Raw genomic sequence first — 72089 nt, forward strand, 5'->3', positions numbered from 1 at the left:
GCGCAACATTTGACTATCTTTGGAAAAATAATTTTGGTCCAAAATTTGACAAAAACGACATACTATTCATATACCATGGAAAGTTTCTGCGAATTTTTCAGTGATTTATTGGCAACAATAGCCCGGCTAGCTCAGTCGGTAGAGCATGAGACTCTTAATCTCAGGGTCGTGGGTTCGAGCCCCACGTTGGGCGTGTACAGGTTTTGAAGTGATGGTTGAGTGAGTTGTCTTTCAACTTAAAGGTTGAAGGTTTGATACCCTGATTGTGAATGAGTTTGAGAAGCAGATACATGTGGAAGTATCAGACCTTCCCTAATGGCCCGTTCACACCTTGCCTCAGGTGAAACTGGGATGGCTGAACCGTGTACATTGGTCAGGAGTTAATGACCAACTCCTGATCAAAATTCTTATTAATTCCCATAGAAAGTAACACATTTTTGAGGGTCGTGGGCATGCTATACTATTTAGCGCAACATTTGACTATCTTTGGAAAAATAATTTTGGTCCAAAATTTGACAAAAACGACATACTATTCATATACCATGGAAAGTTTCTGCGAATTTTTCAGTGATTTATTGGCAACAATAGCCCGGCTAGCTCAGTCGGTAGAGCATGAGACTCTTAATCTCAGGGTCGTGGGTTCGAGCCCCACGTTGGGCGTGTACAGGTTTTGAAGTGATGGTTGAGTGCTTAAAGGTGAGAACTTAAAGGTTGTAGGTTTGATACCCTCATTGTGAATGAGTTTGAGAAGCAGATACATGTGGAAGTATCAGACCTTCCCTAATGGCCCGTTCACACCTTGCCTCAGGTGCGACCAGCAACCTGAAACTGGGATGACTGAACCGTGTACATTGATCGGGAGTTAATGACCAACTCCTGATCAAAATTCTTATAAATTCCCATAATTCCTATAGAAAGTAACACATTTTTGGAAAAAAAAAATTTGGTCCAAAATTTGACAAAAACGTCCTACGTCGTCCAAGATTTGACAAACACGGCATACTGTAGTATTTTGCGCAACATCTGACAATTTTTTTGGGAAAAAAATGTTGGGAGTGTACAGGTTTTGAAGTGATGGTTGAGTGAGTTGTCTCTCAACTTAAAGGTTGTAGGTTTGATACCCTGATTGTGAATGAGTTTGAGAAGCAGATACATGTGGAAGTATCAGACCTTCCCTAATGGCCCGTTCACACCTTGCCTCAGGTGAAACCAGCCACCTGAAACTGGGATGGCTGAACCGTGTACATTGATCAGGAGTTAATGACCAACTCCTGATCAAAATTCTTATAAATTCCCATAATTCCCATAGAAAGTAACACATTTTTGAGGGTCGTGGGCATGCTATACTATTTAGCGCAACATTTGACTATCTTTGGAAAAATAATTTTGGTCCAAAATTTGACAAAAACGACATACTATTCATATACCATGGAAAGTTTCTGCGAATTTTTCAGTGATTTATTGGCAACAATAGCCCGGCTAGCTCAGTCGGTAGAGCATGAGACTCTTAATCTCAGGGTCGTGGGTTTTTGAGCCCCACGTTGGGCGTGTACAGGTTTTGAAGTGATGGTTGAGTGCTTAAAGGTGAGAACTTAAAGGTTGTAGGTTTGATACCCTCATTGTGAATGAGTTTGAGAAGCAGATACATGTGGAAGTATCAGACCTTCCCTAATGGCCCGTTCACACCTTGCCTCAGGTGCGACCAGCAAACTGAAACTGGGATGACTGAACCGTGTACATTGATCGGGAGTTAATGACCAACTCCTGATCAAAATTCTTATAAATTCCCATAATTCCTATAGAAAGTAACACATTTTTGGAAAAAAAAGATTTGGTCCAAAATTTGACAAAAACGTCCTACGTCGTCCAAGATTTGACAAACACGGCATACTGTAGTATTTTGCGCAACATCTGACAATTTTTTTGGGAAAAAAATGTTGGGAGTGTACAGGTTTTGAAGTGATGGTTGAGTGAGTTGTCTCTCAACTTAAAGGTTGTAGGTTTGATACCCTGATTGTGAATGAGTTTGAGAAGCAGATACATGTGGAAGTATCAGACCTTCCCTAATGGCCCGTTCACACCTTGCCTCAGGTGAAACTGGGATGGCTGAACCGTGTACATTGGTCAGGAGTTAATGACCAACTCCTGATCAAAATTCTTATAAATTCCCATAATTCCCATAGAAAGTAACACATTTTTGAGGGTCGTGGGCATGCTATACTATTTAGCGCAACATTTGACTATCTTTGGAAAAATAATTTTGGTCCAAAATTTGACAAAAACGACATACTATTCATATACCATGGAAAGTTTCTTCGAATTTTTCAGTGATTTATTGGCAACAATAGCCCGGCTAGCTCAGTCGGTAGAGCATGAGACTCTTAATCTCAGGGTCGTGGGTTCGAGCCCCACGTTGGGCGTGTACAGGTTTTGAAGTGATGGTTGAGTGAGTTGTCTTTCAACTTAAAGGTTGTAGGTTTGATACCCTGATTGTGAATGAGTTTGAGAAGCAGATACATGTGGAAGTATCAGACCTTCCCTAATGGCCCGTTCACACCTTGCCTCAGGTGAAACTGGGATGGCTGAACCGTGTACATTGGTCAGGAGTTAATGACCAACTCCTGATCAAAATTCTTATTAATTCCCATAGAAAGTAACACATTTTTGAGGGTCGTGGGCATGCTATACTATTTAGCGCAACATTTGACTATCTTTGGAAAAATAATTTTGGTCCAAAATTTGACAAAAACGACATACTATTCATATACCATGGAAAGTTTCTGCGAATTTTTCAGTGATTTATTGGCAACAATAGCCCGGCTAGCTCAGTCGGTAGAGCATGAGACTCTTAATCTCAGGGTCGTGGGTTCGAGCCCCACGTTGGGCGTGTACAGGTTTTGAAGTGATGGTTGAGTGCTTAAAGGTGAGAACTTAAAGGTTGTAGGTTTGATACCCTCATTGTGAATGAGTTTGAGAAGCAGATACATGTGGAAGTATCAGACCTTCCCTAATGGCCCGTTCACACCTTGCCTCAGGTGCGACCAGCAACCTGAAACTGGGATGACTGAACCGTGTACATTGATCGGGAGTTAATGACCAACTCCTGATCAAAATTCTTATAAATTCCCATAATTCCTATAGAAAGTAACACATTTTTGGAAAAAAAAAATTTGGTCCAAAATTTGACAAAAACGTCCTACGTCGTCCAAGATTTGACAAACACGGCATACTGTAGTATTTTGCGCAACATCTGACAATTTTTTTGGGAAAAAAATGTTGGGAGTGTACAGGTTTTGAAGTGATGGTTGAGTGAGTTGTCTCTCAACTTAAAGGTTGTAGGTTTGATACCCTGATTGTGAATGAGTTTGAGAAGCAGATACATGTGGAAGTATCAGACCTTCCCTAATGGCCCGTTCACACCTTGCCTCAGGTGAAACCAGCCACCTGAAACTGGGATGGCTGAACCGTGTACATTGATCAGGAGTTAATGACCAACTCCTGATCAAAATTCTTATAAATTCCCATAATTCCCATAGAAAGTAACACATTTTTGAGGGTCGTGGGCATGCTATACTATTTAGCGCAACATTTGACTATCTTTGGAAAAATAATTTTGGTCCAAAATTTGACAAAAACGACATACTATTCATATACCATGGAAAGTTTCTGCGAATTTTTCAGTGATTTATTGGCAACAATAGCCCGGCTAGCTCAGTCGGTAGAGCATGAGACTCTTAATCTCAGGGTCGTGGGTTCGAGCCCCACGTTGGGCGTGTACAGGTTTTGAAGTGATGGTTGAGTGAATTGTCTCTCAACTTAAAGGTTGTAGGTTTGATACCCTGATTGTGAATGAGTTTGAGAAGCAGATACATGTGGAAATATCAGACCTTCCCTAATGGCCCGTTCACACCTTTGCCTCAGGTGAAACCAGCCACCTGAAACTGGGATGGCTGAACCGTGTACATTGATCAGGAGTTAATGACCAACTCCTGATCAAAATTCTTATAAATTCCCATAATTCCCATAGAAAGTAACACTTTTTTGAGGGCTATTTGGCGCAACATTTGACTATCTTTGGAAAAATAATTTTGGTCCAAAATTTGACAAAAACGACATACTATTCATATACCATGGAAAGTTTCTGCGAATTTTTCAGTGATTTATTGGCAACAATAGCCCGGCTAGCTCAGTCGGTAGAGCATGAGACTCTTAATCTCAGGGTCGTGGGTTCGAGCCCCACGTTGGGCGTGAACAGGTTTTGAAGTGATGGTTGAGTGAGTTGTCTCTCAACTTAAAGGTTGTAGGTTTGATACCCTGATTGTGAATGAGTTTGAGAAGCAGATACATGTGGAAGTATCAGACCTTCCCGAATGGCCCGTTCACACCTTGCCTCAGGTGCGACCAGCAACCTGAAACTGGGATGACTGAACCGTGTACATTGATCGCGAGTTAATGACCAACTCCTGATCAAAATTCTTATAAATTCCCATAATTCCTATAGAAAGTAACACATTTTTGGAAAAAAAAGATTTGGTCCAAAATTTGACAAAAACGTCATACGTCGTCCAAGATTTGACAAACACGGCATACTGTAGTATTTTGCGCAACATCTGACAATTTTTTTGAGAAAAAAATGTTGGGAGTGTACAGGTTTTGAAGTGATGGTTGAGTGAGTTGTCTCTCAACTTAAAGGTTGTAGGTTTGATACCCTGATTGTGAATGAGTTTGAGAAGCAGATACATGTGGAAGTATCAGACCTTCCCTAATGGCCCGTTCACACCTTGCCTCAGGTGAAACTGGGATGGCTGAACCGTGTACATTGGTCAGGAGTTAATGACCAACTCCTGATCAAAATTCTTATAAATTCCCATAATTCCCATAGAAAGTAACACATTTTTGAGGGTCGTGGGCATGCTATACTATTTAGCGCAACATTTGACTATCTTTGGAAAAATAATTTTGGTCCAAAATTTGACAAAAACAACATACTATCCATATACCATGGAAAGTTTCTTTGAATTTTTCAGTGATTTATTGGCAACAATAGCCCGGCTAGCTCAGTCGGTAGAGCATGAGACTCTTAATCTCAGGGTCGTGGGTTCGAGCCCCACGTTGGGCGTGTACAGGTTTTGAAGTGATGGTTGAGTGAGTTGTCTTTCAACTTAAAGGTTGTAGGTTTGATACCCTGATTGTGAATGAGTTTAAGAAGCAGATACATGTGGAAGTATCAGACCTTCCCTAATGGCCCGTTCACACCTTGCCTCAGGTGAAACTGGGATGGCTGAACCGTGTACATTGGTCAGGAGTTAATGACCAACTCCTGATCAAAATTCTTATTAATTCCCATAGAAAGTAACACATTTTTGAGGGTCGTGGGCATGCTATACTATTTAGCGCAACATTTGACTATCTTTGGAAAAATAATTTTGGTCCAAAATTTGACAAAAACGACATACTATTCATATACCATGGAAAGTTTCTGCGAATTTTTCAGTGATTTATTGGCAACAATAGCCCGGCTAGCTCAGTCGGTAGAGCATGAGACTCTTAATCTCAGGGTCGTGGGTTCGAGCCCCACGTTGGGCGTGTACAGGTTTTGAAGTGATGGTTGAGTGCTTAAAGGTGAGAACTTAAAGGTTGTAGGTTTGATACCCTCATTGTGAATGAGTTTGAGAAGCAGATACATGTGGAAGTATCAGACCTTCCCTAATGGCCCGTTCACACCTTGCCTCAGGTGCGACCAGCAACCTGAAACTGGGATGACTGAACCGTGTACATTGATCGGGAGTTAATGACCAACTCCTGATCAAAATTCTTATAAATTCCCATAATTCCTATAGAAAGTAACACAAATTTGGAAAAAAAAGATTTGGTCCAAAATTTGACAAAAACGTCCTACGTCGTCCAAGATTTGACAAACACGGCATACTGTAGTATTTTGCGCAACATCTGACAATTTTTTTGGGAAAAAAATGTTGGGAGTGTACAGGTTTTGAAGTGATGGTTGAGTGAGTTGTCTCTCAACTTAAAGGTTGTAGGTTTGATACCCTGATTGTGAATGAGTTTGAGAAGCAGATACATGTGGAAGTATCAGACCTTCCCTAATGGCCCGTTCACACCTTGCCTCAGGTGAAACCAGCCACCTGAAACTGGGATGGCTGAACCGTGTACATTGATCAGGAGTTAATGACCAACTCCTGATCAAAATTCTTATAAATTCCCATAATTCCCATAGAAAGTAACACATTTTTGAGGGTCGTGGGCATGCTATACTATTTAGCGCAACATTTGACTATCTTTGGAAAAATAATTTTGGTCCAAAATTTGACAAAAACGACATACTATTCATATACCATGGAAAGTTTCTGCGAATTTTTCAGTGATTTATTGGCAACAATAGCCCGGCTAGCTCAGTCGGTAGAGCATGAGACTCTTAATCTCAGGGTCGTGGGTTCGAGCCCCACGTTGGGCGTGTACAGGTTTTGAAGTGATGGTTGAGTGAGTTGTCTCTCAACTTAAAGGTTGTAGGTTTGATACCCTGATTGTGAATGAGTTTGAGAAGCAGATACATGTGGAAATATCAGACCTTCCCTAATGGCCCGTTCACACCTTTGCCTCAGGTGAAACCAGCCACCTGAAACTGGGATGGCTGAACCGTGTACATTGATCAGGAGTTAATGACCAACTCCTGATCAAAATTCTTATTAATTCCTATAGAAAGTAACACATTTTTGAGGATCGTGGGCATGCTATAGTATTTTGTCAAATATTGGACCATTTTTTTTAAAAACCTTTTTTTGGTCCAAAACTTGACAAAAACGTCATACTATACTATGTAGTACGTCATACTATACTATGTCGTCCAAAATGTGACCATTTTTTGAAAAAACACTTTTTTGGTCCAAAACTTGACGAAAACGTCCTATGTTGTTCCAATTAAAAAAAATTTTGCAAAAGTTTTTTGGTCCAAATTTTGACCAAAACGTCATACGTCGTCCACAATTTGACTAACACAGCAAACTGTAGTATTTTGAGCAACATTTGACTATTTTTTGGGAAAAAAAATTTTTGTCCAAAATTTGACAAAAACGACATACGTCGTCCACAATTTGACAAACATGGCATACTGTAGTATTTTGCGCAACATTTGACTATTGTTTGGGAAAAAAACATGTTGGTCCAAAATTTGACTATTTTTTGGGAAAAATACTTTTGGTCCAAAATTAGACAAAAACGACATACTATACTATTCATATACCATGGAAAGTTTCTGGGAATTTTCCAGTGATTTACAGGCAATAATAGCCCATCTAGCTCAGTCGGTAGAGCATGAGACTCTTAATCTCAGGGTCGTGCGGTTAGAGCCCCACGTTGGGCGTGTACAGTTTTTGAGGTGATGGTTGAGTGAGTTGTCACTCAACTTAAAGGTTGTAGGTTTGATACCCTGATTGTGAATGAGTTGAGAAGCAGATACATGTGGAAGTATCAGACCTTCTTGCCTCAGGTGTTACCAGCATCCTGAAACTGGTAGGGCTGAACTATCTACATTTTTCAACTTAATGACCAACTCCCAATCAAAATTCTTATTTATTCCTATGGAAAGTAACACATGTTTGAGGGTTGTGGGCATCCTATAGTATTTTGCGCAACATTTGACTATCTTCGGAAAGCAAATTTTGGTCAAAAATTTGACAAAAACGACATGTACTATGTCATCCCAAAATTGAAATTTTTTTCAAACAGCTTTTTGGACCAAAAGTTGACAAAAACGTCATACGTCGTCCAAAATTTGACAAAAACTGCATGCTATAGTAATTGCGCAACATTTGACTATTTTTTGGAAAAATACTTTTGGTCCAAAATTAGACAAAAACGACATACTATACCATTCATATACCATGGAAAGTTTCTGGGAATTTTCCAGTGATTTACAGGCAATAATAGTCTGGCTAGCTCAGTCGGTAGACTACTACTACGGTAGGTACTATGTCGTCCCAAAATTGACCATTTTTTTAAACAGTTTTTTGGTCCAAAATTTGACCAACACGGTTTGCTATTCTATGTCGTCCCAAAATTGACATTTAAAAAAAAAAAAGGTTTTTGGTCCAACATTTGTCAAAAATGACATACTATACTATGTTGTTCAAAAATGTGACAATTTTTCTGAAAATAACATTTTGGTACAAAATTTGACAAAAACGTCATACTATGTCTTCCAAAATGTGAAAAAAATGTTTGTCCAAAATTTGAAAAAAAATGTTTGTCCAAAATTTGAAAAAAATGTTTGTCCAAAATTTGAAAAAAATGTTTGTCCAAAATCTGAAAAAAATGTTTGTCCAAAATTTGAAAAAAATGTTTGTCCAAAATTTGAAAAAAATGTTTGTCCAAATTTTGAAAAAAAATGATTGTCTAAAATTAGAAAAAAACGTCATACTATAATATTTTGTCCACAATTTGACAATTTAAAAGAAAAAGATCCAAAATTTGACAAAAACGTCATACTATACTGTTGTTCAAAATTTGACAATTAAAAAAATACAAAAATTTGGTCCTAAAATTTGACAAAAACTTCATACTATACTGTTGTTCAAAATTTGACCATTTTTGGGAAAAAAAATGTTGGCCCAAAATTTGACAAAAAAGTCATACTATACTATGTCGTTCAAAATGTGACAATTTTTCTGAAAAATAACATTTTGGTACAAAATTTGACAAAAACATCATACTATAACAATTTGTCCAAAATTTGACAATTGAAAAAAAAAAAAAAAAGTCCAAAATATGACAAAAACTTCATACTATACAATGTCGTACAAAGTTTAAAAAAAAATAAATAAAAAAAATGTTTTGGTCCAAAATTTGACAAAAACGTCATACTATACTATGTCATCCAAAATTTGACACAAAAGCCACACTGTACTGTCGTCCAAAATTTGACAAAAAAGCCATACTGTATTATGGCTTTCAAAATTTGACAAAAGCGTTATACTATACTATGTCGTTCAAAATTTTACCATTTTTATAAAAGAAATTTTTTTTTTTCCAAAATTCGACAAAAACGTCATATTATACTATGTCGTTCTAAATATGACAAAAACGTCATACTATACTGCCGTTAAATATTTGACCAAAACGTCATACTATACTATGTTGTCCAAAATCATATTTTGAATGTATTGATATATATTCATAATTGAAGACTATAAAAGATAAGTTGTGAACAGAGAGGACAACACACAAATATTATGTTTGCAAGAGTTGCAAAAAAAATGGTTCCAGTCCAGGAACTGCACAACTGCAAAGCACAGGTTTGACCTGCAGATGGTGTGATCTATCTATAGCAGATATGATGAAGAGTATTTATTTTTTTTAAATTATTATTAAAGTTATTATTACATTACCCAACTGCGGGGAAAATAAAGGACTCTCTTATTTATTTTCATTTATGCTTCAATCAAATGCAGTTCTAAGGGTTAAGCGTAATAAATAATCTGAATATTGGGAATAATTCGGTTACAATGAGAGTTTATGAACAGTAAGGACATTGTAAACAATAATGATAACTCTGCAGAGGGTTGAACATAATCACAGTAATGTAAAGTTGTGTTTGCTGTTACAACATGTTATAACACAAGGCCATAAAACAGCACTTTGTTCCCGTCAATCAATGCCCAGTAATTATTTCCTTTGAAAAGTCACTACCTTACGCCTCACAGTATCTATATTGTTATTACAGCAATCCATTTTTTTTAACTGTTTCCCTTGACTACTTTTCAAATGTCAATGAGTCTCGATCAGAACCTTGTGTCTTCTCTGGGAAAGCTTGAATTCGTCCACTCCAATCAGAGTCTCAAGCGTTAAGCGTTCCTGTTGCTATGCGAGTCACAGGCTCACTCAATTTCCATGACAACAGGAGGTGGATGACATTCGCCATCCATCAGCATATCTGCTGCACACAGGAACTCAGAGGTATTGTTTTCTCAAACGCATCAGAGCTTCACAGAGTGTGAAAGCCTTGTGTGGGAGTCACTGTACTCGACACTGCTGTTCGTCAGATATAAAGGATTTGTTGCCTGAAAATAAATTCACCTCACTTTCAAAGTGCCTCCTGGTGAATGGATAATTTCCTAAATTTAAAAAAATTATTAAAATGAGTCCTTAAGAGGTGTGTTAATATTTTCAATGGATCCTTGTTCCATGTGATGGTGACAATTATAAAAGCAAATATCAAGTCATTTCACTGTATTTTTTTTTTTATAAATTCACCTCAGAATCCCTACCACTTTCAAAGTGCCTCCTGTATCGTTTCCTCAATTTCAAAAATTCATTAAAATTATTCCTTAGGAGGTGTGTCAATATTTTCAATGGATCCTTGTTTCGGGTGATGCTGACAACTATTAAAGCAAATATCAAGTAATTTCACTGTATGGTTTTTGAATAAATTCACCTCAAAATCCCTCCCACTTTCACTTTCAAACTTTATGCATGATGTGTTCGTTAGGAAATGAGGTTGTTCTGTCGAGTGCATGCTGATAGAGAAGCGTGTGCAGAAATCTTACCTGGGAACGCACAATGACTTCTATCTTCTGCAAATGCCGCACCTTTGACTTCGCATTCAATTTCTCTCAATATGGACTCCGCTGCATTCACCTTCGCCCGTTCCATTTGTTGTCCTTTTTGTCCCCCCCCCCCCCCCCCAGAATGCATTGCGTCGTTACGTCACATTAGCGAGCGCAGGCAAAAGCTTTGCGAGAGAATAAAAACAAAATTTGCTGTGACCCTTTTGGGGCTCCTTCGTAAAAGGCACTGGAAGTGTGTGAAATGTAATTAAAGGCAATGTTTTTTAGGTCTGTATTAAAACCATACTGACATGTACAGATTATTGGTCACAGTAATGTTTCCTCTTGTCAATAAAGGCCACTTCTTCAGGCTATTTCAATGTATAAGTGACGGGGGAAAGAAATCCATACAAGTTGAGCACCGACAGGCAACAGATGAGGCTAATAATCCTTTCAGTGTAAATAAAGGCTTGTTAGTAGAGACATTAAATGCAGATATATCCATTAAATAAAAGTGTTAGCATCACAGTCCATAGCTCAGTGTTTAAGGATGTTCCTTTGGGATTTGTCCTGGAATATTTATCTTCTGGCCTAAGGTGTTCCTGGGGCTGGAGTTGGTGCAGCTGGAGTGGGTTTCAGGCGTGCTGCTAGTTCTGTGAATGAACTGGAGGAAGTTCTCCTGAAGGGAGCCCTCGTGGCTGGACGCCCCGAACTCCACGGGCTGGGTCAAGCAGCAGCGGCGAAACTTCACCAGCTCCTCCCTGATCTGTCTGTTCAACATACCGTAGAAGAACGGATTCACCGCAAAGGAGGAGTAAGCCAGCCAGGTGACCGCCTCCTCCAAGTCCCCGGGGCTGTGCATGGAGCCGCTCATGGACATTTGCAGGTGGAAGATAAAGAAGGGTAACCAACAAACCAAAAACTGGCCCACGATGAACACCAACGTGAGCGCGGCCTTGCCTCCGCTGAAGGCCCTCTCTGGGGAGAGTCTTTGGGGCAGACAGCGGGCGGTAGAGATCATGGTGGTCTGGCTGTGGATGGAGTCTGAGCGATCCTTAGCAGGGGTCGCATTCGCCCACGCCGGCACCGCAGGGACTTGCTGCAGGGCTGCAGTGCGTGCTACTTTGTAGACGGCGCAATAGACGGCGAAGATAACTGCGACAGGAACCAGGAAACAAAACATAATGAAGAGCACGGCAAACACGCTTCTCAGGCGACTGTGGCTCGCGTGCAGAGAGCAATGAGCGGCCGCGATGGAGCTCTGGTGTCCATACGCCGGCCACCCGAACAGCGTGACCAAAGCCACGAGAAGAGACTTGAACCAAATGAGGAGCATCACACCGACGGCGAGGTTGATGGTCATCTTGACCTCGTAGCGCATCGGGTGCACGATGTAGAAGTAGCGCTCCACGCTGATGGCTGTGATGGTGAGGATGGACATGCAGATGAGGAAGACGTTGAGGAAGATGTAAACCTGACACTCGAGAACGGTGAACACCACGGTGCCAAAGAGCGGCGAGCTGGATATGATCCCCAGGGGCATGAGGAGGATGGCGCACACCAGGTCCACCGCACACAGGTGACACACAAACGCAAACCTCTTCACGTGAGGCGCTCGAGCGATGGCCACCATCACGCCCGTGTTGGCCAACAGGGCGATGAGGTTCAGGGTCACCATGCAGAGCAACCCGAACAGGTCCTTGATCTGCGACTGGGAGCTGGTGACCACGTTCACATTGGCAGGCACGGTGGGATCGAGCTCCCATAGGCCGGTGGTGAGATTCGGAATGGATTGGTTTGGCGGTGAGGCGAGCATGGGAACGGTCTTGTCTGCCATTATTCATTCACATTGTTCCTCCGTTTGTTGCGCAGATCTCTTCATGTTTGCATGCATCATAGAGTCTGTAAGAAAAACAAGGAAATAAGGCATATACTTTTAACATGCAATGAATAGAGTTGGTCAGCTCTAGCCATCCATCAAAGGTCATGACAATAACTCAACATCCAAGGATATGTACAGGTTTTTTACTAGTGCTGTCAAACGTTAGCGCGTCAACGGCATTGAACGGCGTCAACAGCGTTTAACGGCGTCAACAGCGTTTAACGGCGTCAACGTTAGCGCATGACACGTTTCCATGACGACTGACCGGAAAAAGATGCGAGTGACGTCATGTTTTTTACGTGACTCCCGATTGTTAAAATGAGTCTCTAAAGTCAAGGCTAAACTTTTGAAAACAGAGGCGCACATACACAGTTACACAGGTACGCTGGTTATTTGTTAGCGGTGCTCTTTTCGTTTAATAAACAGACCGCTCCAGTTCCACTGTAGGCGTGCTAAAGCAGCTAATGCAGCTAACGGAGCTACCAGGTAAATGGTGCCTGGACTCCCATGCGGCACATCATTCGCATCTTTTTCCGGTCAGTTGTCATGGAAACGTGTCATGCGTTAACACGCGTTAACCTTTTGCACAGCACTATGTTTTATTACTACAAGGAAGCTAAGCTTCAATATGCAGGACCATGTTCTGCTATTTTGGAGTATTGTAGATACCCTAAGTGACTTTTTCTCCAGACTCCAAAATACTGAAATACTGAAAATAACCATTAGTTGCAGCCCTTTATATGTTACATTACATATATAGTATACAAGTATTGCTCTATATATCCTATACAGGAGATGGTGTACTGTGTGAACTTTGCACTTGCACCTTACATAATGCAACTGATAGTAAATATGAACAAAAAATACAATTCAAGAGCCTTCGTAAATAAAATAACTAATAATAATAAACTTGATTTCTGCGTGTTGCGTACTTACCCATATACGTCCTCTGTGTGTCTCTGCAGCTCAGACTAAACAGGTAAAGATGTCTGATTTGACCCACAAAAATAAATTGCATATTAAAAACATCATGTTCATCAAATCCAGTTGTATGAAGTGTGAAAATCTCCAGGTGTCCAGTTCCTGTTGCACATCACATGCATTAGTTTAATTAAAAACCACTGATCTCTGGTTCCATGGTGGATTTTCAGATGTCACCACCCCTCCTCTACAGAAACTCTCTCATTCACGTCTTGTTCTGTGTTTGGCAGTGACAGTCACACATTGTATTGTGTGTGTGTGTGTGATTGTCTGTTGTTGTTTTTTTATCCTCTTCATACAGACACACAGTCCACTGTCCACAAGCAGAGCTCAGTCTCCCCTGGGTCCCAAATGACACCATATTAAAAGGAAACACAGTCTGTGCTGAAGTCTATGGAAGAGGATTAGGGCCACAGACAACACACAACTCAGGATTTTGACTTTAAACCTCTGAATTCTGACTTTGCTCAGAATTCTCAGTTTATTCACAGAATTCAGACTTCTAACTCAGGATGCTGACTTTTCTCAGAATTCTGAGTTTATTCAAAGAATTCTGACTTTAAACTCAGAATTCTGAGTTTATTCACAGAATTCTGAGTTTATTCACAGAATTCTGACTTTATTCACAGAACTCTGACTTTATTCCGGGAATTCTGGCTTTGAACTCAGAGTTCTGACCTTAAACTCAGATTCTGACTTTTCTCAGAATTCTGAGTTTATTCACAGAATTCTGACTTTTAACTCAGAATTCTGACTTAATTATCAGAATTCTGACTTAATTATCAGAATTCTGACTTTAAACTCAGAATTCTGTCTTGAAACTCAGAATTCTGACTTTATTCTCAGATGTCAGAATTCCGAGTTTCAAGTCAGAATCCTGAGTCAAGTCATATTAATTACTAGAGAAACTACTTGTAAAAATATATTTTTAGTAGTAAATGTTGGCCTTATAATATGCATTTACATGCACAACATTAGATGAAAATAATTAATACTTCTACTACAATTAGCATCAATTGCAGGGAACACAAACAAGTCTCTTAAAGCTCAAAATGGAATAAAGGGAAGGCAAATCTGGAGTTCCTTTAGTTTCTTTATTGATCATTGGTTCAAGCAATGTCTGAAGCAAGTTACATTCAATGGTAGTTGCTCGCTACTGACACCATATGGCGAGATATGGTACCGCTGCAATGTAGCTGGAAGACCCATGGGGGAAAGAAAGCTCCTAATGACATTCATTATAGCACTTTGTCTTTGCTCTACAGAAGCACGTTGAGTGTTTATCTTAACAGTTCAAAAGAAAAAAGACACATCTGCAAACATTCACCCACCTGTACACATCCCTGTGTACGGGACACCACTTATTATTCTGTTATATAACCACAACAGTGTGTGGCAAATTCCTTCACAACATCCTAGACTTCTTTATTTATTTATTTTTTCTGAGGGACAGATTTATGTTTTCATTTCCCTTCGGATTACATACTGCAATATGCAAAAGGTAAGCTACTCATACCAGAACTGAAAATAAAAAATAAAACAGGTGCAATGTGACATTTCGAAAACAACAAAGTAGTGCAAATGTTTACGATCCATTTTTTGATTATTACAAACCAAAAAAAAGTGACATATGATAAGTTCTCTGTCGTGATAACGACGTAAGTGCGTAGATGACAGTGCGAGTTCTCTATAGACTGACGTTTTACAGGGTGCAAAAGATAAGGCACAGATAAGGTATCGATAACCGTCTCTACTATGACTCATTAGAAACAATCACCGTAATATTAGATTAGGAAAAGCACAGCCAAGCTCTTTTTATATATATATATATAGATATAATTCTATGAAGCTCCGTAAACAGAAGGATTGAAGAAATACCTCTCTTTCAAATGACCTGCCTGTTTTCCAGTTTGAGCTGGATTTTAGTACTTCATCTTCAGCTCCAGCAGGTACCGGATGCGGCACTGGTTCTCCTTGTAGACGAGATACTCGCTGTTGCTGAAGTGGGAATTGGCGTACTGGGGCTGCTTTATGGGCTTACCCTGAGGCACAGAGATGTCTTTTCCCTCCAGTTTGATGACGACGTCCTTAGAAGGATCTTAAAAGACACACAGGAGAATACAATTTTATTTTTTTAGCACTAAGGGCGCTTTCACACCACTAGTTCGATTATTTGATCCGCACCAGGCAATACAATTGTTATTATACAACATATGACTCCAGTGTGGTCCGCTTTCACACCAGAAAACGAACCAAAATTGGCCCGATTGACGTTTCATCAATGTGTTTATATCTTCCGGTAGAAAAGCGTCAATTTTGACTCACTATGGAGCAACACGTTCGCACATTGCTACTTGCTCTGATCTTCGTTTATTACATTCTCTGTATTGGCCATTTTTGGCAAAATATCCAATTTGAGAATGAGTCGCGGCTGCGTCTGGAGAACAATCAGCTGATGCACTGGAGTCGGCGAAGACGTATAGCGCGTCATTTCAGGCAGAGGAGACGCGCTATTTTCATGAATGTGGTCGTGCTAACTATGAGACGAAGATTGCTCCAAAGACCTACAAGGTAGGCTATGTCCATTTACTGCAGAATATGGTTTGGACCCGTTCTCACCAGAGGGACCGCACCAGAGTCTGACATTTGGTGCGGAGTCAAGCGGACCAAGACCACCTCTTTTTATCGGTCTCGGTCCGCTTGATTTGGTGCGGACCCGAGTGCGATTGATGCTTTCACACCAACGAAAACGAAACGAACTCGAGAAAACGAGTTTTTGGTTCGAATGGATCGTTTGGTGCGCACCAACTGCTGTTGGTGTGAAAGCGCCCTGAGGATATTAATTTCATCGGTCCAGAACTTTGACGCGAACCAGCAACCTCCAAGTCTTTGTAATGCTTGTTTATGTTTGATTTGGTGATTTACAAAAGCATATTCATCGACCTCTGCTGGACAAATGTTGTATAGGTCAAAAAAAGCCGACTGATACAGTATTAGTGTAATAATTTACACTATCTTACAATAATCGGCTTTTTTTTACTACAGAAAATGACGTCATTCTTTTCTCGCAGCCTTGGGAGAGAGAACTCATTTCACTGTACTTCTCTGCAGAGCCATGTGCAGGCCTTTAGGCGCACATTTGCAAGTCAAACACAGGTCTCAGGTGTTCACCTTCAAGTCTAAAGCAAGTCTGAATTCATCCTTGCAAGAATCAAGCAAGTCAAGTTGAGTCCCTGCTTCAAATCAAGCCAGATATTTCAAAACATTATCCCATTTTGAACTGCTGACAGTAACAGAAACACCCGTACAATATACGGATTGCTTTATGGTCCCAACACCTGAATTGTAAAAAAAAAAAAAGATATATAATCAACATCAATAAAATGAAAATAAATGAAACTACAGAGCCTAAAATATAAAGAATGCTGACATTAGGCTAAAAAATGGCAATAGATTCACTCACTAATCATAACCAACGTTTGACACACCCGGACGTTGACTAGCGTTAGCTTAAATCAGCAACCAGCTAATGTCCCGTCTTATCTTCCTTTGTGAGATTTCTAAGCGTCAAATCGAAATCTCACGTGGTTTTGTTGGCGTCGCTCGGTTGCCAGGTTTCTACGCGAGGCCACAAAAAAAGCGAGACACCCAATGTTTCCCTTGCTTCAAAGACAAATCCTAGCGCTAGCTCCTCTATATTTGAGAGAATATACACTATCGTTCAAAAGTTTGGGATCACTTAGAAATGTCCTTATTTTTTAAGGAAAATCACTTTTGTTCAATGAATATAAGATTAAATGAATAAGTTTCAGTTTTTAATTGGAATATGTACATAGGTGTATAGAGGCCCATTTCCAGTGTTCTAATGGTACATTGTGTTTGCTAATGGCGTTAGAAGACTATTGGATGATTAGAAAACCCTCGTGCGATGATGTTAGCACAGCTGAAAACAGTTTTGCTGGTTCTTTGACGAAAGGGAAAAATTATTATTTTGAATAAAAATCATGATTTCTAATCTTGTCAATGTCTTGACTATATTTTCTATTCATTTTGCAACTCTTTTGGTGAATAAAAGTGTGACTTTTAATGGAAAACACAACAGAAATTGTACCCTGGCAGGGATTTTTGAAGCAAGATAAGCTTTTACAGTACTAGTATGCACTTTATCTGTAAGTGAAAATATGAAGGTGTTTTACCTGGTTCCACTAGACCTCGAGCCACCACACTGTCAAAGCCTGCAGGAGCCTTTTTTAGGGAGCCGTTATCTCGCATGATGGTATGTTCTTTGCCAAGGGCGACCTCATTCAGGAACATCACTCCAGTGTTTTTAGAGGTTCGTACTAAAAACAGGATCGGAGAAAATGTGATGATTCATTAAATGCCCTCATATCATCACTGTTATCCCTCTTTATTAGTCCACACAGCCTTACCGTAACAAGCAGATTTGCTGTTTTCAGACGCAAAATAGATTCCACTGCCGACGCGTCCTCCGGAGTGAGGCATTATCCTCAGGCCGCTCTTGAGGATGGCGGCCACCACCGCTATGTTTGTACCGTGCCACAGCAGACGGCGGTTCTCCAGATCGTCGTTTTCTTTAAAGCGCTCGCCCTGCACGTAAACGGTATATTTATTAGTTGTTGTTTTTTTTTTACCAGTCTTTTGCATTGTATTAAACACATTTTGCAGCTCTTACCTCTGATTCCCGATCGATTTCCCAAACATTGACAATTGTGGGTTTACGATTGGGGCACGCCGTTGCTTTTAGGTATTTATCTATGACCTTTAAACAGGGAAAAAATAAAGCATCACTCACTGCAACAGAGAGCACTCTGTGTCCATTAAGTGCTGTGATCGTTTACCTTAAACGTTTCTGTGTCCTTTTCCAGGAGTGAGAGGTTACATTTGAGAGAATTGTAGTCCTGGTCCAGAGGGTGAGGAACCGTCTCGATCATCTCTTCCTGAGCCTTCTCCGTCTCTGACTTCAGAGTCTGGGCAAGCTCGATGTCAGCCAGCACCTTTACGACAGAATGAACATTATGGGTGGGGGGAAAAAAATCGATTCACATATGAATCGCGATTCTGAATCGATTCATAAACTTAAAAAATTGTATTGTAATTCTATTTTGAAAAAAACATCAGTTTGTGTTATTTGTGTACAGTTTATTTTTGTAACTTCTGGGAGAAAAAGGCAGCTAGTCTAAGTGTTTATTTATGCAAGTAATTTTTTTGTACATTAAGGTAGTTTTAATTTGTTTTAAATGAATAAATGTTAACTTTAGTCTTAAGTTTGCCTTTGTGTGATCACATCATCTTATACAAATTGTATTGTTTTGATGCCATAATTTGCCTTTACACACTATGCATTGTATCCATTTTTGAATCGAGAATCGCATGAATCGAGAATCGATTTTGAATCGAATCGTGACCCTAAGAATCGGAATCGGAATCGAATCGTGAGCCACCCAAAGATTCACATCCCTACAGAACATCCCTCAAAGACATCACATCCCAACATATGCACTACCGTTCAAAAGTTTGGGGTCACCTTTACAATTTTTGCTGTGTTTTCCATTAAAAGTCACACTTTTATTCATCAAAAGAGTTGCAAAATGATTAGAAAATATAGACATTGACAAGATTAAAAAATATTGATTTTTAGTCACTTTGCTTTGGTCAAGGAACCAGCAAAACTGTTTTCAGCTGTGTCAACATCATTGCACAAGGGTTTTCAAGGGTTTTCTAACCATCCAATAGCTTTCTAACGCCATTAGCAAACACAATGTACCATTAGAACACTGGAAATGGGCCTAGTTTGCAGCTAGAATAGTCGTTTACCACATTAACAATGTATAGAGTGTATTTATGATTCATTTAATGTTATATTCATTCAAAAAAACATGCTTTTCCTTCAAAAATAAGGACATTTCTAAGTGAGCCCAAACTTCTGAACGGTAGGGTACAGTAATCCGGAAGAAGAAAAACAACAAACTCACCATGAGCATCTCTTTCTTCTTCTCCACAATCTCTTTGTCGTCGATGGTCGGCGGTCTGTTCCGACCAAAGTTGTGAGGGATTGTGGTGAAGAACTTGGAGGAAAGCTCCTCCAGACGTGCTCTTCCACTCTTTTTGCTCATGGCCGCCTCAATTTCCTCCAACACTTCGAAGCCCTTTGCGATCTGTATCTTACTGAGCTTCCCCAGAGGCATCTTCTTGATATCTGTAGAAAAGACACACACACACACACAAAAACACAAAGTTGTAATTTATTAGTGTGCTTGCTGAAAGGCAACACACTATTGTCCTTCTTAGGTTTTCTTATTCCTGTCAGCCAGATGTTTGGTCAGCTCCTGCTCTTAGACCTTTTGAAATATCTCCACCGGTCCAACTCTGGAACGTCCAGCCTGAACCGGTGTGGTGTGGAAATTGAAGATAGTGTTACTGACCCATGTCGTTCTTCCGCCATATTGGATTGAATAGAAAGTGAAACTAAACTTACACACTTGTCACAAATTTTGTCAAAACTTCACGAAAACTTGACGTGCATGATCCTTGGACCAAGCCTCACAAAAGTTACCAGAAGGAGTTTTGCACCTGAATTGCACCTGAGCAAGCACACTGTGCAGTTCCCGCGGAAATGCATTCTAGTTTATTTTACACTTAATCAATGATCAACTATTCCGATTATTGGTTTGAGGGTTTTTTCAGGATTAAAATACGATTTCTGATTGTTTTAGCTTCTTAAATGTGAACATTTCTTTGGTTTCTTTGCTCCATAGAACAAAGAAATCATTAAAACTGAATAATATTTAGTTTGTGGACATTTGAGAACATCATCATTTCCAGGTTTGACAAAAACTGATCAATATTTTTCAACATTTTCTGACATTTTATGGACCAAACGATTGATCGAGAAAATACTCGACAATCCTGATTAACCAATCATTTGACAGCCCATACACATATATATAGATCTAATGTGTTTCTCTGGCTGATCACAGATGTTAGAATAACTGAAAAGTGTCAACAATGCAAAGCTAAAGAGATGTCTTATGTTGGGTAAAAGCCAACGTCGTCGTCTCTGCAGCAACAAATCAATCATTTAATCATTTACACGCTGCACTTCTGAAAGCCTTTTTAAAGCAACTCAAACGGTATGTTACTCAACAGGTCAGTGTACGCAGCACGTGGAACCTCTGCAGACAACAGGAGTGTCTTCAGGGCCTGTTTGACTGTGACACACCCACCTAAGTTCATGCATTCCATGGCCTCCTTGAACATGTCGTTGCTGAAAATAAGCTCAATGAGGTTTTTTGTGGCGCCGTCCAGGGTGCAAGGCTGGACATTTTTAGCTTCCGTCTTTCCGTCCACGACGTCCACCTGCAATTTTAAAAAAAACATACACACATTTTTTTCACACATTAAGTTTAAAAACATTGGACATCATTGAATCCATGGGCCTTACATTCAAACTTAGTGTTCAAACACATTTCCGTTACCTTGACCTCGGCGTCCTGATCTCCGTCCACCTCGATCAGAGTGTACTTCCCAGAGTGAGACACAAAATTTGCGCGATCGCTCCAGTTGTTCTTTGTCTTGTCCTTGAATTTTTTCTCAAAGTCCTTGACAGCTTGCTCGACATTAGGGTAACGGTTCAGTTTGGATTGTCCCACTTCACCCTGAATTTAGAAAAAATGAAATTAGAGGGCGGTCACTCTCAGGCATGATCATTAAACTGAAGATAACGAGAGTCAATAAGGATTGAGACATAGGATTTAGACAGAAACATAGACATACACTACTGTTCAAAAGTTTGGAGTCAACGACTATTCTAGCTGCAAACGTCTGGTTTTTAATGGAATATGTATGTATAGGTGTATAGAGGCCCATTTCCTGTGTTCTAATGGTACATTGTGTTTGCTGGAGGGCAAAATTATTGTTTTGAATAAAAATCATTATTTCTAATCTTGTCAATGTCATGACTATATTTTCTATTCATTTTGCAACTCTTTAGATGAATAAAAGTGTGACTTTTAATGGAAAACACAACAAAATTGTAGAGGTGACCCCAAACTTTTGAACTACCGCTACTATGGCTCTATTACATTACAAACTCCCATACATACATATTACAAACTTCCCTTGTTAGCTCAGTAAATGAGACGATCCAAGGGAGCGTCCTCAAAGGAAATAGCATTATATTATGCAAAAACAGTTCTATAGTCATGATTTATATTAATAAATACACTGCAATTAGTTATAGTAGTCACCTTGAAGCAAAAAGACCAGGTGTAACAGGCCAAATTAACCCCTGCCCAGAATAAACCCAGTTCCAGGCCAGAGTATACCTGTTTTTTGACTGTATTCACACAGTATATCCCCTGAATTTATATCAGAAACCTAACAAATTTATGATATAAAAGTTTCATACATTTATCCAAAACAAGTCTCTAATTACTAACAAACTTTTGACATTTCACATTTTCTTAGGTTTAATATTGATGTGGTGGATTCTGGATTCTGGGTTAAAGCGGACTAGGCCATAATACACTTGTGTTATAATCTAGCATAGGCTGCTTTAACCCCAGGTTTATTCTGGACTGGGGGTTCCCGACCTGGTCCCAAACAAGGGCCTTTTCTTCGTGGAGTTTGCATAATGTCCCTGTGAGTTAGAAACTTACCACTCGTCCCCATCTGTTCCAGGTATAGAACATGTTGGTTTCTTGAACGACTTGAATGACGTAAAACTTGTTATTATTGTGGCCAACGTTGGTCTGATTCAGCATACAGTCGTAGTCCTCGTGAACCTGGAAGCAGGAAACAACAGTGACGTTTCTCAACATTTGATGATGTTGTTGTTGTTGTTGTCTTAAATGTGACATGCACACACTCTTTCTGACCTTCCCAGCGTGTCTCAGCGAGCACTGATCGTCCACCTTCCTCTTGCCTTTAACCTCTGGACCTGCAGCCAGCAGGGCCTCTTTGGCTGAAGTGAAAGCATCCTTGGGCTTGGGCGCCTCGGGCTCCTCCTTCACCTTCACCTTCTTGCCACCAGCCTTGGCAGCAGACGCAGCTCGTCTCTTTGGTGCCATGCTGCTGGAAACACTGTGAAGCAAATAGAGACGCTGCTCATGTTGGACATGATGGGCCACGATGCCTGGACAAGCTCAGACATGTCCGTCAGCTGACATCATCTCTATCTACAGCCCGAGTTCAACTATATGACTGAATACGACATACACAAACACTGTAGATACAGAGTATTTGTTTTGTATTTAGCAAAACACACATTAAATCAATACATAGTTAGTTTTCTGTGTTTTTGGAAGCCACGCAGCCTTTTCCTACTTCCGCATACGACATATTTTAAAAAGACGAACTCACCTATTTGACAACAAATGGCGTGAAAGACAAACACAGGCGCTTTATTAGCAGCTGGAGAAAGAACAAACACACCCGACCGCTGCTGATTATGATTCCAGGAAGTTTACAGTCACTCCAGTGACAGGAAGAGGCGGAGCTACGCTGTCATTTTCGTTTTCTTCTTCTCTTGTTGCTCCTGCTGTTGTTGTTGTTGTTGTTGTTGTTGTTGTTGGATAAGAACTGGATAGAGCGCCACCCCCTTTGCCTTAAAGACAATGTTGTCATGGTGGCCACTCTGGGTACTGAAACAAAAAATACTCACGGGGCCCTAAAAAGCAATTTTCCCATTGAGGACAATAGTAAAAAAAAAGACGCCTGTAAAAGGACACAGGACAGGACACGGGCTTTTATAGATATTTATATTCTATATTTTTAATTAATCGAGTTTCATATTTTAAAAAAATTCCTAAAGGTCATAAAAAGCCCAGAAAAATTGTATTTCCCAGAGTGACGTCACAGCTGAGTACGAGCACAGCAAAGCGCGGTCATGTGGCGTCTCGGGTACGGCGCTACTGTCAGATATGAAAACTTTATGAGAAATGTGAATAAACTAAGACAATTAGGGGGTTTTCGTTAACAATTTAAAACAATATAATGCGACAAAGCAGGTTTTAGTTGTTTATTCATTTATTTTCAAACTTATTATCGACGTGACCAACGTCAAGAAGGAGAGAAGGGTAACACCGCCATCTTCTGGCCATGTGTGCTCCTCACATACAGTCGTCGTAGAACAACATGCAATTGATTTAAAGTTCCAGTGATTCAAATGTAAATTTTGATGCTTTTACCACGGCCCAAATGAGACAAACTAAACTTAATAGTGTTTTTCGAGTTTTGATGCTGACTGAAGGCTTTAAAGGTTTTCCAACACACTTGGAAAGCAAGAGTACGGTGGCCGACAGGGGGCAAAACTCACTGCAACCACCCAAACTAGCAAACGACAGCCCAATTAAAACCAGAAAATCTTAAAATTAATGAATGAATGAATCGTTTATTTTGGGCATGACAAGTAATCAACATCTGCATACATCAGCATTTACATTCATACACATGACCGAAAGGGACAGCGGGAGAAGCAAAGCTTATCTAGTCCCGCCCCCATTACCCATACAATTTTATTACTTCTTTTTTTTTTTTTTTTTTTTTATGTTAACTTTCGACATTTTGGACGTCGCAGCAGCAATAGCATAAGGCTGCAGTTCATCTCAAGTTCACATGTTACATAAGGCATCCATCATAACATCTCAGTATAGTGTCAACAGACATTTGACCATGACTTCATCCACAGTCTGGTTGGGACGCCCTGTACCCAGCCACAATCATGTTTACATACTTTTTTTTAAACATTCTCAGTGTAGCTGAGGTTTTGACCTCATCATCAAGATTGTTCCACAGCTTAACCCCAGTGACCAACATTGTGAAGGACCTTAGCGTTGTCCGCACTTTTTTCTGTCTGAAAACTAAGTTCCCCCTTAGGTGGAGTCCCCTCTCCCTGGTTTGGAGAAGCATTTGAAGGTTGTGAGGGAGGCCGTGGTTAGCCGCCCTGTACATAAACTGAGCATCACGATAGCGTATTATATCATCGAGCTTCAGTATTTTCGATTCGATAAATAGTTGATTTGTATGTTCTCTGTATCCGGCATAATGTATAATTCTTAGAGCTCTTTTCTGTAGTATCAGCAGTGGGTGCGTACTCGTTTTATATGATCATCTACAGGATGAGAACTTTCATCCTCTTGTTCAACATGACGAGGTATTTTAAATAAAGTAAGAATGTAGTAGTTCCCGAGTATCGTAACGGCAGCCAGTGCCCCCCACAGGCCTGGAGAACTTATTGAATATGCTGGTGTTTTGTCTCCTGTTCTGTTGATGCATGTGTTTTCTGGATGTTCTCTAACAGCAATAAAGGTCAGAACTGAAATGGGAAAAAAGCGTTGTTTTTTATAATTATTTTACTACAGAAACTACAGAAACATTTGAAACTTAGTCTCACTGGATGTTTTTAGGAGAATCCTGGACTATTATGGACAGTCCGTAGATGTTCTACTCTGATATATGGGTATTTTTATGATTCTGTGGGGGGGGTTTTGTGGTTATGATTGTGATCCTGAAATGTTATTATTTGACTGTGTTGTGTTTTTAATTGTATATATTGCTGCTGACGGTTTAAGTCACAAAATAGAGTGTTTTTCTTGTCCTTGAACTTTGAACTGTGACATATTTCACAAATTCAATCCCATTTTAAACATTTTAAGTGCTTTTTTGCTCAGGTGTGTTTATATAGTTGGTGAAAATGAAAAATATATACACATATATGTATATGTATATATATATATACATACTGTATATATATATACATATATTTATCAGATTACCTATAAATTGTGCTGAAAAAAAGATATAAGATGCTCTATATTGCACATCCTTATAGCCTCTGTATATACTGCATGTATTTCAATGTGTCATACACTGTCAATACAAACAAAAGTGCGGCAGTAATATATGTAAATATACAGTACAATAAACTAACACTTACAGCTACAGTAAATTCAACGTTCCTGCTCCTGCGATGGAGTCCCGTTGCTGCAGTGTGTTACCGTGTACCTGTCTTTTTACACTAATTCGATCGTAGCACACTGAGCAGATCTAATAAAAAAGTCAAACAGTGCTGTGATAATCTGTCCACTTTCCTCGCTGCACAAGTCTTACATCAAGCTTTCAGGGCCGCCTGCAACACAAGAACATCATTATTAACCAATGCGAACACAAGATGGCAGTGTGAAGCCGAGGATCCTCCGTCTGGGTCTGTATTTGACCAAAACACCAGCAGATGATGATATTTGGTGTCAGCAGATGGAGAAAAGGGAAAGAAAAGCACATTTTAACCTAAAATTTCAATCTGAATCTGAAGATCTTGTGAAGTGGACTGCCTAAATGTAAATTCTTACACTACTGATGCATTTTTAGGCATCTTTCTTCAAGGGTACAGGAGGAAGAGCAGGATTTATCGTGATGTTGACTTGAAAAAAACACTCAGACTACAGGCTGTCATTAGTATTAATAAAAAACACATTTTATTTACATAAATTACAAGAACGCACAAACTTGTTCACCAAAATCTACATTTAAAAACGTCTCGTTTATATATATTACATTTAACAGATTTACTATAATTTACTCCATTGTTGCAAGTAGAATCTTCAATGAAAAGAATTGGCTATGACGCGACGTCGGCGGCTCCATCGTCTCGTTTTTAAAATCGCTAAAGAGTCAAAGAACAAACGTAAATAAAAATGTTTTAAAAAAGTAACCGGGACATTGTACTCACAGCACTTTGAGGACAAACTAAGTCAGGACGATCGTCTCTGCATGACCTCTTTAATATCTGAGACACCTGATATCGGTTCAGGACTAGTGATTATATCATAACTGTTTTACAATGTCAGGGCGAAGGAAACGCGGCCCGTCTTCACAAGGACGACGTCGTGGAGTCCACCACCTCTCGACCGTTACACACCGTGGGAACAACGTTGGAGGCTGACGCTGAAAAACACAAACACAAACGTTTAGAAATACTAATAAGAGAGTTTATTTTGTGTTCTATACTCTTAGAAATAAAAGTGCTAAGTAGAACCATATAAGGTTCTTCAGATTGTCCTCATAGGAGAACCCTTTTTGGCTCCAGGTAGAACCTTTTTATAAAGGTTCCACCGGGAACCCATTTGGAGGGTTCCACCAAGAACCCTTTTAAAACCCTTGATTCAGGAAAGGGTTTTTCAGAAGCAAATGGTTCCAGGTAGAACCTCAGACCTTGTAGAAGAACACTTTTGGAACCCTTATTTCTAAGAGTGTACTCAGGACCATGTCCTTGTAGATGAATCATAATTTGATCCTTAGAACACAGAGTATTTTGGCTGTTTTTTTCCATTACTTTGTTTAAACATACAGTACATACAAAGGTCATAAGAATGCATATAATATAAAATGTCTGATATCCTTTTTTTCAGCACAATTTTAGGCAATCTGATGGAAAAAAATGTAATTTTCACCAACTATATGTTTATATATATAGCACCTGAGCAAAAAGTACAAAAAGATTTCTTCAAATCGGATTGAATTCGTGAAATTTGTGAGAAGAAAAGAAAAACGCTCTCATTATGTACGGTGGCCGACGACCCAAAACACACGCAGAAGGAGAAACAAGCTGCATCTTCACATAAACACAAACAAAAACAAATGCGAAGTGAGAAACACGCTGCAAAAGAAAAACTATCTGCAGAAAGAAACAAAACACATGCATCAACAGAAACGTGCTGCAAAACTAAAAGCAATGCAAAACCAAAAACACAAGCAGGAAACAAAACACAAGTATATTCAATAACGGAAGTGCTCCGAGCCTGTGGGGGGCGCTGTCGCTCAGCTCTACGAGCAGCGGTACTTACGATACTCTGGGACTACTTAATTATTACTTTATAAAAAGACATTTATTAAGAGGTTCTCCTCTTGTAACCCCACAGATTTTATGATCGGTGTTGCAATTCGGCAGTAGTTCGCTCTGGGCGTAGAAAAGTACGCTTTTATTACATCTCTAAGTTGATAAAAATTTCGTATTAAAAGAGCGAATTTGGACTTTTATTTTGTGACTTCTGCACAACTATTGCTACTTTATGAATCATAACTTTGACTCAACAACAACTCAAGACGACGAAAAAACCCAGAATTTTTAAAATCCTGAATATATGACCAATAAACACACACACACCCCCAGGATGTCCATATAAGGAGTTGTGTTAAAGTAAAGGAGAAAATAAACGCTGCTTCCAGTATAAGAGGTGTAAATGAGCAGTGGCCTCATACGTTATAATAATACTGTTCGCTTTCTTTTGTTTTGATTTGCCTTCAAAGGTAAAAGTGCTTCATAAATCAAATAAATTAATATGATGATGATAAACAAATCAGCAAAGAACAAAGCAACGTAACAAAATCACAAAGAGAGGACACTACAAAGAAGCAGGAACATCACATCAATGACATCGATATAATGATAATAAAATACTGTTGATGTTTTTTTGTGAATGAGTTCGAGTTACCTTGAGAGAAACTGGAGCCCGGGCCCGTGGTGACGCTGAAGCGCGTGGTGGCCACTCTCAGGGTGCAGACGTTCTTCTGAGGCTGGAACAGGATGATGTGGACCTTAGGAGCGAAGAGGCAGCCGAGCACCACGGAGCCGCTCAGGCTCACAGAGATGCACATGGTGGTGGTCTGCACCTGCAGCAAGGAGGAGGAGGAGGAGACAGAAGAGACAAATTCAGCTTCACGACGCCAACATCTAATCTATGCATCACCTGTGTATTGTACAGATATTACTAAGCTACTTGTGTTGTATTGAAACTGTGGCTCATCATTTTTAAACATAAAGAAAAGTGCGATACTACACATGGAAATCAAGTCAACTTTATTTCTAGAGCACATTTAAGAAACAACTAAAGTTTAGGTTTTCCAATATCTACCCATATATAATCACAAAAGGATATATATATATACATTAATCACAAAAGGAAAAGTGTACATAAATCCACAGATCGACTCTTATTCCCTCTGAACACGGTCAAAAAAATGCAAACTCCTCTCGCTCTCAAACCATCGCTGACCTTTAGTGCATTTCCTTAAAGATACCCTAAAAACTACAGGTGCTAATTGCTTCTCTGCCAATACCAATCCAAATCCAAATCCAAATCCAATCCAATCCAATACCAATCCAAATCCAAATCCAAATCCAAATCCAAACCTTTTTATAAAGGTTCTACCTGGTGCCAAAAAGGGTTCTCCTATGAGGTGCTAATTGCTTCTCCGCCAATACCAATCCAATCCAATCCAATACCAATCCAATCCAATCCAATCCAATCCAATCCAATCCAATCCCAATCCAATCCAATCCAATACCAATCCAATCCAATCCAATCCAATCCAATCCCAATCCAATCCAATCCAATCCAATCCAATCCCAATCCAATACCAATCCAATCCAATCCAATCCAATCCCAATCCAATACCAATACCAATCCAATCCAATCCAATCCCAATCCAATCCCAATCCAATTCCAATACCAATACCAATACCAATACCAATCCAATCCAATCCAATCCAATCCCAATCCAATACCAATACCAATACCAATACCAATACCAATCCAATCCAATCCAATCCCAATCCCAATCCCAATCCAATACCAAAACCAATACCAATACCAATACCAATCCAACGTTATTTGTATGTTTTATTTGTTTTATTTATTTATCTCTGATGTACAGCACTTTGTTTCAACTGCTGTTGTTTACAAAGTGCTTTATAAATAAAGTTGTCTTGGAATACCAATGCTTTTTTTGTACCACAAATATAGTGCAAAATACAAATTAAATAATAATTGAACACTTTTAAATGTGGTTAAATCATCAGAACTCACATTAATCCCAAACACAATCAATCATAAACAGAAACTACTACGTATGAATCTACGTTTCATAAGCAACGCCATGGTGCTGCCGCTGTTCAGGAATTTCAATTAAAGGAGTTCAGTGTTCAGAAGAAAATGGTGATAATAATAATATTAATTATAATAAGGATGTTTTTTTTAACAATGTAGAATCAAAGCCAGGTGCAGGAGGAGGAGGAGGAGGAGGAGGAAGAGGAGGAGGAGGAGGGACGGTGACACCAGCTCCAGAGAGGTGTGAAGCCATCTGTTTATTTGCTTGTCAATCACTTGCTTAACCCTCCATTATCCGTCTATATCTATATGTCTTCGTCACCGCGGATTCTAACGCTGATATTATTTTTTTTAAAAACTTGATGCAACAAAGTGAAGATAACTCGATATAATATAAATTAACAGCATCCATTAAACACCAAAAAAATCCACTTCGTTCTCATTAACAGACAAATAATCCGCCTCTTTTCTCATGAGACATAATGACTTATTATCACTGTGGTTGATGTTCAGCCTTTGAAATGATTTAAAATACATTCATACAGATATTCAGTGATCTGGTTTCACGCTGCATGGTTTTGTCAGCCACTGCTAATGCTGCAAGAAAATATTCAGCGTGTGTGAAATCCTCGTTTAAGATTCACCATTTTTTTGCATAATATTTAGCGATATGTAACACGGGTTATGCACAGCAGTAAATGTGCAATCACGTCACAAACACCAAAGTCCGCTGTCCAGTGTCTTTCGGCTTAATTCAGTCGTTGTTTTTGAACAAAACCATTCGACAGCGACCGCGTACGAACGACCCCGTTAAGTGCTTTTAATAATTCACAAGGCGAAGACGCTGCTTTGGAAGAGCAAGAGGACACGAGTCTGCCTCCGTGGTCACATTCTGCTTTAAACGTGGAGTGCAGGATGTGGGACACCATCCTCTGGCCTCTGCTTATGCACTGTAAAAAAATGTCCGTAGATTTTACAGTGGAAAAACTGTCGAACCATGACAGAAAAAGACCATAAACGAGTATAATACAGTTTTTGTAACAGTGAAATACCGTAAATGTATGTATTTCCTGTAAAAATTACATTCATCTACTGTTAAATGATTTTGCACTGTAGTAATTACTGGCAACCACAGCTGCCAGTTTTTTACCGTAAAAACAGAATAAAGTGGTATTTTATATTAATACAGGCTGTTTATTTCACAGTAAAATACTTTCTTATTTCATGGAGAAATCCTTTACTTACGGTATTTTCACGTTAAATTATGGCAAAAATATTGTTACTTTCATTAAAAAAAAAAAAAAAAAAATTATTTTAAAATTTAAAATTTATATGGAAGAATATGGAAAAAATCAACAACCTTTACCGTAACATCAGCAGTAGTTCTATCCTTTTACCGTAATGTAAGAAAAGGTTCTACTGTATTTATTACGGTAAAATTCTGGCAACCACAGCGACCAGTTTTTTACCCTAAAAACAACAGGTTTTGTTTTTTTTACAGTGTACTGTTAGAACTAATGTCTGCTGCGTTCAGGTATCTTTATTCCTCCAGAGAACATCGCAGCAGCAGCAGTAGCAGCAGCAGAGATGAGATTCCGTGTTTTATTGGGATTTCGTGCTGTACATTTATTGAAAAGCTTTATTGGACCGAGTGGCTACGAGCTACCGGTCGAGCGTTGGACGTTAAACAGACAAAAGCCTGCGGTTTAAAACCTCAACGCCACGAAGAATTGTTGTGATTTTGACGAATAACCTGCTGCGATTATACGATGTATAATGAGTTAGTTAAGTATTTATGACGTGAAAATGCTCTGCGTTTAGTCGAGGCTGCTTTACAGCCGTTCACAAACACATTCATCTATGTGCAGCAGCAGCAGCATCAGTGTGTGGTTGAGTGTCTCGCCGGGGGACACGTCGGCCTGAAGACGAGCAGAGCTGGGAATCCAAGCCTCAAACGTCCAATTTTCACTGGTTTCAGTATTATTATTATTATTTGTATTAAGTGTAGCTAAGAGTGACTCTGTAATTGTGTAATTTCTACGTCGATGCTGCGTTGGTGGGTTTATTCCAGTGTCTCCTCAAAGGGGCTGCACAGTATGTTTGAGTGTGATCAGAGACTTATTACTACAAGAGGTGATGTTGGCTTCTATTGTCTTAAAGCAGGGGTTCTCAAAGTTTTGATACCCGAGGGCCAATTTAGGAACCCAACATTGGACTGAGGGCCGCCAAAGGAAAAAAAAAACGTAATAACTATGTTGTCCAAAATTTGACAATTTAAAAAAAAAATTAGTATTTGGTCCAAAATTTGCCAAAAACGTCATACTATACTATGTCGTCCCTAATTTGACAATGTTTGGGGAAAAAAGTTTTTGGTCCCAAATTTGACTAATTGTTTTAAAAAAAAAACTTGGTCCAAAATTTGACAAAAATTACATACTATACTGTCGTCCAAAATGTGACAATTTTTTGGGAAAAAATTTCAACACCAAAATTGGACAAAAACGTCTATACTGTGTCACTATGTCATCCAAAATTTGATGACATAGTAAATACAGTTGTACAGTTAACACTTATTGGTCTGTATCCAGTAATGTCCAATAAACATTGAACAAGCTTCCTGGATTAAAACTATCAACTGTAATTCATTGCGGGCCGCCAGAAATGTTTCTGCGGGCCGCCATTGGCCCCCGGGCCGCACTTTGAGAACCAATGTCTTAAAAGGATACTTCACCGATTTGAATGTGGCTTTGTATTGCTAGAATAGCAGTAGTATTTTTTAGAAAATGTGCTTCCATCCCTCAGTTTTTCACTGAGTTGAAAAAAAAATCTGTTTTCCATTTTCAAAATTTGCCCTACTGTGATGCAAAACGCGTCATTTGACTCACAGTAGGGCACATTTGGATAAGGGAAAACAGATTTCTTTACAAGTCAGGGAAAAACTGAGGGATGGAAGCACATTTTCTAAAATAAATACTACTGCTATTCTAGCAATACAAAGCCATATTCAAATCGGTGAAGTATCCCTTTAACATAGACATAATTACCAATTACCAGACACTATTTCTGTAAATCGGCCTGGAACCTCGATACTTGTGGTGCTTTTCCACTTATAAACAGAGGCGATTCTAGAGTCTGTAGCAGCCCTAAGCAAAAATTCCCAGGGGGCCCTTCCTTCCAACCAGTGTTCATCACCATTACACATGTTATAAATAATCTGACACCAACGAAAAATGTATGAGTTCAAAATGTTTTGGGGTTTTTTCCAAAATGAATGAAATTACATTATTTTTAATTATGTGAAACTATAAATGTAAAGAAGAATAAAATACTGTAAATAGCTTTTAAACTATATAAACTTAGTAAAAAAAAAACATATGCATTACACTGTTAAGAACCCACATTATAAAACAATATAAATATATAGAACAATAAAATACTGTAAATAACTGAACAAAACGTATATATACTGAGTAAAAAAAGATATGCATTACACTGTAAATAATCCTCTTCATTTTCCAACTTGCAGAACGATAACTTCACACAGGTTAAAGTGAGGTGGGGCCCCTTTAGGGAGGTTTCCTACTGAGATGTCATTGCAAATCGCCCATTGTTTTTTAAGGGGGACGGGGAGGCGGCTGGTCACTGCACATTTCAGTAAAAACAGCCCTCAGGCTCCGAGTGTCGAGGGGCCCCTATCGGCTGGGGCCCCAGGTAGAAAGTTTTTATAAAGGTTCCACCAAGAACTCTTTTAAAACCCTTTATTCAGGAAAGGGGTTTTAAAGGGTTCTCAAAAGGGGATCAAAAAAGTGTTACCAAGAACCCTTTGCTTCTGAAAAACCCTTTCAGGCAGAACCAGGTAGAACCTCAGCCCTTGTAGAAGGACCATTTTGGAACCCTTATTTCTAAGAGTGTATAATGGGGATGGTGGTTTGTAAACATAGAAGGAAATCATTTTTCTGTCCTTCAGCACTGTCAGTCGGGAGCCTTGTGTGATTTCATGGACGTGATTGTGGCTTTTAACTGCCATGGCTCTCTGGTCAGTTGTGTTTGCTGAGATGAAACGAGCAGCGCTGGCAAACCCTCTCCCTCAATATTTCATAGGGAAATCAAATGTGTGATTCATGGCTCGTTGGACTGCGTTAGTTTATCTTAACATTTCATGACGCACGAATATCTGCATCAAGCAGAGAAGTGGTGTGAAACTAGGAGGACACACGAGTGACGCCGCGTCCTGGCTGTGGACGTCCAGCGTTAGCCTGGAGGCCTTGGAGGACAGGGTCTCCTCTGAGTCTCACTGCAGTCCCAGGACAGAGGGCACAGCTGGGACTCAGCATCCCAGGCTTTTCACAGTCCATTCCACACAGATACACTCAGGGACACGCGGGGGACGTTCGGTTCCCTTTCATTGGTTATAGTCTTGCCCGGCCTTTCTCCATGTTTCTGCAGAAGCAGATGTGTCGGGGGGGATTCCTCTCTCTGTGTGTGTGTGTGTGTGTGTGTGTGTGTGTGTGTGTGTGTGTGTGTGTGTGTGTGTGTGTGTGTGTGTGTGTGTGTGTGTGTGTGTGTGTGTGTGTGTTTGTTCTTGTACTTGTACTTGTGGCATACTGAGGACCAGTGAGGGTTTTTAACCAACAAAGTGAGGTCATATTTATGAAGTGAGGACATTTTGGCCGGTCCTCACTTTGTTTTCACTGAAATCAATTCCTTAGATCGTAAACATGCTATAGTCTGTTTTTAACTAAGGTCCTCCGAGTCTCTATGGTACGATATTTATTGCGATATTTTGAGAGTCTCTATGGTACAATGTTTATTGCGATATTTTGAGAGTCTCTATGGTACGATGTTTATTGCGATATTTTGAGAGTCTCTATGGTACGATGTTTATTGCGATATTTTGAGAGTCTCTATGGTACGATGTTTATTGCAATATTTTGAGAGTCTCTATGGTACGATATTTATTGCGATATTTTGAGAGTCTCTATGGTACGATGTTTATTGCAATATTTTGAGAGTCTCTATGGTACGATATTTATTGCGATATTTTGAGAGTCTCTATGGTACAATGTTTATTGCGATATTTTGAGAGTCTCTATGGTACGATGTTTATTGCGATATTTTGAGAGTCTCTATGGTACGATGTTTATTGCAATATTTTGAGAGTCTCTATGGTACGATATTTATTGCGATATTTTGAGAGTCTCTATGGTACATATTTATTGCGATATTTTGAGAGTCTCTATGGTACAATGTTTATTGCGATAGTTTAAGAGTCTCTATGGTACAATGTTTATTGCGATAGTTTGAGAGTCTCTATGGTACAATGTTTATTGCGATAGTTTGAGAGTCTCTATGGTACAATGTTAATTGCGATAGTTTGAGAGTCTTAATAGTATGATGTTTATTGCAATATTTTGAGAGTCTCAATAGTACGATGTTTATTGCAATATTTTGAGAGTCTATGATATGATATTTATTACGATATTTTGAGAGTCTCTATGGTACGATGTTTATTGCGATAAGGTCCCAGTAGTTCTTTATAGATGTCATTCATGAAGTAGATATTTGTAATTGTGTTGATTTATAAAGTGGAAATGCTGGTCCTCAGTATGCGGCAAGTACAAGAATGTGTGTGTGTGTGTGTGTGTGTGTGTGTGTGTGTGTGTGTGTGTGTGCGTGCATGCGTGTGTGTTTCAGTCCCTTCTGCCTCTCGCTCACCACACACTGTTCTCGACCCCCTGGGGAATAAAAACCTCACTGACTCAGGACGGCGTTTCTCTGAGATTCTATCACCTCTAAGTCTATGTTGTTGTTGTTACGTCCGTTCAGTATGCAGTGTCTCTGTCTGTCTGTCCGTGTGTGTCTGTCTGACGGACAGGTGCTGACGGTGAGGTAAGGTCATTGTGTTTGTATTCAAGGTGGATTTTCGCTCCTTCATGGCGTCACATTTAAAACAGAGTCCTTGTTGTAGACGGAATATTTTAACCGTTTAACCCTTAGAACACAGAGCATTTCTGCTGCTTTTTTCCATTCCTGTGTTTAAGAGAAGCACAACCTAGGCAATCTGATCTAATGTTCATCAACTATATAAACACACCTGTGCAAAAAGTACACAAAGTGTTTAAAATGAGATTGAATTGAAATTTGTGAAATACGTCACAATTCAAAGTTCACTTGGCGCGTTTTTATGTACAACAATAAAATAATTTTGTGACTTCTGCACAATTATTGTTACTTTATATCACGACTAAACACACATTTAAAGCCTGTATATGTGAACTATAAACACACCCCCAGGATGTCCATATAAGGAGTTATACACCCTTATGTGCCCCATGAACACAATTTTTCCAGAATAATTTTCAATATCTTGCAGTAATTTGCAATTTACTGCATGTTAAAATAGTGAATTAACATTTTTTTTTTTTTTTTATTGATTAAAAAAAACACTGTAGTTGCACATGCACACCAGATTTTTGAACAGTATCAAACATATTTAAAATAACATTTGATTGAGTCTTTTTTGTCTCAAACGTCCAAAAACAGGGTAAAAATATGGTGACAAAGACGCTGATTCACTGGCATGGTGATTTGCATGGTAAATATGCCGTGGGAATAATACACAACTCCTTATATGGACGTCCTGGGGGTGTGTGTGTGTTTATAGGTCACACACCCCTCACTCTATATTGCACATTCTTATAGCCTCTGTGTAAACTGTATGTTTAAACATAGTCATGGAAAATGCTCTGTGTTCTAAGGTTTAAAGGTGCCATATGTAAGAATGTGGCCAAAAACAGTTACTACGTTCAAATTCAAAATACCGAGGTCTTTTAGGTTTCGTTTTCTGACGTAACTGGCAACCCGTGGTTGCTCGGCAGCTGAGACTCTACTGACTGCAATGATTGGTAGACGGCGGTAGGTGGCGCCACATGCCAAAACATGATTTCAAAACATAAACATGATTTGCAGCCTGCAAAACATTTTATTTAATGCAAATATTTTGTCTGTACTGTTGTTGTTGGTGAGTTCAGTTTGTTATATGAACATTATTCCTGAGTCTCTGTGACATATTAGGAGGATTTTATGGCCAGTTGCTTTAGATTTATTACAGAATGCACCTTTAAGTTTGTCCCTTGTGGGCTATTGTAAAACAAAATGATGGTCCTTTACCTTTCAAATCAAATTGTTTGGTTACCACAGCATGTTTGTCATTAAGAAATAATGTAAAAAAAAGTTTCAACTGAACTTACCCTGTAGTCACTGGCGGTGACGTAGAAGATGGGCTGGAACGCCAACCAGATGATGCAGGTGGTGTACATGGTGAACCCGATGAACTTGGCCTCGTTGAAGTTCTCGGGGCATTTGCGCGTCTTGAAGGCGTAGACTGTGCAGAGGATGATGAGGATGCAGTTGTAGGTGAGCGACATGAGCATACTGGAGTCCTTGCTGTTGCATTTCAGGGTGACTATGTCCCTCTTCTCCGGGCTCACTTCCTTCCTGACGCCGGGCGTCTCCACCAGCAGCCACACCACCACCACCACCAGCTGGCAGGAGATCAGGGCGCCGCAGATGGCGACCTGAGAGGCCGGGCTGATGAAGCGAGGCCGCTGCGCTCCGTCCTTCACGCCGCTGAAGATCCGAGCGATGCGGTTGGTCTTGGTGAGGAGGGCCGAGTAGCACACAGCGAAGGAGGTGCCTAAGCCGAGCCGGCGCAGCGTGCACACCGCTGTGGACGGTTTGGCGATGTAGATGAAGGTCATGCTGTAGCACATCAGCACGCCCAGGAGGAGGATGTAGGAGAGCTCTCGCCCGCTGGCCTTCACCACGGGGGTTTCGTTGTGTTTGAGGAAGAGGCCGATGACGAAGAGCGTGCACATCATCCCGAGAAAGGAGATGGTGACGGGTCCGATGGCCCAGGCGTCCTCCCAGCGGATGTACTCCTCAGGCAGGTCGTAGCAGCCTGTCAGGTTGGCCAGGGGCCACTGTCCGAACGTACAGTCGGCGCATGTGAACTCGTCCTGCAAGAACTGGTAAGGCTGACAGGGAATGCAGATCCAGCAGCAAACGTCGCCCGGCTGCATGCTCTTGACCTCGTTCTTCCTGCAGGGGTCGCTGCACTGCGAGGTGGGGGCAGCCTGACCGGCCCAGGGGATCTGAGTGGTGTTCAGGGTCAGACTCTGAGCCCAGTAGCCGACCTTCTGGTAGACGTAGCGCCCGTCTTCTTTGTGGTAGTGGAAAATGTTGTAACGGCCAAGGCTGTCGCCGTAGGCGTCGAAGCGGACGACATTCTCTGTGTCTGGTGGACGAAACGGCGCTGGAGGACGGGAAAGAGGAAAACAAAGATAACAAGGGCAGTCACAAAGATGCAGATGCATGTGTGTGTCATCGTATGACATGATTTAAAACTGGAATATTATGTACACTGTAAAAAAGAAAACAAAACATTTCTCCCAAAAAATTATTATCCAGGGAATTCAGTAACTGATACTGTAGATATAACTACATTGCCAAATAATTAGGTACGGTCAGGTGAATTCAAAAAATTGTATAGGTGCTTTATTTTTACCCTGTTTTTACACTGTAAAAAAAAAAGTTGAGAAAACTCAAAATTTCAAGGCAACTTTCTGCAATTAATTTTTGAGTTTACAGCCCAACAAAAGCTCTATTCCATCAACTAATAATATTTTGTGAGACAAACTTGTATGTTAGAGTTGTGCCAACTCAAAATTCAAAATTGTATTTTTTTATACATTATCTGAACAAGATTAGTTAGCCAAACTGTTTGAAAAGAGAATTTACAAGTTTGTTTAACAAAATATTATTAGTGGATGGAACTTTTTAAAAAACTTGAGATCTTTTGTTTGGCTGTAAACTCAAAAGTTGATTACATCATGTTGCCTTGAAATTTAGAGTTTTCTAAACTTTTTTTTACAGTGTAAAGTAAGAATAAAGGGTAAAGCATATAATAAATAAAGCACCTATACAATTTTTAGAATTCACCTGACTGTACCTAATTATTTGGCAATGTAGTTATATCTACAGTATCAGTTACTGAATTCCCTGATAATCATTTTCTGGGAGAAATTTGGGTAAATTGAAAAGGTGTCCAAAATATAACAGTTCAAGGTGACATTAAAAGAAGTGTGTGTTTTTACACAGTACACATTCCAAAAACACACAAAACATTTAATTTACTATGGGGAAAAAACAAAAAAATATGATTTGCTTAACTTTGGCGAAATGAAACCTATACTTTTACTTGATAAAACTTGTTTGTTTAATGTTTATTCATGTGATATAGTATTTAAACTGAAGTAATATTGTATCACTTGGAAAATAGAAAACATTTTGCAAGTTTAATGGAATTTACAAGTTATCCTGAGGCAATGTCTGAGGCTAATCTACAGGCCTGGAAATCTGAATCAATCGTTTTTTAATCACAAACTGCAGAAAGAGCACAACAACAACAACAACAAAAAGCCCAACGAAAGGCAAAAGATTTGAATTAGTTTGGGTTGTCATGTGTGAATGTCTTCATGCAAATGCAGTTAAGCGTTGCAGTGTTTTTGCGTCTTTGTGCTAATGTTCTGTGAATCACAGCGCGGTGACATTTATGTGTAATATCTGCTCGAGTCAAACAGCAACGAGCCTCCGAGCAAGAGCAAGATTTTAAGTTGAATAATCACAGATCATATCTGAATCTGCAGTGTATAAACTGTGTAAATAATTCAACACAACTTGGTGGAATTATTTAAAAGGACATTTAACCTGATTTGGTCTGACATACTAAATGAGATTAAACAGAGATTTTAATGCAGAATTAAAGCAGAATAATAGACATCTTTTAAACAACACTGCATAATTATTATTATTTAGTTAACGGCGTTCAACGTAGTTTTTCGAGTCCACGCACCTTTTACCAGTTAGCTCCGTTAGCTGCGTTAGCTCCTTTAGCGCCGATAGCGCACCTACAGTCAAACTTAAGCGGTCTGTTTATTAAACGAAATCAGCGCACCTGTGTACTGCGTATGTGTGCCTCTGTTTTTAAACTTTAACGTTAATTTAGACTCATTTTAACAATCAGGAGTCACATAAACATGCCCAGCACTAATTATTATTAGTCCATTAGGACTTTATACTCACCCTCAAACTTGACCTTGAGAATGTAATCCCTGTAAAACTTCCTGCCATTCCCCGGTTTCAGAGCGTCACACAGTTTGGTGGAGTTGGGACATAAGGCCTGCCTCATGTTGTGCAAGGCAGCGGCCATTGCATAGACGGCATTCACCACAAACATGATTTTGGATTCCGGTTGAAACGCGGCTTCGCGGAGCGAGTGTTTCCCGCAGCCCAGGTCGTGGAGGCTGCACTGGAACTGGTTCTCCCAGTACTCTCTGAACCAGGGGTTCCTGGTGTTGTTGTACGGGTGTAGGCCGGTGAAGTAGTCATTAAACTGGGGGATCGGATAGGAGGCCAGTTCGATGGTGAACGCCCCGTCTGCCACAGCTTCGCTGCCTCTCACCACGCTCTCCTGCGCTCCCCAGCCGTCGCTGGCCACCCAGGTGAAGGTGACGTTCATGCGGTTGGCGGCCACCAGCAGTTCGCGGGCGTCCTCGCTGCGCGTGAACAAGATCACCACCTTGGCGTTGGACTTTTGCTGCAGGGACCGGATCACGTTCTCGTAACTCCAGCGGCTCATGGAGCGGCTCACCTTCGCCGACGTGGCGATGCAGATCTGGCGCGCCCGCGCTTCCTGCTGGAAGGCGTCGATGCCCGTCTCGCCGTAGTCGCCTTCCGACGCCACGGTAGACACGTACGTCCAGTTGAAGTAGCGCAGGATCTCCGCCATGGCTTTGGCCTGGTAGAAGTCAGGCGGCACGGTGCGGGCGAAGTAGTCGTAGCGGGTCTTATCGCTGAGCTTGGCGCTGGTTGAGGCGTAGCTGATCTGAGGGATTTGGAAGAGTCGCAGCAGGTTGGCCACCTGGAATAGGAAGAACACAAGTGTGGTTATGTTTGTCTGTAATCTGTCTTCGTGCAATAAAAACAAATGATAGTCAGTGACTAAAACTGCCAGAATCTAACTGTTCAAGAGTAATGCTAAAGTCGTGGTCGTTTGTCATCCTGTTGCAAAATAAACTCCAATTTCGCCTCATTTGATCGGTGCGATGTCCGTCTTTGAATTGATTAAGGACTTTCCATAATATCCTCTTCCAAAGTTGGATTTCTCTCACAGAACAAACCACCATTTATTGAAAGCACCGTTGGGACGTATAGTGTGAACCTTTGAATGCTAAGAGAGTATTAAGCCTCTTAGTATTCATCCATCCATCCATTATCTACCGCTCTATCCTCCACCAGAGGGCGGCGGGGGGTGCCGTGCCTATCTCAGCTGGCATTGGGCGATAGAACCCAGGAACCCGGGTCTTCTTGCTGCAAAGGCAAGAGTGCTAACCACTACACCAACCGTGGGCCCGGTAGCATTCATGACAAAGCTATTTCGCTTATTTTCCTTCTGGTTTTATGCGTCATGTGATATCAGGTTTTTCTTTATCCTCCCTTTTGGCTGCTGTGAACTCCAGTAAGCCAACGAACATCGGATGCATGGCATGGCTTTGGTTTCCTTACCCATTCGAATTCGACAAGATCTACGAACCTGGGTCTGCTCCCTTGTGTCTCACTTAGCCACCTTCACTTTTTCTTGCAATCAGTGAATGATAACGACTGTCGATCACAGTCATACGTGCCAAGCTTTTTTCACGCACACTCCTCTAAATGTGAACATCCATCCATCTTCTATACTGCTTTTTCCTCCACATGAGGGTCACGGGCAGACACTGGTGCCAATCTCAGCTGACACAGGGCGATAGGCAGGGTCACACCCTGGACAGATCGCCAGTCCATCACAGGGACACACACAGAGATAAACAACTATCCACTCTCACCTATGGACAATGTAGAGTGTCCACTTTCTTTGTCCATGTTTTCGGGCTGTGGGAGGAAGCCGAAGAACCCGGAGAAACCCCACACACCCATGGGAAGAACATGCAAACTCCATGCAGAAAGGCCCTTGCTCTGACAGGGGCATGAACTGGGTCTTCTTGCTGAAAGGGCAACAGCGCAAAACCACTACCATTGAATAGAATCTGGAACTGAACATGAACGAGACCATAAACGCCTCAGGAACATGTTCCCATAGACCTTCCTTCAAACAGAGTTCTTTTGGCAAACCCTAGCATCATCCCTGACTACTACTTCTGTCCAACTTCCGAGGCTTCACTTTTCAAAGCAGTAGACTGCGTCCATTTGTCTATACAGTCCATGCTTTCATCAGTGACAGTGTCAAGAAAATCTACACAGTAAATATGTGCTACTGTGATGCAGCCTATTAGTTAGAAAGCTTGTAATTGACTTATTAAATCACACAGAAAAACACTGCGCGTGGGGGAACTGTGGGAATTGTTTTAATTGCTCCTCATTAAATTAATTGATGGAATCGGATACACTACATGTTTACTCCCCTGCAGATGCAATTAGTCTCGCCTCATCCATTCCCCTCTATCATTCATGTTCTTCTTGAATCCCTGCTGGGCCGTTCACAACTCCGCTCTCCTGCTGACTGAAGCGCTGAGATGCTGCCCGATGTAACAACGCTGCGCACAATGGCCATCGTGGCGATCATCTCCTCTGATCTATAATGCCCGTCAATAAGAAAACAACCCAGTAAATATGGGTGTTCGGAGCGTACTGTCATCAAAAGATGGACGAGGACATCGGGAACAAGAGGACAAGAGGATGAAGGAACGATTGGGATTGCGATGTGATCGAGAGTTGGAGTACAAAAGACTCTGGGAAACTTTTCAGTAGTTTTTGTCAGTGTTGTGGCACCGTGTGCGTGAGCGTTTGCTTCAGGCACATCTGTGGAAGCCTAAGGGAAGCTGAAAGGATCAGTCAAAAGAACACCCGACATAAATCTGGCTGGATTTAATGCCAGCTCTCGCTCACCAAGAGCGCTCACGGCAGTGCATCTTGAATGTCAATGAGTCACTCCTCAGACAGTCAGACGGATTTATATTCAAATTCACTCACTCTTGGTTCAGTATTGTCATATTTCTGACTGAAGATGATCTGTGGCACATTAAAGTTGCTCAGAAAAGAGTTCCTTCTCTCAAAAAACTGGAGTTCTGTGAGTGAGACAAGTGTATCTCAGCCTTCTGAAGTCGTGCCACGTTGTCGCGTTGAACGCCACAGATGATGATGCTGCAGATGAATCCATGTAAGGAATGTAGAGCGTGATGAAATACATGTGTTCCACCATGTATGTACACTGGCTCTTGGGCCACCATAGATCCTCACATACACTTTGGTTGTGAGGGTGCAAATTCACTTATACATGGTACATGGTTCCTTTTTACTATGTTTAAACATGGAGTATCTACAGAGGGTATAAGAATGTACAATATAGTCAGTGTCTTATATCCTTTTTCTCAGCACAACCTAGACAACCAACTAACCAACCAATATAAACACACCTGAGCAAAAAAGTACTCAAAATGTTTAAAATTGGATCCAATTTGTGAAATTTGATAATAAGTCATAATTCAAAGTTCACTTTCACTTTTTATGAACAAAAAATAAATAAGAACGGTCTAATTTTCTGACTTCTGCACAATTATTGCTACTTTATATCACGACTAAAAATGCGATATAAAATGAATCATAACTTTGACTCAACAACACAAGAAGACGAAAAAAAATTTTTTAAAAGCCTGACTACACTCTTAGAAATGAAAGTGCTAAGTAGAACGATATAAGGTTCTTTGGCTTGTGTTCATAGGAGAACCCTTTATTGCTCCAGGTAGAACCTTTTATCAAGGTTCCACCTGGAATCCTAAGTGTTACCAAGAACTCTTTATTCAGGAAAGGGTGAATAAAGGGTTCTCTGGATCAAAATGGTTCTTCCTGGAACCATTAGTATTACCAAGAACCCTTGAAAAACCCTTCCTTCAGGAAAGGGTTTTTCAGAAGCGAATGGTTCCAGGTAGAACATCAGCCCTTGTAGAAGAACCCTTTTGGAACCTTGAGTGTAGGCAATCTGATGAAAAGAAATGTCATTGTCACCAACTATGCACTCTTAGAAATAAGGGTTCCAAAAGGGTTCTTCTACAAGGGCTGAGGTTCTACCTGGAACCATTTTTTTGGTAACACTAATGGTTCCATTAAGAACCATTTTGATCCAGAGAACCCTTTAAAACCCCTTTGCTGAATAAAGGGTTTAAAAAGGGTTCTTGGTAACACTTAGAGTTCCAGGTTTAACCTTGATAAAAGGTTCTATCTGGAACCAAAGAGGGTTCTCCAATGAGGACAAGCCTAAGAACCTTAAATGGTTCTACTTAGCACTTAGGATATAGGATAGGACAGGATATAAGACACTCTATATTACACATTCTTTAGCCTCTGTATGAGCCAAAATGCTCTGTGTTCTAAGGGTTAAAGACACGTTGTTTTTGGCTGAAAGTGTGAGATAGCTGATACCTAAGTGGACCGAATGTCAAATGAAAGTAGTAAATATAGTGGTGCACATTTGGATTAGTAACAGACACAATATAGACCCAATCAATATATATAAATCAGCACAGCTGTTCATTTAATGGGCTCTGGGATCAGACACAGCAGTACTACCTTTTCCTCCACGGAAAAGTGTATACTGCAGATTTAAAAGTCATTTAAATAGTGCTTATGCACCTAATTTGACAAGTGGTGACGTGGTGGTGCCAAAACTGCAATGACAGCACTCCATCCTTCATCATAAAGTACAGGGTCCAAGGTGAAAAGCCCTTGAGGATATTCATGAAGCAAATACAACAGACGTGACAGGAAGAGGCATTATTGACTCGAGCGCATCCTCACTGATAAATGGATCGATGCAGCGCAAGGCATGAGAGTAAATCTCGTGTGATGTGGTGTAGGACCTCCGCGGACTGCCAGGGTGGGATCTTTGTGTTATTTTCGCAGCATCAGACATCGTGTGAATATTAAATTAACCAAGGTCAGTGGTTTCTCCGCACACCGCGATATATCAAGATTTATTGGAATCAATGAGACAAAAACATTTGCGTGCGGCGGGTTTGCATTTCTGTATCGATGAAACACACGAGAGGCTAAATAATTGCAGCGCTACGTGAAAATCCTATGCTGACAGGACGTCTCTGAACATGTGGTTAAAGCAGCTGGCAGCAGAATGTGTTTGCTCCCACAGGAAGAAGAAGAATGATCAAAAGTGGCAGCAAAACACTATCTTAATTATTTTTTGACATCACTGAATTCTTGATTTTGTCGATTGAGTCTTTTCTTTCATCCTAAATTGAGGTTTTTCTTCAATCCTGGTCCTATGGGGGGGCAGGGAGGAACCCATGCCCTGCATGTTTTAGATGTTTCCCTGCTCCAGCACACCTGATCCGAATAGATGGATCGTTATCGGGCTTCTGCAGAGCTCGCTGATGAGCTGACCGTTTGAATCAGGTGTGCTGGAGCGGTGAAACATCTAAAACAGACAAGCAAGCAGGACAGAGGGTTCGCATAGGACCAGGACTGAGACACTCCTATCCCAAATTACATCAACCCTTTAACGCACCTAGACACCTTTTTGTGTTTTTGACTTCTTCTTTTTAGCATATCTTTTTCATTTGTTCATGCATGTTGTTCAAATTTTGCCAGGTTGTGTAATTTTGGGTGCTTTAAAAAAATGTTCATGTGATTTACAATAACACACGATAGATCATAAAATCAAGGGGCATCATGAATAAACCTGGCAATTTAAGGGTTAAAATTAAAAAAAATAAAATAATAATATTTGATATGGATGGAAAGAAGAGATGTTGGTCTAAAACCTAAAAAAAAAAAAAAAAAAAATCAATAATACAGATGTATACTATTTTTACACCTGTGTACTTTCATGCGCACCATTTGGTGTGCTAGGTGCAATGACGTAACTTTTTTGAAGGCGGGTTAAAAAAGGTAAACAAAACAACAATAAGGCATGAGAAACAATAATAATATTCATATTAATTGACAGAAAAAGGCAGATGTTTGTGTTCAGAGTCGTCACGATAAGCATTGTTTGGAGCAAGAATTTCAAATTGGTAAATTGTGCAAAATTTCTGCAGTTAATATATGATATGTATATTTTAGGCGAGCTTTAAAAGACTGACTCGTTTAAAGTGGAAAAACAATATTATGTTTTTGCAGCTGTTTCTGGTAAGGTGGTCATTTTCTGCCACGGGGAACAAATTAGTAAATTCTTTGCGTAGCTTAGCCATTTTTAGGCTAATTTAAGAAACTGAGATGACAGTTAAAAACATATTGTTTGTAAAAAATTTGAGCTGTATTCATTCAACACAGACACAATAGCTTAAAGGTGCCATATGTAAGAATGTGGCCAAAAACCAATACTACATTCAAATTCAAAATACCGAGGTCTTTTAGGTTTCGTTTTCTGACGTAACTGGCAACCCGTAGTTGCTCGGCAGCTGAGACTCTACTGACTGCAATGATTGGTAGACGGCGGTAGGTGGCGCCACATGCCAAAACATGATTTCTAAGCATAAACATGATTTGCAGTCTGCAAAATATTTTTTTTAATGCGAATATTTTGTCTGTACTGTTGTTGTTGGTGAGTTCAGTTTGTTATATGAACATTATTCCTGAGTCTCTGTGACATATTAGGAGGATTTTATGGCCAGTTGCTTTAGATTTATCACATAATGCACCTTTAACAAACACATGAATAGCTCAGTGGGTCATCTACATGGTAATTTAAATGCTAATTGAGCAGTAATTGGGTTCATCGCCTGCTGACAATACAGTAAGGTGGGAATTACCATTTTTAAGGAGTCAGCTGAGGATGCCGAGGAAAAAGAAGACTCATCCATGTTTGGATCTGAATCCAGGTCAGTGTATGACTTGTTGTTGTTAAGCTGAGGGTCTTCACCATCCCTCACAGCACAGCAGTGGCAGCTTTACAACACGCAGAAGGCACAGAACACGTGTAGATGTGCATTAATAAAGCAGGTGTTAAGTTTTTAGTGATTCAGGACAAGGACGAGACAGAAGTGGCACCAAGTAATCTAATCCCTCCGTACAGTTTAAATTAAATAGGCTGATATTCATCGATACTGTGTATTATTAGATGTAGCAGGTGTCTGTCATGTTTGAGTGTGTTTTTAACAAAGGTAATGAATGAATGGTGGATGTGTGTGCAGGGCAGTGAAAGGAGCTTTGCCTCAGCTTAGTAATCCACTTACATTTGGCCTGTGGAAGGTTGAAAGGCACAGTACCACCTCTAATACGACGAGCTTAGCGACAAATCATGATACAGATGTTACACGTATGGCTTATAGAAAACTAAGCTCCTTTCAAAACCTGAGGCTGACACAGTGACTGTACTCAGAAGAGACGTGTGTAGATATAAGGAGTCTAAAGGCAAGACAGTGATGATTTAAAGACAAGATGGTGGCCTTGTCACAATGAGGTCCCTTTTATTTATATACTTTGGAGTTAGTTCTGTTCTGGTTTCCTGTTTTATTTTGAAGTTATGAGGTGTTATGAGGACAGGTGAATGATGAGGACAGGTGAATGATGATGACAAGTGAATGATGAGGACAGGTGAATGATGATGACAGGTGATTGATGAGGACAGGTGAGTATTGAGGACAGGTGAATGATGAGGACAGGTGAGTGATGAGGACAGGTGAGTGATGAGGACAGATGAGTGATGAGGATAGGTATATGAATGATGAGGACAGCTGAATGATAATGACAGGTTAGTGATGAATAATGAGGACAGGTGAATGATGAGGACAGGTGAATGATGAAGACAGATGAATGAATGATGAGGACAGGTGAGTGAATGAAGAGGACAGGTGAATGATAATGACAGATGAATGAATTAATTAATTAATGATGAGGACAGGTGAACAATGACGAGAAGTGAATGATGAGGACAGGTGAATGACAAGGACAGGTGAACGATGAGGACAGGTGAACAATGACGAGGACAGGTGAATGACGAGGACAGGTGAATGATGAGGACAGGTAAGTGAATGATGAGGACAGGTGAATTACAATGACAGGTGAGTGATGAGGACAGTTGAATGATGAGGACAGGTGAGTGATGAGGACAGGTGAATGAAGAGGACAGGTGAATGATGAGTACAGGTGAATGAAGAGGACAGGTGAATGAAGAGGACAGGTGAATAATGACGACAGGTGATTTGTTCACCTGTCCTAAAATCTGCATTGTTTTTCTGCAATCACTCAGTGGTTCAGTCCTTCCTTTTCAGTATGTAGTGACTTTTTAAAAAGCCTATCAGATGCTGCACCGGTAAGACTAGGTCCGATTTTGCAATAATTCTATTCTATTCATTACATTTTGATAGACAGTGCGGTGTCTGCCAGTGTCTGAGTGCAGTAATTAGGGCCCTATGAAATCCGTTTTATTTTTTTCCAAATTCCGTTTTATTTTTTCCCAAATTCCGTTTTTTCCGTTTTAATTTTTTAGAATTCCATTTTTTCCGTTTTATTTATTTTTTATTCTGTTTCTTTTTACCTTTTATACTTACTTTACCACCATAGAATGTGTGCTTTTTGTGTCAATGCAACTTTCTTCTTGAATCCACTGACTTCTCAATTGTTCAATTGTTTTGACTTAAGTTAAATCCTAATTAAGTAAATGCCAGTGAATCTTAAAACAAGCCATGCAATGCTGGTCACATTTAAAAGAAAAATAATAATAATAAACATAAATAAATAAGTGGTAGTGCCCCCTCATCTGGTGCAGACGGATTTCTGCGCACCGCCCCTGCGCTGTACTGTTCTCCCTCTCCTGCGCCGTGCGCTTCTCCGTATCCGACTGGATCGTTTCTCAACACGCAATATTACCTCTACAACGCTGTAATTAAGGGAATAACAGATGCATCAGATGAGCTGATGTCTTTAGTTAACTGTTCAAAGAGAGAGAATGTTCTCTGCTGTTAAGTGAAAGTCGCGGGGAGTTCATAAGTTTCACTTTTGCGCAGATACTTTCCAGCATTTAACAGGCGATGTTCCACAGTTTACTCGCCGTGGTTCGGCCGCCGAATTATCGGTGCATTCCTAAATACAACATCTTTATTGACAATAACAATATAACCGTAATAATGGCGTATTTGATGGTGTGACTTGGGTTTCAATCGGCACCTGGACAAGGAGACGCTCGCCGGTTACATGCGAGCGCAGCGCACTTGTTCCGCGGTTTAGAAAAAAAAAGTGTATATAAAGTAAATAAACAAGCAACACGCACTGGGGGAGACCCTGACCGGGTGAGTGTTTGTGGGGAGATACACGGGTGGTGCCACGAATGAGCGTTCCCCGGAACATTTCTCCAGACAAACGTTCTTTCTCCTCACGATGACAGCATTTCAGTCACATTATGTCAATTTCCGCGATATTCCGCGTTTAACATTAGATTCCGTTTTTATTGGCCAATTCCGCGATTCCGTCCGCGATTCCGTTAACACGGAAATCATAGGGCCCTAAGTAATGCATGCTGCCCTTTGACACCTGGCTCCACCAGGACGGAGATTCTGAGCCGTAACAGGTTCAAAGGAGCACATGAGCCCCAGAGCAAAGACAGTAGAGGATGTCATGAAGAGAGAGAAGACAGGAAGAGCTTGAGAAATGTGACACCAGAAAAACAAACTGGGGTGTGTAGGGTCTTCCTGACGATTCTCAGTATCTGTGGACTCAAATGTGTTCTGTGCTCTACAGTAAATTATTGAATCATGCGATGGATAAGGAAAATAATTGACTGTTGGTGAATTAAATTGGTTATTTCAGTTGCTCACAGCAAAGTCAAGGCACTCATTTAAATTACACTCCTCATTAATTCAGTACAATTACCATGAAGAGCAAAAATACTGGGTTGCATTAGGTCTCGCTTTGCCTGAGGTTTTAGTTCTGGACAGTTTACATTCTCACTGTTTTAGACACAGGGATCAACCATTTTCTACAGCTTTAACCTCCACACGGGGTTGCTGGTGCCAATCCCAGCTGACATTTTTGAATGATGATGACAGGTGAGTGAAGAGGACAGGTGAATGAATGATGAGGACAGGTGAATGATAATGACAGGTGAGTGATGAATGATGAGGACAGGTGAATGAATGATGAGGACAGGTGAGTGAAGAGGACAGGTGAATGAATGATGAGGACAGGTGAATGATAATGACAGGTGAGTGATGAATGATGAGGACAGGTGAATGAATGATGAGGACAGGTGAATGATAATGACAGGTGAGTGATGAATGATGAGGACAGGTGAATGATGAAGACAGGTGAGTGAATGATGAGGACAGGTGAGTGATGAATGATGAGGACTGGTGAATGATGAGGACAGGTAAGCGAATGATGAGGACAGGTGAATGATGAGGACAGGTGAGTGATGAGGACAGGTGAGTGATGAGGACATGTGAATGATGAGGACAGGTGAGTGATGAGGACAGGTGAATGAAGAGGACAGGTGAGTGATGAGAACAAGTGAATTTTGCTGGTGCAAATCGGTTCCTGAAAGCTAAGACGTTGCACTTCAAAGCAAATGTGTGAATATTACGGTAAAGTCACTAAACACCGATGCAGAAAAGACAGCAAATCAGAACCTTTGTGGTGGTTCCTCTAAAATTGACCGTAGGTGTGAGAGTGAATGGTTGTTTGTCTTATATATATAATAAGATAAAGCAGTAGAAGATGGATGGATGGATTACTCATGTTGTTGATGTCAAATCGATCTCTTTAACCCTACAACACCATTGGTGGGTGGTTTTCACCCGAGCAAATAAATTTATGTGATTTTCGTGAAAACCACGTTTTCATCTTCATAATTTTTTTTTCTTCCCAAAATTCCTAATTTTCCAGTAACAATGGTCCCCTCGTGATGCTTTTCTTTCATTTTGTTAGACATGACACAGTTTAAAATAAAAGAGCACTACTCAAATTTGTCATGTATTGTCATGTTTTGATATATTTTGATGACTTTTTATTGGGTGTATTTATTATCTCGGGTAAAAATCACCCGGCATTAGTGATGGTGTTTTGAATTTGAGCGATAGTGTTCTAGGGTTAAACTGTCACATGGTGCTTCAGGGAGCCATCACATTGCTTACATATATATATATATATTGCTTAAAGGTGCCATATGTAAGATTGTGGCCAAAAACGGTTACTACATTCAAATTAAAAATACTGAGGTCTTTTAGGTTTCGTTTTCTGACGTAACTGGCAACCCGTGCTTGCTCGGCAGCTGAGACTCTACTGACTGCAATGACTGGTAGACGGCGGTAGGTGGCGCCACATGCCAAAACATGATTTGCAGTCTGCAAAATATTTTTTTTTAATGCAAATATTTTGGCTGTACTGTTGTTGTTGGTGAGTTCAGTTTGTTATATGAACATTATTCCTGAGTCTCTGTGACATATTAGGAGGATTTTATGGCCAGTTGCTTTAGATTTAATAATAATAATAATACATTTAATTTAAAAGCACCTTTCAGGTCACTCAAGTACACTTGACAGACAGAATGAGTTAAAATTTTCACAAAAGATATCCAAAATATAAGATCACAAATGAATAAAAACATTTTGTAAAATCACATAAAAATGCATTAAAGAGACAGAAATAAAGACAACAGGCGACACGCAAAGAAAGACAGTGACATAAGAGAGCGCGGGGGGAAACACGGGTACACAGAAATAAGGAACTAAAGAGTGAGTGTCCTCGTCCAGGAAATATGAGGGCGTACTTTGTGGAGATGTCATCATTTTCTCCTTTTTTTTCTACATGAAAAGCCCATCTGCTCCTCCCCGAAGACCGTCTCAGTGAGCTTCTACAGCAATAACACCGAATTCCCACTGCAGCAGTCCTGAGCTTCAGTATCACACATAAAGAGAAAGAAGTGCTCGCAAACACACATCCATGAGGATATATATATATATATAAGATAAGAGTGTACAGTGAATCCTTATTAGTTTATTTCTTAAGATTTAGTTGCCTGGCAACAGCATTCACTGAGTGAAAATATGAATATCTAGAGCAAAGATGGTGGTTTTCTTTCTTTGAGATCAGGTCCTGCCCTCTTTCACCCTGACGCTTAACACAAACCTCACTCACGCTTGCGCTCGTTCTTTCGTTTACTCCCCGAGCGCCACGTATACGCTTAAGCAGCGGCGCTAAAACAACATCATTTCATTTCCTTCCTCTGTGAATTCACTGCCTTTTTCTCTCTCAGTCGATCGTCTAAAGTTTAAAAGTCTTCGTGCACACAGCTGCGGACACGATACGAAGTGCAACTGTGGTTCTGCCGATCCACTGAATAATCCAATCACGCGTGAATTATTTACGTTTTTCAGGAGCACGTTCCTTTCTTTTAACCATGAATTATGCATTATCGCGGCATGGTTTTATTGATATCGCTCATCATTATTGTTCATCCTGCCGTGGATTTCTGTCATGTGTGTGTGTGTGTTCATGTCCAAGTCCCTTGTATGACACACACACACACAGTCGCTGTCTGCTGACAGATGAAGACAGTTCTATAAATAAGGGGATTGTGGTGCGGCAGGAAGAGGATTCTCGAGCTCCTCAAAAAAAAAAAAGCTCATAATAAAGTCGACCCTTATTATTCCGCTCACACGTTTTTTAGTCTTCAAATATCAGGATCTAGATCTCTAGATTCCAGCGCACATCCTGGCGAGCGTGTCTCATTAATCTGTGGGAACGACCACATCTCAGGCTGTGCTGCTGGAATATTCCAATTAGATCACACAGGTTCTGTTGCACAATAAGAGCGAGAGCCATATTTTGCTTTTTTGGGGGGGGGGTTCGTTGTTTACAGATTGCAGTATTTGACATCTTCTGGGGGATTCTCGCTCTCTCTTTCTACTGACTCTTATTTAGCAGCTGTCAGGGTAACCAAAGCACAAACAGTAGCACCGTTCATATCTTAACCCAAACAAGCCCGAGGCGAGATGTTCCTGGACTGCTATTGTAGACTATATGAAACGCAATTAGCAGAAGTCCTAAGGGCAGTAAAGAGTAAAAAGGGGTCGTTCACGGGCGACGTCATTCGCAATTCTCAACAGAGAGACACACGTGTTGTTATAAATGAGAGCGGCGAGGTCACGACGCAGCCTGTGCATGTTTTTCTGGGCAGAGACGGAAAAATATGTCAACAGTTTGAAAGCAGCGAACGTTTTTCAGATAAAGTCAACTCTGACTCTTTGATCGGCAAAGCGGGTGAGGTGAAGGGGAGAAGCAGCACTGGTAACACACTGTCTTTGTTTTGATTTGATATTTTCTTTTCAAAATAAATCGATTGCTTAATTCAGTGAAGCTACAGCCACGTCAGTCTCAGCAGTTCCCAGGTTTTTTAGTAACAACAGGTGCAACTGAAGGGCAACGTTATCCCACAAGTGGCAACCAGTTGTGAAGCCTTGAGATTCACGGTTATTGGCCAGTGCTTTGTTGAGGTTTTGTAACAAGGAGCTCACCTGCAGCCAGGCTTCTATTGGATACGCTAGCATGCTAAATCCAACGAGACAGTTGCAGAAACTTTATGGCAGAAAAGTTGCCAACAACAGGTGTTTGTGCTCGCAAACGAAACACGGTTTTTAGTTAAAGCTGCTGCCAAGAAAACGGCTGACGCAGAGCGATCCAAGACCAGAATGAACATCGGTCAGTTAGCGACAACTGAAAGCCCAGTAAGGGCTGAAAGGGCTGAGTTTGTTTTTCAGTATCCAAAAAACTTAGCGTCAACGAAAAGTACCGAAAGTTACTGTGTTTGTTGCGCATTCCTGTGCTCTTAAGGAGTAGCTTCCGATGGAAGTCTGAAGAAACAGGCTAGGACGTAGCCTAGCCAACTGTTTTTCGAGGATCTCCAACTCCAAATTCTCCAAATTGGCATCGTGTGTCACTGAAGAATACCTGAAACTAGCCAATGGAGACCATTTAACCCTGAGGAAGATGTTTATTTATGTTGTAAATCAAGCGTAAAGTCAGATCATTTGCCCAGTTTTTACATACAGTCTATGTTAAAAACACCTCCGGCTTTTATGACTCATCTTTCAGGTATTTTTAGAATCTGCCTGCAACAGCCCAGAATAACATGGCTATTAGCTCTATTAAAGGTGCATTATGTAATAAATCTAAAGCAACTGGCCATAAAATTCTCCTAATATGTCACAGAGACTCAGGAATAATGTTCATATAACAAACTGAACTGACCAACAACAACAGTACAGCCAAAATGTTTGCATTAAAAAAAATATTTTGCAGACTGCAAATCATGTTTATGTTTTGAAATCATGTTTTGGCATGTGGCGCCACCTACCGCCGTCTACCAATCATTGCAGTCAGTAGAGTCTCAGCTGCCTAGCAACCACGGGTTGCCAGTTACGTCAGAAAATGCAACCTAAAAGACCTCGGTATTTTGAATTTGAATGTAGTAACCGTTTTTGGCCACATTCTTACATATGGCACCTTTAAAGCTCCCATAGAGTGGTCCTATCGTACATATATGCGAGTTACGGAGGTCTACTTGTTTTTATGGTCAAAAACCTCCTAATTGCTGGAAACGAGACGATGGAAATCTCTCCTTACTGAAGCTCTCGTCAGCCGAGCGGTTTCAGACTGAAATCTCACCCCCAGAGGACAGAAATGTCTTGTGATTTGCCAGCCAACGACAGCTTTCCCCCAAAAAAACAACATTAATTGGAACTTCTATTCTAGGTTCCGCTTTTAAACAAAACATTTTGAAATCCTTTATGATTTCAGTGCACAATAATGACAGTATAATTTTATGCCAGGGTCATTACTCATTACCTCGCACAGACAGACTGCAAGGCAAAAAACCCTTGAATTCCATAAATATCGCTGCAAGCCGATCTACTCAAACTGCCCAGATGGCAGCGCAGACTGTTTAAGATACAAGCGCTCGCGTTGTTTTACGGTTTTTTGACGCCGTGTGACTCACGCCGTCCCTTCCTCTCCACCTCTGAGAGGATGATCGAATCTGCCTGTCAACTGTGTCAGTGTTTCTGTGAAACATGAGCTCTCATTTGATCCCAGCTCCATCTCGCACACCTCTGCCAAACCACCAGACAGCCCGGCTGTAACCACAGAAAAGCAGGGCCTCCGCGAAGGCTGCGAGAAAACGTCATAAAACTTCGCCTCCGCACTTAACTCAGTCTGTGCCCGTATAAATGCCAGCATGGGCTGCAGGCCTGCAGCCAGGTTCGCCCCCGTATCCATGATTGTGGCACTAAAACACCAGCAGCACAGCAACACACTTCTTCATTGTGACAGATTTAGACAGCACTCGGCGTTCTCACCACCTGTCACACTGCCCGTGTTCCACCGCGTCGCCATGGTGATCGGGGGGGGGGGGGGGGCATTTAAACTAATATAGTCAGTTGTGAGATACACACTCACACGTGTCTGACTGAATTATCTGCATGCCTGGTTCACACAAAGGTCTGACTGGGCTGGAGATAATGTACAAACCCAGGAGGTTAAAATAAAATGTCCTGTGTAATAATAACAAGGTCCCCCCCAAAAAAATAGCAGAGAAAAAACTTAAAGGTGCTAATGTAAGAATGTGGCCAAAAACGGTTACTACATTCAAATTTAAAATACAGAGGTCTTTTAGGTTTGTTTTCTGACGTAACTGGCAACCCGTGGTTGCTCGGCAGCTGAGGCTCTACTGACTACAATGATTGGTAGACGGCGGTAGGTGGCGCCACATGACGCCAAAACATGATTTCAAAACATAAACATGATTTGCAGTCTGCAAAATATTTTGTCTGTACTGTTGTTGTTGGTGAGTTCAGTTTGTTATATGAACATTATTCCTGAGTCTCTGTGACACATTAGGAGGATTTTATGGCCAGTTGCTTTAGATTTATTACATAATGCACCTTTAAGACTTCAGAGTAAAGCAATAAGTCAATAAGAGAGCTTAAGAACATAATGTGATCATAATTATTTAAAGGCCACATGGTTTAAAAACAAGGGGGCGTAAGCAGATTCATATTTGCAGAAGCTGTTTGTACAGTGGTTCGCCTGCCATGATAGATGTTCACCGGGAGATAGCACACCTCATAACGGCGGCGTATTAGAACATACAGGGTTATTCATGGTGAGAAAGAGATCTGTGTCCTGTGGTGCACTCCTGCTGCTGCCGGGGGGAAGATTCATTGAGAAGCTAGGGCAGACCTCAGACCTCAGGCTTGTAATAGTACATCCATAAATTACCCGCAAGACAAGGGCACTCCCCGAGGAGCCCCAGATGCCGAGGTTTCTCTAAAATTACGGCTCATTTATCAAGTCCTTTAATTCCATTTCAACTGGAATCCCTTCCCGTATAGGTGTCCCAATCCTCATCGTACATCATCTCCTCGGGCCTCTTCGTCAGGGTAATGCATCCCTGTGCACTGTACCGCATGTTTAGCATTGTATTAAGTCAACAACGTTTTGTTTAGGAGCGATAAAGAATGTTTTCCAGTGCTACTGGGGAATATTATATATGAACATAAGTCTAGAAAAAAGAAAAGTATGGACAAGGGTTTTATGTAATACTGAAGGCGCTATTGGTCAATGCTTTTGGTTACCTATATAGAGGGTAACACTGCCTTTGAAAACAAGCGATTCTTATGCAAGATTCCTTCCTGAAGGAACCCACTGGAGCCACTTTAAAGGCAATTTACCATGGATACCTTGCTCAAGGGGTACCCCAGTCCCAGGGTAGAGGCAATTTACAACGGATACCTTGCTCAAGGGGTACCCCAGCCCCTGGGTAGAGGGAATTTACAATGGATGCCTTGCTCAAGGGGTACCCCAGTCCCAGGGTAGAGGCAATTTACAACGGATACCTTGCTCAAGGGGTACCCCAGCCCCTGGGTAGAGGGAATTTACAATGGATGCCTTGCTCAAGGGGTACCCCAGCCCCTGGGTAGAGGCAATTTACAATGGATACCTTGTTCAAGGGGTACCCCAGCCCCTGGGTAGAGGCAATTTACAATAGAAACCTAACTCAAGGGGTACCCCAGCCCCTGGTTAGAGGCCATTTACAATGGATACCTTGCTCAAGGGGTACCCCAGTCCCTGGGTAGAGTCAATTTACAATGGATACCTTGCTCACGGGGTACCCCAGCCCCTGGGTAGAGGCAATTTACAACGGATACCTTGCTCAAGGGGTACCCCAACCCCTGGTTAGAGGGAATTTACAACGGATACCTTTCTCAAGGGGTACCCCAGCCCCTGGGTAGAGGCAATTTACAATGGATACCTTTCTCAAGGGGTACCTCAGCCCCTGGGTAGAGGCAATTTACAATGGATACCTTTCTCAAGGGGTACCCCAGCCCCTGGTTAGAGGGAATTTACAACGGATACCTTTCTCAAGGGGTACCCCAGTCCCTGGGTAGAGGCAATTTACAAAGGATACCTTGCTCAATGGGTACCACAGCCCCTGGTTAGAGGGAATTTACAACAGATACCTTGCTCAAGGGGTACCCCAGCCCCTGGGTAGAGGCAATTTACAACGGATACCTTGCTCAAGAGGTACCCCAACCCCTGGTTAGAGGCAATTTACAACGGATACCTTTCTCAAGGGGTACCCCAGTCCCTGGGTAGAGGCAATTTACAATAGAAACCTTGCTCAAGAGGTACCCCAGCCCCTGGTTAGAGGCAATTTACAACAGATACATTTCCGAAGGGGTACCCCAGCCCCTGGGTAGAGGCAATTTACAACGGATACCTTTCTCAAGGGGTACCCCAGTCCCTGTGTAGAGGCAATTTACAATAGAAACCTTGCTCAAGAGGTACCCCAGCCCCTGGTTAGAGGCAATTTACAACAGATACATTTCCGAAGGGGTACCCCAGCCCCTGGGTAGAGGCAATTTACAATGGATACCTTGCTCAAGGGGTACCCCAGCCCCTTCGCCAGAGGGAAACTCAAACTAGCAACCTTCCATTCACAAGGCAAGCTCCCTTTTCCACTTGTCCGTGGTCGTTGGCCCTGCACGCCACAGTAATCAACTGGATAAATTATTTCTAGATGGGAGGAAGTACATCCCACGCTTCAGACAAACAAATATCTGAGAGCATGAACGTGTGTGTGTGTGTGTGTGTGTGTGTGTGTGTGTGTGTGTGTGTGTGTGTGTGTGTGTGTGTGTGTGTGTGTGTGTGTGTGTGTGTGTGTGTGTGTGTGTGTGTGTGTGTGTGTGTGTGTGTGCGTGCGTGTGTGTGTGTGTGTGTGTGCGCGGTGAACCGCACTCATCGTCGGAGACAGCAGGCACACTCCTCTGGCTGACTGAACCAGGATGATGAGTTTAAACGAACGCACATACATTCACAAACCCTCCACGGTCGTCCGCGTATCTCTGCGATCACAGCGATTTTTTTGAATTTGCACCGACGTCGGCCACATTAGAGCGGAAGATTTGGCGAGCCAATTAGCAGAGCTTTCATCGCTGCTGCTGCTGCTGCTGCTGAGAGTAATCACGCCGTCGATAGTCACCCTGTCAGCCTGTCCCGAGAAACAACATCTGCAGCGTGTCGGCGTCTGACAGCGCTGCGGCTGCAAGTGTGAGTTACTGGCGAAAGAGAAAGAGATCTTTTAAATTAGATCAGCCAAGCATTTGGCCACGCAGGTAAACAGATCCTGCTCGCGGAACCAATACTCATTAAGTCGCCCGTGTTAACATCTTGCAAAGGATAATTGCACAAGGTACTTAAGTCTAAATGGACGCTCATATGACCATCCATCACGTTTACTCTCAGGCTCGTACGCTTTTCCTCTATCCGTCTTGTACTTCATCCTAGACCTGGATAGATAGATAGATAGATAGATAGATAGATAGATAGATAGATAGATAGATAGATAGATAGATAGATAGATAGATAGATAGATAGATAGATAGATAGATAGATAGATAGATAGATAGATAGATAGATAGATAGATCACAAGCTAACTAGATAGATAGATAGATAGATAGATAGATAGATAGATAGATAGATAGATAGATAGATAGATAGATAGATAGATAGATAGATAGATAGATAGATCACAAGCTAACTAGATAGATAGATAGATAGATAGATAGATAGATAGATAGATAGATAGATAGATAGATAGATAGATAGATAGATCACAAGCTAACTAGATAGATAGATAGATAGATAGATAGATAGATAGATAGATAGATAGATAGATAGATAGATAGATAGATAGATAGATAGATAGATAGATAGATAGATAGATAGATCACAAAATAGATAGATAGATAGATAGATAGATAGATAGATAGATAGATAGATAGATAGATAGATAGATAGATAGATAGATAGATAGATAGATAGATAGATAGATAGATAGATGATCTTATGTTCTAAGATGAAAATGCCCACTCGCGCATTTACTGCCTTATTAGTTCGGTTTCCTACCTGATTCTATGAATATTGGTATTGTAAATTCAGATTCTGGAGATAACTTGACCTTTTTATTCTGCTCACACATTTCAGTCATGAAATACCACGCCTCCACATTGTGTATGTGTGTGTGTGTGTGTGTGTGTGTGTGTGTGTGTGTGTGTGTGTGTGTGTGTGTGTGTGTGTGTGTAAACTATCACATCTACAGCTGTGGGATAACATATTCACACAGGTGCTTTTACACAATCAGAACTTTCACCCAAATACCAGAAACTTGTCAGGTTTTTTACTCGCAGACACAGATTTTTTTGGGGCGGGGAATCATTCTTCAGTGAACACATTTGTGAATTAAAACTGCTTTTTGAAGATCTGAAATAATGAAATGATCTGTTTTTCTTCACAAAGAAGAAATAAAGATTATAGAAAACATCAAGCTGTAAATGAATCATCGCGTTACGGCCACTCATGCTGTTTTCATTGGTTCCTACCTGAATGGAGACGTCGCTGTAGGAGCCTCCTATGACCCCAGAGATGGCCAGAGGGATGTCGTCGTGGATGGCGTAGGAGCCGTCGGGGCACGTGTACTCACTGTCGTCCACTTTGGTGAGGGAGGCCCTCACAAACTCCAGGGACTGCTCCAGAGCGTAGGTGTCCTTCGAGCAAGTGTCCAGTATATGAGCCCCCAGTCTGATCCCTGGCAGGATGTGCTCGTCCTTGTTGATTTCGTCTAGTGCCAGCAGCATGGCCTCCAGTCTCTGGATCCCTCTCTGAGAATTAATCTTGCCACAGTCTTCTGTCCCCTCGCCTTTCTGGTGCACGGGGAACAGGCCGCCAATCATCAAATCCCCTTCCAGCGTGATCTCCCTCTTAAAGTCAGTGTTGTAACCTACCGCAGGCAAACCTTGGGCAGCCTGGGCAAAGAGAGACACGCACAAGCACAGCAGGCTGAGGCGGGACAGCCGGAGAGGCCGGGGCACAGGGTTTGCCCCCGACACGGTGGATTTCCCCGACGACATATCCCTAGGCACAGTTAGGTCGCCGTCCTGCGTGGGGTTTGTGGTCGGCGAATGGTCAGCGTTCGATCAGCGTGGCAGCACCAAAAGAGAAAGAAGAGTAAGAGTAAGCCGCTGGATCTCACAGCATCCGTGCTTTTATTCTCACAGAGGCCATTTACAGGGTCAACGCCATCTTCTCTGTGCCGCTCTTTTTCAGAGTTTTCGTAGATTACAGCCTGGAGATCAAACAGAGAGAAAAGTCAGTCGCAGCCTTTGAGTGCGAGTACAATGACGGCTTTGTCTCAGAAAAAACATTGTGTCTGCAAGGGACTGACTTTGAAAAATTGTATTATATATATATCATCTGCATCTCTATTAGTGATCAGGTGATGATTATTGCTGCTGGTGGTGGGTTTATTCTTGAATGTAATTTAGAAACTGTTCATTAATCATAGCATTAGTTCTGCACAAATTACAAGGACAATTAGATAGATAGATAGATAGATAGATAGATAGATAGATAGATAGATAGATAGATAGATAGATAGATAGATAGATAGATAGATAGATAGATAGATAGATAGATAGATAGATAGATAGATAGATAGATAGATAGATAGATAGATAGATAGATAGATAGATAGCAATTGTTTTAGCTAATTTTGAGCTATCCTATAGCTAAAAGATAGATTCTAGCTTGGTAGCTCACTAACTAGTACGCTGACTAGCATGCTAACTAGCAAGATAGATAGATAGATAGATAGATAGATAGATAGATAGATAGATAGATAGATAGATAGATAGATAGATAGATAGATAGATAGATAGATAGATAGATAGATAGATAGATAGATAGATAGATAGATAGATAGATAGATAGATAGATAGATAGATAGCAATTTAGAAACTGTTAATTAATCATAGCATTAGTTCTGCACAAATGACAAGGACAATTATCATTTGATGTGTTTATGTTTGAAGGACTTCATTTACGACAAATAATCAACTGAGTGTTGACCAAAGACAGAATTCACCGTCCACCGAGAAAGCGACAAAGATCTGCCAATTAGTTTTCTCAGGTATTCTCATGCATTATAAATCTGTCACTGTGAGAGGTTTTTTCTGAGAGTGTGTGATTTTGTTTTAGTGTCTGTCCTCATTTTACTTCTTTTTCTGAGGCAGATAATTGCAAAAAAAAAAAACTTTGACAGTCACGTGTGCACACGCTCCTCTACTCTTAAAGTCTACAGAGACTTTAAGGGTAGGATAATGAAGCAAAGGAAGATTAATTTTGGTTGAATCAAATTAAGGATTTACGCAGTCTTAAAAACAATTTATCCAGAGCTAAACCCACATAAGCAACAAGGTATTAAAATCTCTTTCATGCATACAAACTAAATTAGTGGGATTTAAGCTAAATTTCCATGAAATCTTTGGATCATTATTTTGACTACATGTAGCATAACCCAGCCAAAAACACAGATTTTACCAGTTAATAGACACTTCCCATCCAAACTGACAGAGACTAAGAACGATCTGCCAGGAAGAGCGAGATTAACTGCCCAAAGCCAGGTGCGTAAAAGCGTGTAGAGTCATGTCAGAAGGGGTTTCACTTTGACATTTTGGGCTATTGGTTATGAATTTTTCATGTGAAATAAAAAAAAATAAAAGTGGGGGAAGGAAAATGAACACTTCCTTTCCTGAATGGACGTTGTATTGATCTTGAAATTTCTGCATGAAACCAAACAAATTGCACTCTATTTACCAAACTATTCATATAACATGGAGTGTGTCGTAATTATATTTAATTGTATACTGTTTTCTTTCTACCACATTAAATTAGCTTGAAATTATGAAATCCTGTAGTTTTTGAAAAACAATTGTACTGACTATAGCTAATAGCTAACTAGCGGGCAAGCAAGCAACCTAGGTAGGTAAGTAGGTTTAGAAATAAGCTTGGTAGCTTCCGAGCTAACTTCTATTGGGACCGTACCTATGTTCCCCGCAAACCTCTTAGGGAATTTTTTTTATTAGTTTTTCAAATTCAGGAACTGATCCATTTGCCCTGATGCACTTTGACAGTGAGCTGACTTTCTTCAAAAAAACAAAAAGTATCTCGGAATGACTTGAAATTTACCATCATAATAGTCAGCATTGCCCTGAACAAGGATCTGTTGAAAATATTTGCACACTTCAGGAATAATTTTTATGAATTTTTGAAATTCAGGAACTGATCCATTTGCCCTGATTCACTTTGACAGTGAGCTTTCTTCACAAAAACAAAAAGTATGTCAGAATGACTTGAAATTTAATAATAGTCGGCATCGACTTGAAATTTCATAATAGTCGGCATCGCCCTGAAAAGGATCCGTTGAATATAACAACACAGCTTTAGTGTATTGTGCTGACCACATCCTGATTTAAAGTGACACTTCCATGAAGGGGAGTCAAAGCAGACCCACATCACAACACCTATGGATTGGCAGCAGAAGAGACGCAGGGCTTTGTGTTTACTCTGAGTGTCAGACCTGACAAATCCCAGCGGTTTAATTAAGCAAGAGTTTATCATAGAGTGTATTAACGAGCCAAAGTGATCTGTCACATCAATTGTCTCAACGTGTCAAGTCAGGTGATGTGCAGTAATTGACTGTATTGGTGAGAAAGTGTGAGAAAACAAACAGAGCAGGTGAGGTGAGTATTATTACTCACACATCTGTCGCCTAAGCACTAACTCACCATTAAAAACAACATAAAGCTCTCAAAGGGAGTTGGGCTGCAGACCCCATTCTTTGGGATTTTTCCTCTGTTTTTCTCACTCTCTCTCTCTATTCTCTCTCTGTCTCCCCCCTCTTGTTTCCATGGAAACTTGCCAGAAGATATAAAGGGTGAAAAGGAAGTGGAAGACAGACCAAAGCAAGTGGGCTCGTCTGACCATGCATGCATAGTGCTCATAGAGCTGGATCCTACGGGAGAAACCTGCATCGTGTCCAAACTGATGAGACGGCAGTCAACTGTTGTTCTTACTTTGGCTTTTTAACGACAAATAAAACCATGATCTGATCAGATATGACTTTAATAATATCACATATTTGTATCATAGATAGATAGATAGATCGATATATAGATTCTAGCTTGGTAGCTCACTAACTAGTACGCTGACTAGCATGCTAACTAGATAGATAGATAGATAGATAGATAGATAGATAGATAGATAGATAGATAGATAGATAGATAGATAGATAGATAGATAGATAGATAGATAGATAGATAGATAGATAGATAGATAGATAGATAGATAGATAGATAGATAGATAGATAGATAGATAGATAGATAGATAGATAGCAATTGTTTTAGCTAACTTTAAGCTATCTTATAGCTAATAGATAGATGCTAGCTTGGTAGCTCACTAACTAGTATGCTGACTAGCAAGATAGATAGATAGCATGCTAATTAGCATGCTAATTAGCAAGATGATAGATAGATAGATAGATAGATAGATAGATAGATAGATAGATAGATAGATAGATAGATAGATAGATAGATAGATAGATAGATAGATAGATAGATAGATAGATAGATAGATAGATAGATAGATAGATAGATAGATAGATAGATAGATAGCAATTGTTTTAGCTAACTTTAAGCTATCTTATAGCTAATAGATAGATGCTAGCTTGGTAGCTCACTAACTAGTATGCTGACTAGCAAGATAGATAGATAGCATGCTAATTAGCAAGATAATTGCAAGATGATAGATAGATAGATAGATAGATAGATAGATAGATAGATAGATAGATAGATAGATAGATAGATAGATAGATAGATAGATAGATAGATAGATAGATAGATAGATAGATAGATAGATAGATAGATAGATAGATAGATAGATAGATAGATAGATAGATAGATGTGTGTAACAAGATGGCTTCAGTGTTTGGGGAGTATATTCTGGCTGTAGTTTATCGCTGCATTATGTGAAAACATTGCCTCCATAAATACTCACGTAGCACAAAATAACCTCCAATCTCGGGCTGTGAACTGTTTGAATATGTTTACTCTCAGTGGAGTTCTGTCTGCAGTCATTCTGCTAAAGTATGTGTGCTCTCAGCCTTAAGAGAGACTGGTAACTAAAGGCTTTGTGGCTGACACAGTGTCAGTCTTCTCCCCGATCCTGCACTCCCACAGGGAGCCTCCGTCTCCAGTGGGCTCTTCCCATTCCCTGCTCATTATACTGCAAGTTCCAACCCATTATAATAGCACAAACTTTTTCTCCTGGAAAAAACAAACATACTTTTTACACAAGTCTCCAGCAGTGAGGTTAGTTATCTCCTCTGCGATTATAGCAAAGTCTCTACTTTTAAGGCAAAATCACTTGAAAGAAATTGCCTGACAGTTTGGGAAATAATACTTCTTTACTTCTTGCCAAGAGTTAAATGATTTATTCCACTCTCGCTTTTGTACAGTAGATTTTTACAGATAACCTGCAAAGAAGAGATCTTTCTGGGCTTAAGGGGGTTTTGTTTTTAAAGCAGCATCTCTTACTAGTCATATGTACACATTAAATATGAGATTATAATATGGTCAGAAACAATCCTTAGGAGGAAAAACACAATATAAGAATGACAATGTGGGATTTTATGTGACTTGTTTTATCCGTTTAACATCGAACATATCGCAAACGCATTTGCATTACTGCAATTACGCGATGGTTTGCGTTATCGCAAAAAACTGTTTCTGAAAGCGGAGAAATGTGGTTATTATTGTAATTTCACTTGTGTTGTTGCAGGAAGCCAGCAAATGAGCATCTTTGTCACTAGAGAGGAGAGAGTTGTTTTTTTTGCATTTTTTGGCCTGTTTTTGGACATTTTGGACAACAAATGTTATTATAAATATGTTTTATACTCTTCAGCGTTCAAATTCAACACGCAAAATCTGATGTTCGTGGTTTTTTGTAAATACATTTTTTCGTTTGTCTTCATTTTAAACCGTTAATATGCTATTTTAACATGCAGCAATTGTAAATAACTGCCAGATATTGAAAGTTATGCTGGAAAAATGGGCAAAATCCCTTACTCACAGGACATTCTGGTCCTTTTATGGTTAAAATAATCAAAAACGTCGAGATCAGAGTGTTCAATCATTGCTTGAGACATGAAATAGCCCAGAATATAATCTATAAAAGCAATGATTTAAGATATATATCGAGTAGAGTTTGGTTTTGTTATATTATGACAGGCCCTGAAAACCCCTGAAAATCCCATGTTCCCAGTCTCATGTTAAAGCCAGCTTCACAATACAGACTTCCAGTTATGGGAATCACTGTGAATCCCACACTTCACGATGTGCTTGTGTCTTGTGACTGGAAGGCTGTGCCATTGTGAGTTCACACAACATGAGTAACTGGTGATGGTGATGGTGATGATGATGGGGGGGGTTCATATATGACACAATCTCTCACCAGAAGGAGCTGCCATGTGCAAAAGCCAGGCTTTATTTAGCTGGCTTTCACATGAACTCTGTGATTTCTGTCACACTTCTCGTCTTGATTTTTTTGATTTTTTTTCCTTTCCTTTCCTCCTGTTCATGTTTCAGCTGCCATCGCCCTGTCTTGTTGTTTTTATTATTCTGATCGGCTGTGTTGGCCGGAATCATCGCAGCAGACCTTGTATCACGTTTCCAGCAGAACTGGAAATGAGTTCAAGGTCTGCGATGCATCAGAAAGACATCGCAGTGAATATTTCACTCCAGGCCACGGCCAAACACCTGTCGCTGAGAGGCGATTGGCCGCGAGCTGAAAAACACGTTGGTGAGGGAGCTTTTAGTTTGAAAATGATGGAGTGTGAAGGAGGCATGAGCTATTAAACTAGCCAGCATTTTGGCTGCTTTTTTCCCATTACTACATTTAAACATAAAGTATATACAGAGGCTATTAGAATGTGTAATATAGAGTGTCTTATGTCCTCATTTTCAGCACAACCTAAACCAGGGGTGTCAAACTAATTTTCACTGAGGGCCACATCTGGCCCCCGGGCCTTGAGTTTGACACATCTGGTGAAACATTTCTTTCATTTTCACAGCGAAAAGTACTAAAAAAATGTTTAAAATTGGATTGAATTTGTGAAATTTGTCCGCTTGGCTCGTTTTTATGAACAAAAAGTAAATAATTTTGTGACTTCTGCACGATTATTGCTACTTTATATCACAACTAAAAATGTGATATAAAATGAATCATAACTTTGACTCAACAACACATAAGGAGACGGGGAAAAAACACTATTTATTTAAAGCCTTAATATGGGACTATAAACACACACACCCCCAGGATGTCCATATAGGGGTTTTGTATTATTCCAATGGCAAATTTACCATGGGTGCAGATCCGTGGGGGGCTAAAACAACTAAATTCTATGAATAAAAGTGTTGTGTACAATCTTAGAAATAAAAGTGCTAAGTAGAACCATTTAAGGTTCTTCAGCTTGTCCTCATAGGAGAACCCCTTTTGGCTCCAGGTAGAACCTTTTTATAAAGGTTCCACCAGGAACCCTTTTGGAGGGTTCCACCAAGAACCCTTTTAAAACCCTTTATTCAGGAAAGGGGTTTTAAAGGGTTCTCTGGGTCAAAATGGTTCTTAATGGAACCATTAGTGTTACCAAGAACCCTTGAAAAACCCTTTCTTCGGGGAAAGGGTTTTTCAGAAGCAAATGGTTCCAGTTAGAACCTCAGCCCTTGTAAAAGAACCCTTTTGGAACCCTTATTTCTAAGAGTGTAGAAACATGAACTGTGTGTGTGTAAATGATGAGCAGTATTTAGTCTTTAGATGGAAAATCCCACCCAGGATTCTGTCTACATGTTAACTTCAAACCCAGAAAACAAACTAACTCCTCGTTCCTCTCCTCCTCTCCTCCTCTCCTCCTCCTATACAACCATCTCTGTTTCCCTCTTCACCAGATGGCCTTTTTAATTCAAGAGCGTGCAGCCTGCCAGCCTCTCGCACACTTCAAACCAGACTGTGTGAAGGAATGGGAGGAGAGAAGGAAAAAAAAAATCCACAAAAACATAGCAGATGCAGAAGGGCATGAAAAAAAAAGAGATAGAAGTCTGGGCAGCAGCATCAGCGTAAGAGGGTGATCGGAGTCTGAGGTCCAGGCTGAATCTTCCTCTCTTTTTAATGACACTCATTTGTCCCCGGAGTGAAGTGCAGCATTAATATGCTAATGTCCCCCCAGGCGACAGCAAGTGTGGAAGAGTGGTGGTCATCGTCTGCATGTGCAGCCCTGAGCCGTGTGCATGAGCAGGGCCGCACATCCCACAGGGAACGGCTGAGAGCCTAGTTAAGAGGAAGCCGAGGTAATGGGAGTCAGGCTTCCCCTAAAATCACATTCCAGCTGACAAAGAGAACGTTTCTGAGCGGTGGTGGAGGGTGGTGGTGTGGGTCTGAAGAGGCTCTGCTAATGGGGAAGCGCGCTCACACACACATGTACACGGCCCGCGATGCAAGAGGCTGAAATCCTGGGAGCACCTGTGTCAAACGAAGCTATTGAATATTTTATATGTAATTGAATTCCTTGACGCACATTAAAATGATGGGATTATTAATAATCCATCGGCAGCGAATGAAAGCCGTGGGACTTAATTTAATCCAAAAACTATTAGAAACATATTAAAGCGCCAGATTTGTTGATTTATTCCCTCACAACTACACGATCACATACGTACATACGGTCAAATTTTTCTTTTCTCTGCACGAGAGAAAGAAATTGGATAATTCTTATATTTGAGAAGCTGGAAAAAGTGATTTCAGGCTTTTAAGAAAAGGCAACTTGAATATTTATGAAACAATTCAAATGTTCAAGTCGGTGCTAAATGAGTTCCAACAAAACTGATAAAGCTCTCAGTGTAACAGTGTTATGAGTTTTGCTGAAAATGCAGAGAAGCGTCCGTGTTATAATCTGCAACCTGTAGCTGTTCAGAAACTATCAGACAAATACGATATTTATGATATTTATATTATAATAAACAATAATAATAATAAAATAAAATAAATAAAAAAACCAATAGGGTTCAATGAGCAATGTTAGGAATTGAAAGATAAAAACATCTAAGCTTCTCTGCAAGTTTATCTATTTTATAAGACCAATGTTTAATCAAAAACCAGCCTCTTCATATCGGCATATGTTAACATACTGTTCTATATCTCTGCAGAGGCATCATCCAAATAATGAACTTGCTGCCTGACTGAGTAACTAACACGTGTAGTAACTCATCAGTCACGCCAAGGCAGAGGACTTATTCATCATGAATTGTGTCAACGCTATCTTGATTTCTTTAAAAAGGAGCATATACAGTTTAGCTTCTCTGCTACATTTAAAAAACACACTTTGTAGAAGCTAGTGGTAGTTTAGTGATAAAATAAAACATTTAAAGGTAATTTTACCTGAGTATGGATTCACAATGTATTAAAAAAAGATAATATTCACAATAGTTAACCATTAGTGCCCTTAATAACACACAACTCCTTATATGGACATCCTGTGTGTGTGTGTGTTTATAGGTCACATATTCAGGCTTTAAAGGTGCCATATGTAAGATTGTGGCCAAAAACGGTTACTATATTCAAATTCAAAATACCAAGGTTTTTTAGGTTTCGTTTTCTGACGTAACTGGCAACCCGTGGCTGCTCGGCAGCTGAGACTCTACTGACTGTAATGATTGGTAGACGGCGGTAGGTGGCGCCACATTGATGATTTCAAAACATAAACATGATTTGCAGTCTGCAAAATATTTTTTTTAATGCGAATATTTTGTCTGTACTGTTGTTGTTGGTGAGTTCAGTTTGTTATATGAACATTATTCCTGAGTCTCTGTGACATATTAGGAGGATTTTATGGCCAGTTGCTTTAGATTTATTACATAATGCACCTTTAAACAATGTGTGGGTTTTTCTGTCTTCTCATGTGTTGGTGAGTCAAAGTTATGATTGATTTTATATCGCATGTTTAGGCGTGATATAAAGTAGCAGTAATTGTGCAGAAGTCACAAAAATAGACTGTTTTTTCTCAGGTGTGGTTATATAGTTGTGCTCAAAAAAGCACATTCTTATAACTTCTGTATAAACTGTGTGTTTAAACATAGTAATGGGAATAAAGCAGCTAAAATGCTCTGTGTTCTAAGGGTTAAATACCCACAATCTTCATATATCATATGTTGTCGGCAATTGACAAATTTTCCACTTATTTCTTTATTTATCGCCACATCTCCGTCGTAGTATCCAACAACTAACGTGAATTTTCACCCACAATGCAACAGTGCACCAGAATCCCGTTCACTTACTTCCTGTTGTCAGGAAGATTGACCGAATCAATGCTGGAGCTGAACTTTCACGTGTTCAACAATCAAACGTCTCGGCCCAAAAACACAACTGCTGACCTTTTCTGGAATAAGGTCATTTATACGATTAGCAATTAGAGAGCGAGGAGGAGGAGGAGGAGGAAGAAAAGGAGGAGGAGGTGGCAGCGCCTCCAGTTTGAATTCTCTGAGTAGCAGCTATTGCAATTAAGAAGACACAAATCAATTCAGGGGGGGCTCATTGCCTCAATGTGACCGATTTCTATCACACAAGTGGGCTTTTTAGATAGTCAGTAAATGGACAAGGAGCCTGATATCATGCTGATTATCACAGGGCTGGCCTCATCTTACAGCATGTCTGTCTGTGTCTGCCTGTCGTACAAACAGCTTGTCCCATCTTTCAAAGAATCTCCTCCTCCTCCTCCTGCTGCACCTGTACAGTGGGAATCCCTCGCATGTCTTCAATCATCCGTTCTCCTCCCAGAAGCCTCGTTGGTTCTGCCTCCCTCATCAAACATTCATCGCGTCTCTTTGTCTCTCACAGATCATTACTGTCCGGACCGTGATCGGCTCCAACGCCGAAAAAAGGACGCGTGGCACTTTTTTTTTTTTTTTGGTTTTAAAGGTTTTTATTGTACTTTGTGCATTATTCATCGTCACAGCACGACGCTGTTACATGGAGTTAAGAGGAAAGTGGCCTAAAAACATCAGGTTTTTATTTCTGTTTTTTTTTTTTAAAGTGGTGTTTGAAACGAGAGCTCACATTTATTTCTAAGCGATTTGAATCCTTTCGTTGGCTGAGTAAAAATTTGATGGCACTGTGATTTGTATTTCCATCTTTATTGAGGTTTGTGGCTCAGCTGCTCGACAGCACTTTAATTAATCTGCAGCATTTTCTGCCAAAGTGACTTTTGAAAACCAATAATAACACGTTCAGTGTTCAGATGCCAAATCCAAGATGGCCGACTTCCTGTTGAGGCGAGGTCATGGCGTCAAGAGGATTTTTTGTTTGTCTTGGGCCGAACAATCTTCCCACCAAATTTCGTGAAATTCGGCGCAAATAAATTCGGCCCCCTCCATAGGCGTTTGACCTGTGGGGGCGCTACTAAGCCATTTTACATTCCATTATTTTATAAAAAAATTTGGCAGTTCTGGTTTGTGTGGCAATTTTCGTCCATTTTCATGCAATACAACAATAATAAGAATTTTATAATTATTAATAATAATAATAATAAGCCAAGCGTGGGGTTTTCTCCGGGTTCTCTGGTTTAATCCCATCGTCCAAAAACATGCAATATGTGGATTAGTTAGATTGGACACTCTGAATTGACCCTGTTCAATTCAGAGGGATGTGACCCCGCCTCCTTTTGCCCTATATCAGTTGGGATTGTTCACCAGCGACCCTCCGCGACCCTCATGAGGAGGATAAAGCGGTAGAAGATTGACATAAATACATGTTTTTTTTATACTTCAATCAACAGCTCATACAAATCCATGTGTGACCACACACACTCACACATTCACACCTACGAGCGTTTTAGGTCGTCCAATTAACCTTTGCCTGTGTTTGGACACGTGGGAGGAAAACCCACTCACACACACACACATATTCTTGTACTTGCTGCATACTGAGGACCAGCCATTCCACTTTATAAATCAACACAATCACAAACATCTACTTCATGAATGACATCTTTAAAGATCTACTGGGTAGCAATACCATAACATGTCTGCAGGTGGAGCCCCAGAGCAAAAAGTGTGTGAAACACCAGGGCTGGAAAAACTGTTGTTTTATACCAAATTGAGGACCTAAAATCAGATTATAGCATGTTTACAACCTAAGGAAGTGATTTCAATGAAAACAAAGTGAGGACCGGCCAAAATGTCTTCACTTCGTAAAAATGACCTCTTTGTTGGTTAAAAACCCTCACCGGTCCTCAGTATGCCACAAGTACAAGAACACACACACACACGCGGAGGATAAGCGATATACTGTGTTTTAATATGTTCATTTTCAGGTAAGAAGTGATCGTGTAATCACTGAAATGTCTTCATCTGTGGGAAATGAACCTTTGAGCCACAGCGTCATCACATACAGTGTCACTATAGATGATATTAAACATAAAAAAGGTGATCGCAGAACAGCATTTTAACTGCAGAGGTTTTCCAACCCGAGGGTCAGGACCTCGACAACAGGTCACAGGATTAATCTGGTGGGTTACAAGGTGATAAAAAAAAAATCCAGCTGCACTGCACCGCTCACATCATGGATATTTGGAAACTGTTGCTTTGGCGGATTAACTTTGTCTTAAAAAAACGCTCACAACCAAACTGTCAGATTGTTTTAGCACGCAAAAGCTAGTGTTTTTCCTAAATAAAACATTTTTAATTGTTAATTAATTGGAAATAACTGCCACATTTTTAAAGTTATTCTGGAAAAATGGGCAAAAACACTTAGTTACAGGATATTTTCTGGTCCTTTTATGGTTAAAATAACGTGTAAAAGGGTTACATTTTAAATTTGAACAGTAAAAAAACATTTAAAACAACATTTGTTTGAGTTTTTGTCTCAATGTCCAAAAACAGGGTCAAAACTACTGTATGTACACACGTTTTTATAAACTCTCTCTTCTCTGTGACAAAGACACTTTATTAATTACCGTAATAACCATGCGTTGGCTTCGACGTGCAACTACTCTGCTTTCAGAAACTGTTGGAATTTTTCCGACAGCATAAACCGTCACTTCATTTTTAAATAAAACATTTTTAATTGTTACAGTATTTTAACATGCAGTAAATTGTGAATAACTGCCAGATATTGAAAGTTATTCTGGAAATATCGGCAAAAACACTTAGTTACAGGATATTTTCTGGTCCTTTTATGGTTAAAATAACGTGTTAAAGGGTTA

The 72089-nt window shown here is 40.4% G+C and overlaps 3 protein-coding genes across 4 annotated transcripts; all 3 read right to left on the minus strand.

Annotated features, from left to right (window-relative positions):
- Positions 1-11103: 11103 nt before the first annotated feature.
- Positions 11104-12396, minus strand: gpr61l (G protein-coupled receptor 61-like; the record flags this gene model as incomplete). The annotated part of the gene is made up of 1 exon (XM_083892137.1): positions 11104-12396. One exon carries the CDS (start codon positions 12394-12396, stop codon positions 11104-11106), a length of 1293 nt encoding a protein of 430 aa, XP_083748263.1.
- A 2112-nt stretch (positions 12397-14508) lies between these two features.
- parp3 (poly (ADP-ribose) polymerase family, member 3) lies at positions 14509-22944 on the minus strand. The gene is made up of 11 exons (XM_083892136.1): positions 22804-22944; positions 22320-22524; positions 22101-22226; positions 20919-21098; positions 20667-20799; positions 19416-19639; positions 18282-18437; positions 18116-18202; positions 17853-18030; positions 17619-17762; positions 14509-15520 (listed from the first exon to the last, which is right to left on the minus strand). Exons 2-11 carry the CDS (start codon positions 22509-22511, stop codon positions 15345-15347), a joined length of 1596 nt encoding a protein of 531 aa, XP_083748262.1. The 5' UTR covers positions 22512-22524; positions 22804-22944; the 3' UTR covers positions 14509-15344.
- Positions 22945-26311: 3367 nt separating this feature from the next.
- On the minus strand, positions 26312-59855 carry grm2a (glutamate receptor, metabotropic 2a; the record flags this gene model as incomplete). Of its 2 annotated transcripts, none has more annotated exons than XM_083892132.1 (5): positions 26312-26385; positions 27933-28110; positions 36578-37641; positions 39471-40308; positions 59328-59855. In XM_083892132.1, 5 exons carry the CDS (start codon positions 59853-59855, stop codon positions 26312-26314), a joined length of 2682 nt encoding a protein of 893 aa, XP_083748258.1. The 2 variants fall into 2 exon arrangements, with proteins under 2 accessions (XP_083748258.1, XP_083748259.1); XM_083892133.1 differs by having other exon boundaries at positions 26312-26379; positions 59328-59702.
- Positions 59856-72089: the final 12234 nt, after the last annotated feature.

The sequence above is a fragment of the Microchirus variegatus genome, assembly GCF_963457635.1.
Source record: "Microchirus variegatus genome assembly, chromosome: 7".
Classification (NCBI taxonomy): Eukaryota; Metazoa; Chordata; class Actinopteri; order Pleuronectiformes; family Soleidae; genus Microchirus; species Microchirus variegatus.

Coding starts and splice junctions, on each gene's coding strand:
- parp3 (XM_083892136.1), bottom strand. CDS start 22,511: ATGGCACCAAAGAGACGAGCTGCGTCTGCTGCCAAGGCTGGTGGCAAG. Junction 18,438..19,415: donor AGAAGAAAGAGATGCTCATG/GTGAGTTTGTTG, acceptor TCTGTCGTAAAG/GTGCTGGCTGACATCGAGCT. Junction 17,763..17,852: donor CAGCAAATCTGCTTGTTACG/GTAAGGCTGTGT, acceptor TCCTGTTTTTAG/TACGAACCTCTAAAAACACT.